This window comes from Gymnoscopelus microlampas, assembly GCF_963454915.1.
Source record: "Gymnoscopelus microlampas genome assembly, chromosome: 11".
Classification (NCBI taxonomy): Eukaryota; Metazoa; Chordata; class Actinopteri; order Myctophiformes; family Myctophidae; genus Gymnoscopelus; species Gymnoscopelus microlampas.
In genome coordinates, this window is record NC_139948.1 from 42,348,980 (window position 1) to 42,421,068 (window position 72,089).

Consider the following 72,089-nt stretch of genomic DNA (forward strand, 5'->3'; position numbering starts at 1 on the left):
AGGGTCTTCTGGTGTCTGGGAGGTTGTTATATTGTCGGTGAGAACCTCAGGCTTCTGGGCATTTATGGCACAAGAACAATCTCGACACAGTCAGTGTCCACTCTGAGAAAGAAAGAAAGAAAGAAAGATTAATTCAAGTGACCGAGAGCCAGATGTATACGTAGATTGTATCCTGTCACAACATACACAGCCTAGTATATCGAATCAAACTTTATTTATAGAGCACATTTAAAAACAACAGAAGCTGAGCAAAGTGCCGTACAAGGTTGAGGCAAACAGCATTCTTTTCTCACTCAACAGTAAACAAACCAACATACAGTATAAGTGTATACTATACAGGGTATCTGCACATTTTATAAAGTTACAATTTAAGGACTTTAAGACCTTTTTAATACCTCTAAAATGAGAAATAAAAACAAACTAATAAGACCATTACTGCGTCAAAAGTAACCAACTATACTATTAAAAAAAAGTCAAACCTTGGCACGGCAAACATTTTGAAAATAGCCGATCTACAAGCTCGTAGATCGGCTATTTTCACAATATTTATCTGTGGAACCCAGTCAAACTAAACTTAATGCCTCAACTGCATCCTACAAAAGTGCTCGTCAGGGTGATGGTCACCAGTTCAAATAGGATTATTTTGGGGGGTTACGGCCTGAAAAGTTTGGGAACCCTTGATGTAGACCAGTGGTGGAAAAAGTACTCACTATTACTTAAGTAGAAGTATCAATACTGCAATATAGAAATACTCTGTTACAAGTAAAAGTCCGGGATTCTAAATTTACTAAAGTAAAAGTACAAAAGTATTGGCATCAAAATGTACTTAAAGTACCAAAAGTAAATGTACTCATGCAGAATGTCCCATTTTAAGTTTTAAAATACATACAAAATCTTTTGAAAATAGCAGATCTACAACCTCACAATGCGTTGTGAGCTTGTAGATCGGCCATTTTCAAATGGCTGAAATGTATACAGAGCTGATGTGGTTAATGTATGTTTTGTAATAATAATAATAATAATAATAATCAAAATCTACAAAGTAACTAGTAACTAAAGTTTTCAAATAAATGTAGTGGAGTAAAAGTATAATATTTTCCTCAGATGTAGTGGAGTAGAGGTAAAAGTACTGAAATTGGAAGTATTCCAGTAAAGTAAAAGTACCTCAAAATTGTACATAAGTACATTACTTGAGTAAATGTACTTAGTTGCTTTACACCACTGCACACTTTGTCCTTCAACGGTCAAGTGACAGGGGTTTGTACAATCATGTTTCCTCCAGCTCGGGAACGTTGCTAAAATCAAGTCAAATTTGCATTCATGCCTTCATTTCATCACACTTCAATACTGCAATGTACAAGTTACAAGTAAACGTCATTTCCAAACTTAGGACCAAGTTCTGTGAGACTGGTGAAGTCAAGAAGGAAGACAACAACCCAAGACCCCTTGCTTCACTGAGGAACCATAGATTTACAGGCAAGATTTGCACAACGGTACCAAAGACAGATGTCAAAGTTGCAGGCTCAGGCTCAGGTGCCAGTCACACACACACCTGCCTGCAAATAGTACCAGGGCTGACACTAAATAATGTGTAATCTGCATAACGGAACACCAGCTTCACTTGCCCTATTGCAGAGGTCTTCAACAGGGGGTCTGGGACCCCTAGGGGGTCCTCAGAGCTACTATAGGGGGTCCGCCAAACTTTTTTTTTTTTTGAATTAAGCACTTGAACCCTAGCATCCTTATTCTTAGGAGAACTTTAGCCAAAAATAGCAGATCTACAAGCTCACAACACCTCGCAGCGCGAGGCGTTGTGAGCTTGTAGTTCTGCTATTTTTTAGCAAAGAGGTTTGATGTAGAGGGAAAAATAGAAAAAAATTAAAAAGTTTAATCTGCAACACAATTTAATACAATATATGAGGGGGTCCCTTCTTCATCTCTCTCTCTCAGCTAGGGGGTCCTTGGCCTGAAAACGTTGAAGACCCCTGCCCTATTGCACAGGGCCTTATCCTGAAGGGACAAACGTGGCATCTTTCCATGAGGGGGCAGTGTTGCTGCTTGGAGCATACACACAAACTCAACAAGTTGCAAGACCCATGCTCAGGTGTCAGTCACACCTGTGAGGCAGTCACACACCTCTCAGCAGGTGTGTGCTGGCAGGTTGCTCAAAACAAGAGCGATTACCAACAGAAGCACATTGGGTGATTTTGACAATTTGTTTGGAGGCACTACCCACACGTTTAGCTGTGTTGCTCATTCCACAAATGGCCAATCCTTACAAGCTGTAACTCGTTGTAAAGGTGACTAATCAACGATAAAAGTGATATAAACACAATACCAGTTGGTATTATTAAAGGGGAGGTATAATTGACCGAAGTTAAGTTTAAGAACCTTTTTTGACACACACACACACACACACACACACACACACACACACACACACACACACACACACACACACACACACACACACACACACACACACACACACACACACACACACACACACACACACACACACTTTCTTTTCAAGATCTTTTTGAAAAAAGCAGATCTACAAGCTCACTGTGAGCTTGTAGAGAGCTTGTAGATCGGCTATTTTCACCATATATATGTATTAATTCAGATGGGGGTCTGTGAAGAAATACAATGATTTGACATGCACATGTTTGAGGACCGTTTAAACAATAATAAAATCAAAAAATTAACTACACTTTAAAAACAAGGCCAACAAAAACACAACACGCAACAACCAATATTTGCAAGCAACTTCTACAGGAAAAACAAGGCCAAAGTCGCTTATAATAAGCAGAAATGGCAACCCACAAATCAGACGCGAACACTACAGCGTTTTCAAGCCCTGGTGCGTCACCGTCTAAAGGCAAAATAAAAAGAGAGAACGCAACGACACTTTGACGTTTTCACTAGAGAGCGTTATCATGTAAACGTGGCCTCAATTAACCCATTGAGACCTGAAGCCGATTCTACATGTCTGCTAAATCTCAACAGTTTTCTGAAAAACGTATGTTTCTATATCAGTGGTGCTCAAACTTTTTCATGTCAAGGACCCCCAAAATGTATATGTGTTTGGCACGGACCCCCATCAAAATATTTTGTTCCAGGGACCCCCCAGAAGCAAAGATTTGAGTTAAAAATATAACTCGCTGTAAAAAAACATATTTTAACGATTTTTCAAAAATAGCAGAATAGCCCAAAGTGTAAAATAATTTTTAGCTCAAATCTCAAAATGACACAGTTACAGGTCTTAATGGGTTAACTCAACTATGGCTAAATAAGGCCTGTGACTAATCTACATAATTACTCTTAATCATAAAGGAATTTCCAAACTGATTCCACTATACTTCACACACACACACACACACACACACACACACACACACACACACACACACACACACACACACACACACACACACACACACACACACACACACACACACACACACACACACACACACACACACACACACACACACACACAGGGCCAATTCATTCATAAATTATAAAAAGACGAAACATGATACAAATATGAACATGAACTAGTTTGAAACAAGTAAATTTTGAATTCCAGACGTTTACTTCTAACAGAGTATTTCTACATTGCAGTATTGATTTGATGGTTTGTTTACTGGTTTAGGGTCCCCGAAACAATTTGGGGACCCCAACCCCTAGTTTGGTAACCACTTTTTAAAACACATATAGCCTACACATTTAACCACATCAGACATAGCCTACACATTTACCACAACAGACATAGCCTACACATTTACCACAACAGACATAGCCTACATATTTACCACAACAGACATAGCCTACACATTTAACCACATCAGACATAGCCTACACATTTACCACAACAGACATAGCCTATACATTTAACCACAACAGACATAGCCTACACATTTACCACAACAGACATAGCCTACACATTTAACGACATCAGACATCGCCTACACATTTAACCACAACAGACATAGCCTACACATTTACCACAACAGACATAGCCTACACATTTAACCATAACAGACATAGCCTACACATTTAACCACATCAGACATAGCCTACACATTTAACCACAACAGACATACTGTACTGTAGCCTACACATTTAACCACTTCAGACATAGCCTACACATTTACCACAACAGACATAGCCTACACATTTAACCACTTCAGACATAGCCTACACATTTACCACAACAGACATAGCCTACAACAGTGGTTCTCAAACTTTTTCATGTCAAGGACCCCCAAATTGACACTTATTCACCGCGGACCCCCATTTCAAAAGATATGCCAGGGACCCCCATAAGAGAATATTTTGTACGGCTCTAGCAGTGATTCTCAACCATTTTAATTTCAAAGACCCCCAGTTTGACATGCATTAGGGCTACAGACCCCTATTAAATAGGGGTCTGTTTAATGGCATTTCTATCACTTGGACCGCAATTTATATTGTAAAATCAAGTCAATTTAACTCTGAGAGTGTACAAATGGAACCAAATGGGCCAGTTAGTGTCCATTTGGTTCCATTTGTACACTCTCAGAGTTACAGACCCATAAGGGTCCATTTGGTGCCTAATCTATCATTTAGCTGGACACCCCCTGGAACTCCCTCAAGGACCCCACTTTGAGAACCAATGGCCTACACATTTAACCACTTCAGACATAGCCTACACATTTAACCACTTCAAACATAGCCTACATATTTAACCACTTCAGACATAGCCTACACATTTAACCACTTCAGACATAGCCTACACATTTAACCACAACAGACAGAGCCTACACATTTAACCACAACAGACATAGCCTACACATTTAACCACATCAGACATAGCCTACACATTTAACCACATCAAACATACTGTAGCCTACACATTTAACCACAACAGACATAGCCTACACATTTAACCACAACAGACATAGCCTACACATTTAACCACAACAGACATAGCCTACACATGTAACCACAACAGATATAGCCTACACATTTAACCACAACAGACATAGCCTACACATTTAACCACAACAGACATAGCCTACACATGTAACCACAACAGACATAGCCTACACATTTAACCACAACAGATATAGCCTACACATTTAACCACAACAGACATAGCCTACACATTTAACCACAACAGACATACTGTAGCCTACACATTTAACCACAACAGACATAGCCTACACATTTAACCACATCAGACATAGCCTACACATTTAACCACAACAGACATAGCCTACACATTTAACCACAACAGACATAGCCTACACATTTAACCACAACAGACATAGCCTACACATTTAACCACAACAGACATAGCCTACACATTTAACCACAACAGACATAGCCTACACATTTAACCACATCAGACATAGCCTACACGTTTAACCACAACAGACATAGCCTACACATTTAACCACAACAGACATAGCCTACACATTTAACCACAACAGACATAGCCTACACATTTAACCACATCAGACATAGCCTACACATTTAACCATAACAGACATAGCCTACACATTTAACCACAACAGACATACTGTACTGTAGCCTACACATTTAACCACTTCAGACATAGCCTACAACAGTGGTTCTCAAACTTTTTCATGTCAAGGACCCCCAAATTGACACTTATTCACCGCGGACCCCCATTTCAAAAGATATGCCAGGGACCCCCATAAGAGAATATTTTGTACGGCTCTAGCAGTGATTCTCAACCATTTTAATTTCAAGGACCCCCAGTTTGACATGCATTAGGGCTACAGACCCCTATTAAATAGGGGTCTGTTTAATGGCATTTCTATCACTTGGACCGCAATTTATATTGTAAAATCAAGTCAATTTAACTCTGAGAGTGTACAAATGGAACCAAATGGGCCAGTTAGGGTCCATTTGGTTCCATTTGTACACTCTCAGAGTTACAGACCCATAAGGGTCCATTTGGTGCCTAATCTATCATTTAGCTGGAGACCCCCTGGAACTCCCTCAAGGACCCCACTTTGAGAACCAATGGCCTACACATTTAACCACAACAGACATAGCCTACACATTTAACCACTTCAGACACAGCCTACACATTTAACCACAACATACATAGCCTACACATTTAACCACAACAGACATAGCCTACACATTTAACCACATCAGACATAGCCTACACATTTAACCACTTCAGACATAGCCTACACATTTAACCACATCAGACATAGCCTACACATTTAACCACATCAGACATAGCCTACACATTTAACCACATCAGACATAGCCTAGACATTTAACCACAACAGACATAGCCTACACATTTAACCACAACAGACATAGCCTACACATTTAACCACATCAGATATACTGTAGCCTACATATTTAACCACATCAGACATAGCCTACACATTTAACCACATCAGACATAGCCTACACATTTAACCACTTCAGACATAGCCTACACATTTAACCACAACAGACATAGCCTACACATTTAACCACTTCAGACATAGCCTACACATTTAACCACTTCAGACATAGCCTACACATTTAACCACTTCAGACATAGCCTACACATTTAACCACAACAGACATAGCCTACACATTTAACCACAACAGACATAGCCTACACATTTAACCACAACAGACATAGACTACACATTTAACCACAACAGATATAGCCTACACATTTGACCACAACAGACATAGCCTACACATTTAACCACAACAGACATAGCCTACACATTTAACCACAACAGACATAGCCTACACATTTAACCACAACAGACATAGCCTACACATTTAACCACTTCAGACATAGCCTACACATTTAACCACTTCAGACATAGCCTACACATGTAACCACATCAGACATGGCCTACACATTTAACCACATCAGACATGGCCTACACATTTAACCACATCAGACATAGCCTACACATTTAACCACATCAGACATAGCCTACACATTTAACCACAACAGACATAGCCTACACATTTACCACAACAGACATAGCCTACACATTTAACCACAACAGACATAGCCTACACATTTAACCACAACAGACATAGCCTACACATTTAACCACTTCAGACATAGCCTACACATTTAACCACTTCAGACATAGCCTACACATTTAACCACTTCAGACATAGTCTACACATTTAACCACAACAGACATAGCCTACACATTTAACCACATCAGACATAGCCTACACATTTAACCACAACAGACATAGCCTACACATTTAACCACAACATACATAGCCTACACATTTTAACCACATCAGACATAGACTACACATTTAACCAAAACAGACATAGCCTATACACAACAGACATAGCCTACACATTTAACCACATCAGACATAGCCTACACATTTAACCTTCATGACTATCATGACTGAAAGTGTTCTATAGTGCGTGCCAAAAATCCTGAAGGGAAGTGTCATTTGGTAGCAGCGGACATCTTTGAGGGGTATAAACCAGTAACATTGCCCAAAACAAACATGTCTGCGCTACTATGCCACCCCCTTGCCATCTTTGATATCAATATTTATTTTAGATATCATTATTATCAATTATCATAGCCTATCTTGACATTCTTGAACACTCCCCAAAAACAGTATTTGGAGTTAGATCCATGTTAAAGTCTGCATAATGTATACATTCTAAATATGAAGTGTTAATCCCAAAGCCACAGATGTTATCCCACCATACGGACCTTTTATGTTCAGTAATATTCTGTATTATTCAATTGATAAATGCTTCAATCTGGTCTGTCTGAACTCTGAATATCACTGTATATCATTCAATGGGTGTAAGTGGCGCGGTTGCAGCAGGTTGACGCTGGTATTACACCCCATTGTCAACCAGGAAATACAATGACGTTCATTGACAAACGGAATTAAAACATTTATTTATTAAATAATACGTAATATTAACTGAACACCAACGACCCGTGTGGATGGGTAACATCTGTGGCTTTAAGATAATCACTCATTATATTTAGAATGTATACATAAATGGAGAAGCACGAGCCTTAAACATAGGCATACAAAACAATGTCTGCTGCTGCAGCAGACGAACGCAGGTACTACACTCCATGTAAACGAGAAAGTAGAACGGCGTTCGGGCGCAGACGGGATTAAAACACTTATTTATTAACTTTATACGTAATATTACGGAACACAAACGATCCGTATGGACTGATAACATCCGTGGCTTTGGGTTTAAACACTATGTTGTTATTGTTTTATTTATCGAGCAGTAAGAGCGTGAAAAAAAACTACAAACAAATCAGCATCGATCAACTTGTCTTGGCCGAGGCTAAAGCTTTGAGATTATAAACAGTGGTGTAAAGTAACTAAGTACATTTACTTAAGTACTGTACTTAAGTAAAGTTTCGTGGTATTTGTACTTTACTTGAGTATTTCCAATTTCCAATACTTTTACTTGTATCCACTACATCTCAGAGGCAAATATTGTACTTTTACTCCACTACATTTATTTGAAAACTTTAGTTACTACTTTTCAGATATAAATTATTACATTATAAAACATACATTGACTACTTTAGCCCTATTTCATACATAGTCTATTTGAAAATAGCCGATCTACAAGCTCACAACGCGTCGCAGCTTGTAGATCTGCTATTTTCAAATATTTAGTACTTTTACTTTTGATACTTTAAGTACATTTTGATGCCAATATTTTTGTACTTTTACTCAAGTAAATTTTGAATTCTGGACTATTACTTGTAACAGAGTATTTTTATATTGCAGTATTGGTACTTTTACTTATATGTAAAGAATTTGATTACTTTTTCCACCACTGATTATAAATGAATAAAAAAACTATGGCGGGGTTAGATCTACAAACCCTATACACGTCAGTGAGTGTGGTTTAAGGTTTAGCTTTTAGTTGTGATCATTTGGAACAATGTTTGTTTGGTTTGTTTCCTCCGATCGGTTGTAAAACAACAAATATTCCACATTTGAGTCCATTTGGTGTCATAATAATTCACAGCCCCTAAAACACCAAACGCTTGGATAATAATGAGTTAAATATCGGTGGGTGAAAACGTGTCGTGTTCATATAAATCAAACATTAATTACCTGATGTAGCGTGGACACTGGAAGCTGTGTTCCGTCAGCAACGATAAGGTGGCAACAATAAGACTTCCGGTGGACGATCTCTTCAGAATAAGAGTACCCTCTAGAGCAAAAAGGAGCCATTGAAAAACGGTTAATTTGCACATTAAAACTATAAATTAAGCATTTAAACGACATATTATGTTTCTATACAACACATATTATGTTTCTGTGTAACAAAAATGGATTTAAAACATTAATAATTTATATAAATGGATAAATGCTGTTCAAAGGAATGCATAGCCTATACAAATTGGACACTGGACAGGAGACGGCTCCGCGAGGCAACACTTTGGACATACGCACGCGTTCAGGGAGACCTCCTCTACAATACCACACTCTCCGCTAAGCGGGAGAGGTGTAAAAAAAAGTGTGGCGGGCCGTCCAGTGAGGTCAGAGGTCAGAAAAGTGCCACTTTTAGACAATAGTGGGCGCTGCACAGGAGACGGCTCAGCGAGGCAACACTTTGAACGTACGCATGCGTTCAGGGAGACCTCCTCTACAATACCACACTCTCGGATAAGCCCGAGAGGTGTAAAAAAAAGTGTGGCGGACCGTCCAGTGAGGTCAGAGGTCAGAAAAGTGGCAAAAAGTGCCGCTTTCAGACAATAGTGGGCGCTGCACAGGAGACGGCTCCGCGAGGCAACACTTTGGACATACGCACGCGTTCAGGGAGACCTCCTCTACAATACCACACTCTCCGCTAAGCGGGAGAGGTGTAAAAAAAAGTGTGGCGGGCCGTCCAGTGAGGTCAGAGGTCAGAAAAGTGCCACTTTTAGACAATAGTGGGCGCTGCACAGGAGACGGCTCCGCGAGGCAACACTTTGAACATACGCACGCGTTCAGGGAGACCTCCTCTACAATACCACACTCTCGGATAAGCATATAGCAGATCTACAAGCTCGCAGCGCGTCACTTCGTGCCGTGCTGCGAGCTTGTAGATTTGCTATTTTTTTTACATTTTTGAAAAATCTTGAAATTCTTTTGAACTTTTTCATTTGCAACACAAATCTTCTCTTCTGGGGGTCCCTGCACAAGATATTTTCAAATATAATACAAATAATAATACGATACAATAATATAATACAAATATATATCAATTTGGGGGTCCTTGACATGAAAAAGTTTGAGAACCACTGCTCTAGTGTAAGCCATTTAAAAGACATACATCATAAATATATTTTTTCAATAAATGTGTGTCTTTAAAAAAAAAAGGCAATTAGAAGTGTTCTAGTATGCGCCATTTAAAAGACATACATCATAAATGTATTTTTAAAATAGATTTGTGTCTTTTAAAAAACATTACAAATTCGCGATCTTATTTTGAAGGCAACCGGAAACCTTATTGTTGCTAGCTCAAAAACCGGATGTCCTATCGTTGCTGACGGAACGGAGCTGACACTGGACACGTTCCAAACGGACACACAAACCTGACCAGTTGCCCCTGCGTCCTGTTTAAACGCGTAATCACATCCGGTCTAAAGCCACGCCTACTGGATCCGGTATGTTGAACAGTAACATTACATACACATGAACGTAATTGTTCCTGTTTCCGTTTTTGACCGGATCTTCATCCCGCAGAGTGAATTGACCAGACTCACTTACTTTTCAATCGTCAACACACTGAATGATCATGCGCGCGCACGTGTGTGTGTGTGTGTGTGTGTGTGTGTGTGTGTGTGTGTGTGTGTGTGTGTGTGTGTGTGTGTGTGTGTGTGTGTGTGTGTGTGGGTGCGCGCGCGCACCGTACGTGCGTGCATGCGTGGAAGGTAATGGCAATATGTATTTATTTATTCATTTTCATAGATAAATATTGTATTGTGTAGCCCCGCCCAGTGTTTCCCAAACTTTTTAGCTCGAGACCCAAAATGATTGATGTCTCCCCTGGGCCCAAGCTACTGGCGAAAATAGCAGATCTAATAGCAGATCTACAAGCTCTTCATTTTCTTCATCATTTCTTCATTAATGTTGCATCATTGTGAGCTTGTAGGTTGGCTATTTTCACTACTTCTTTATAAACATTTGTGTTCTAATTTATGGAATATCTTTTCTTTTCTTTTTTCTTCATTCATGACATTATTTTTTGAAAAATCATTGCATTTTGTTCCTAATTCATGGAAAATGTTTTGAAATAACAATCAAAAACAAAATGTAGGAAACTAAAAATAAAGGGATATACTCATGACCCATAAACACGTGTCCACGACCGACAAATTTAAACTGTGGTGCAGCCTATGTAAAAACCTCCAACAGATTGATAACCATCAAACATTCTCCTTTCATCTGATCAAATCTACTATTTTATTTTTACTAGAATCCATTTCTGTTTCATACATTTTTGTATTGTGCATAATATTCAATTAGATCCTTTGCACAATGTCAATGAATTAGCTATTATAAAAGCAGTGCGACTGCGAATACATTAAACATTAAACACATTATATTAACACATTAAACACAGTGAGGAAATTAAACAAATACAATTGAGGCAGATAGGAGCATAAAAACAGGCAGAGTATAGCATAGATAGGCTTTACCTCGCCTATTATAGTCAGTCAGTCAGTCAGTCAGTCAGTCAGTCAGTCAGTTAGTTAGTCAGTCAGTCATACATACAGTATAACTGCATTTTACCACTGGTGCATTGAGCACAAACGGCCGCCAGAGGACAATAAACTCCTTTAGAATGTATCTTGAACAGGCAGCTCCACCAGCCCTGCTTCATCTTCGCAGATGAGTGAGTCTGGGACTGAGGTTATGTATGTATCTACAAATGTCTCCTTCAGTCTTCTCACAATTTCAGCTTTTATAATGTTCACAATCAGGGCTGGGGGGGGGGGGGGGGCGGAGGGACTGCAAATAGCTGATCTCAGAAAGCATTGTGATGTGTTGTGAGCTTGTAGATTGGCCATTTTCAACATACAAAAAATGGAAAATTCAAAATCGGTTTAAGAATATATATATATTTTGAAGATGATTTAAATATTATTATTATAGATTTCTCTTATAATGACCAAAATAGGGATGTCAGATTGGAAGCGGTTAATAAATCATACAAAATCTTCCCATTAGACAAATACAATAAACATGATTCAAGTCAAGACAGTTTAGGAACAATTGTTTTTTTTTCAAACAAAAGGTTGACATTTTGCAGGCTGAGAAAAAAAAAACAATAATATATACATATATTTTTAAACGATTCTGACTCATGACATGAAAGTGGAAAAACAGTCAGATCTCCTTGAGGTCAAACAACTCAGCAGTGGTTCCAGATAATAGAGGACAGGACACAGATTAAATGCAGCATGGTGGTTGTGTGTGAACATGGTGTGGACCAGTGGAGGAGAGTCATGGTGTCAGACACACTGTAGAACATACCGTATATGGGCAACTGGCGGCCCGGGGGCCACATGCGGCCCCCCACCTTCACTTAATGCAGTCCGCAGGTTAATATCAGAATAGTGATATATTATTGATTTCAGCTGTTATGATTCTAAACATGCAAACATGACCCGCTTCAATTACTTCAGTCTATATTAGTAGCTTAATGATTGGTATTACAATTCTATTGTTTTTTTTTTAAGTCCAATTATTTGTATTTAAGTTCATAAAGTTAACATAAGTATAACTAAATGCATTTGAAATTAAACACAACTTTTACTTTTCAGGATTCCAATTAAAAAATAGGAAAACATTATTCAGGATTCCAATAAAAAAAAATGCTGAAAATAGCAGATCTACAAGCTCATTAGATAGACTATTTTTCCTACCCTTGTGTGACATAGAATGATGAAGTACGGCATTAATTTACTAAAAAAGTTACAATAGGAAGATAAGAGGTTTATTTACAGTATATGCAATGTGTCCCTCTGGAGTGAGTGTGTAAATATAGTGGCCCTCTACATCATCAAAGTTGCATCACCTCTGCTGTCTCTGCACTTTGTTTTGCGGTGGAACTCTGCATCAATAAGTGGTGGATGAGGAAATAGGAGTCAGATACAATATTCCGGGTGGTGATGCAGTCCACTTCCTTCTCTTGGTCTAGAATAAATAAAGAAGGATGAATTACAGGGGCGTGTCCCAGCGTAGTACCGGGGTATTGCACATGCGCAGTTTTATCAGGAAGTGCACGACGGAGTGTTCCAGCAGAGGCGCTACATAAAAACCCCCAGGATCCCTTCTCAGTCGGTCGAGGTGTGTGTTTGTTTTTCTCTCCACTCAGCACCTAAACAGCTGCAGGTTTGTAATTCTAATACACAAGTGGACTAAATGACTTACATAGTTATAAAGAACAACAACAAAGTGACATAAACCCCCATATCCAAGTTTGGGCTAATATTCATTCAGTGACATGCCACACAATTGTGCCTATTATGGCACTAAATAGGCCTACTTGTTTTGGCCATATCAACATTTAATTTCAGCAAATAAAGATCTTCAGCAGGTCTCCGTGGCTACTGAAGTGACACAAAACAAACACTACCGTTTAAGGGTCACACGCTGCCATCTACTGAGCCTTTTTGTATGTTCAGGCAGGATTTTACTGCGCATGTGCAATACCCCGGTACTACGCTGGGACACGCCCCTGTAATCTATCCTTCTTTTTTATTCTAGCTCTTGGTACGGATGGATTCACACTACCGCTTTCCGTTCCCGAGTCCGCAGCAATCGGACCCAAGACTACCTCCCCAGGTGGTTTCGGGTACGGTACGGTGATGCGTTACGGGGAACGGTACGCTACGTTCAAACTACCACAACATCTGCCATGTGGTCCGGGGTGCGCACCCGGGACCTGGTCCCAATCAGCCCAGCTGCTCCACATCACCATCAACAGGAGCTGGCCAATATAAGCTGCTGAGAACCGACGTCCTATGCTTGAATATTAATTACTGTTGCCGGCTGTCACTTTACTAGTGTTCCTGAGTGTTCTCTAAAAAGCGACTTTGTATGTTTGATGCAAACTTTGTTCTCTTTTTGTTCCAGGCTCCCTCCTCCTCAAACCCAGTGTCTCCCAGCTCCATCCACGCTCCTCAGCCCTCTCCACCAGCGCTCCACTTCCTTACTCCCTGGATTCCAAAAAGCCTCTCACCTCCCCAGGACTTTCCCTCCCACCGTAACGTGTATTATGTTAAAAAAATACCTTTTACCCCTATTCCTGTCTCAGTGTCTTTGCCTTTGGGGTCCCCGGCACATTTGGCTACGCAGCACCGGGCCAGCGTAACACATGGGCCTCATTCACCAACCATTCTTAAGAAGAGATTTCTTCTTACCTGCCCAGCCAAAATAAACTTCAGCCTTAGTTTTTGCATGCTCCTTTGTTAGATGTTTGCCTACTTTTACCTTGTTTTGTGTTGCTCTGCTTGGCAGGCATTAAATACTTAGATGTTTTACTTATTCCTGCCTCTGTGTTTGAGTCTGCACTTGGGTTCAACCTTGACTATTCATCGTAACAACAAAGAAGGAAAGAAAGAGAGTTTGGGTTAATTTACTAAATTGTAACACGTACTGTAGTCACTGTACCTTAGCATTATTCTAGTCAAAGTGTGTCACTATGATATCAACCTTATTCACACTCTACAAATAAAGCATCATTGCTCAGCAGATACATTTAATCTTGACCATCAGGTAAAAAATCTTGTCAGATCCTGTGTCTAGGTGAGACATGACCTTTGACACTCAATCTAAATATCTCAATAGAGAGTATGCACATGTGTCACCTTTCCATCGGCCCGGGACACGCCCCGAAAGGTAACAGCTTAATTTGGACATATGAGGTTAGGCTACCACACGACAGAGACGAAGTGGGAAAGTGCCTGTGGGGGTTTTCCAGGAGGATGTGTAATGACATGAGGATGAGATCAGTGATAGATGTGCTGTGGTAAGTTGGTAACCATGTCATTATGGATACCTGAAATAAACAAGAACAAAACACTACCGTATGCAAGTTCAAACGGCAAGACATTACCCGTTCCAAACAGTGCTTTGTGATCCAGTGGTCTCGACTCTGTCTCAGTGTTTCATATACATACAGTATTATCATCACCTTTTGTCGCGGAGGAGTTGTTTTTATGAGTTTATAGGAAATATTAAAAATATATATATATATAAATATGGAATTTTCAGCTTGTAGATCTGCTATTTTCACTATTTTTGAAATAGGGCTTAAGTTTTTGATTCATAAAGTATTTTTGTAAGTTTCAGTCACCACGTGTAGACACCAAATTTCTCTTTTGGGTTTTGAGCTGAAAGAAATTGGGAACCACTGCTCTGTCCAATACATACTCAGTGTCTGCTGTTCATATTAACAGCAATCATTTTGTCAGAGTAGGTATCAGTATGTGTTTAAAATGGGAACATGATCTAATTTCGGAATGTAAGCAGGCAACATTTCCTCTCTCATAAATTACTTACAACCATTCTGAAATGAGCTAAACATGACTGACAGGTTTTTTTTCCTGCACACAGCAACCAGCTGTTTATTGCTGTGCAGTATACTGAGACCAAGCTATGCCTCTTTGTGAGGACATGCAGGTGTGTGGCATAAATGCATACATGCTAGGAAAACAGATTCACCTCTGAGATTTTAGTCAATATAGCTGATCCAGCGTAGCTTATACGCACAACCAGTGCTTCTGACCCTATATTACCAACCTCAAAGGCAGGTTTGATGGACTAATAAATGGTGGTGAATTAAAAAAAAATCGTCCACAAATCTCACAGCCCGGACTGGGCCGCATCTAGCAGGAGCAAACGGTAGACTGAGGACAAACTCTGAGATTTACGACAACCAGTGTGGAAAATATAGTGCTTATCATAAAACATGGACTTGATAAGTCAGAGGTCATAACTTATCAGGGGTGTCTCCTGCATCCTGATGATTTGCAACACAACGTCATCAGTACTGAATGCCAGTGGTGTATAGTAAGGTAAGTACATGTACTCAAGTACTGTACTTAAGTACAATTTAGAGGTACTTTTACTTTACTGGAGTATTTCCAATTTTCAATACTTTTACGTCTACTCCACTACATCTCAGAGGCAAATATTGTACTTTTTACTCCACTACAATTATTTGAAAACTTTAGTTACTACTGTAGTTACTTAGATTTGTATTATTATTACAAAACATACATCATAACCACTTCAGCCCTATTTAAACTTTGGCTATTTGAAAATAGCCGATCTACAAGCTCACAATGTGTCGACTCGAGATGCGACGCGTTGTGAGCTTGTAGATCTGCTATTTTGAAAATATTATAATACATTTTATACAAACGACACACTCTGCATAATGAGTTATTTTACTTTTGTTACTTGTATATTTTGATGCCAATTACTTTTGTACTTTTGTCATTTTGATTACCGGAACTTTTACTTGTAACAGAATGTTTCTACATTGCAGGATTGATACTTTACTTAAGTAAAGAAATGTAGTACTTTTTCCACCACTGCTGAACGCTGTCCAGAGAATGGAGGCCAATGTCAACATGGCCTCTATAGAGGAAGTGATCTCTGCAAGCTCCTAATCTCACTGCAGCATGGAGCTGCCTCAACCAGGGTCCTCAAACACTTTCACTTGAGACTCAAAAGGTACATTTTGGTGTCTCCCTATAGGACCTAAAATTACAAAAATGCATCATGAATTAATCTCCTAAACCCTATTTTAAAATAAAATAAAATGAAATGAAAATAGCCAATCTGCTGTTTTTATTTAACACCACCACACTACTCCAGTGACTGATAACTGTTGGCATAGAGAGAAATGATGGGTAAAACATGTATTTATTGTTTTATTATGTAAATACAGGGCAAAGTTGCATGCCTTAATTAACACATAAAACCCATGCACAAATAATGCTATTATTAACATCAGCTGTTTAACCATCAAAATGGCTACTGTCTGTGACGAAGCTAGAAGAAGAATTGTCTAAAAAAAAAAAAACTCAACTGCCATGCGTCTTGGCATCAATGAGCTGCTTCACTGAATGAAAGCAGAGCATCTGTGTGTTCCAGGTTTATAAAGCCAACATCTAATTGTTCTGCTTCACTACTGAGATGAGATAGATCATTTTGAATTAATCATCTCTTCGAGGAAGCCTACATATTCCCACCATTTTAATAAAAAATGTGATCATCCATTCATAAGTTATTTGTCTACTAAATGGACAATACTGATTACAATTTACACACAAATAAATAGCCATTATTTTCTTGATTAGGTTCTTCGATTCATTTAATGAAAACCATGTCCTCCAAAATGCATGACAATTTGAAGCTTGGTTACTGAAACACAGGAAACTGACAATGCAGAAATTAGGATTATATTTATGTTGGAAATAATTGAAAAAATACATTGCATATAACAATGAATGATCATTAGCCGTGACACAAAAATGTATTAATTAAAAATATTTACAAAGACTGTGGACTATTGCATTGGTCATAATATGACCTCTGCGGAGTAGTGTCTGAGAACACATCTGTTGTTTTCTGTCTGAACTGCGTGAAATGTTTCTGTAGTAACAAAAAAATATGTCACGTTCGAAGAGAAACCTTTCCAGAAAGACACTACTATTCTTCCCATTGCAGTGGATATTTGAGCTCGATAACATCTCCATTTTTCTCTGCAAGACGCCCAGGATGCTCCATATAAAACTCGACCAGGTCAGGCAGTGAGGCAAACTGATCCCCACCAACTTCATAGCACTCTCCTGTGTTCTGGATCTTAATGCGTTTGACAGCTCCATTATGCCTGTAAAAAAAAGAAGACACATTTAAAGATTGCCATATTAGTAGATTATTATGTGAGAGACTAGCAACTTGCACTGGCTTTGTTGATAATGTCTCTGTCCACTACCAGTAACCATTCACTCACCGTACAGTTAAATCAAAGACCCCAGGTTTACTCTTTCTGGGCCTGACCAAAAAGCTTCCATCCATTCCAGAAGTCATCAAGAGGTACTCTGCTTGCACAACTGTTATTTTGGAACGGTACCACCTAACAGAGGAACATCATGTTAAAGTTAGTGGTACTGTGGAGACATAGTAGGCCTATGTGTTATTAGTGGGAATGGGACAGCTGTTGTTAATGCTGACGGTGTTTCAATCGAGCCTCACTTGAAGGATCAGTAAGATGCTTTACATTTGGAAAAATGCCTTTGAAATTCGGTTTTTGTCTGTCTGTGGGTCAACAAAACAAAGCTGTATTTTAATAGAAAATGCTGTTGTTACACTGAACTAGTCCATACCCAGGAATGTGTGCAGTCAAAGTATTTTCCATACTAGAGCAACTTAATTATTTGTATGTCTAATAAGCAGAGACTTGCACGACCTCACACACAATTTGCATCTCAGTATGTATTGTAGGGGCCATTTCATGCCTGCAATTTAAGTTCAGCTAGCCTAGCATACACATTTTACATTTTTAAATCTTACACATTTATTTCATACATTTTCATGACTTAAAAATAGCTAAATAGAAAATATCCTTGCCACTAGTAGTTCCTGGATTATTGTTATTGCTTAATCACTTAATTGCTTAATCACATTTATTCATAATCAATATTTAGGTGTTATGACTCTGGTCGTTCTATTTTGCTCTGTGTTTTGCATTGTGCTGCTGTGGTCCATTCTGCAAGATTTTGCTAGGCACTGAGAATATAATTACTGATATGTGTTTCGAAGTTATCCTTTACAAGGGTTAAGCATTATATGGGGATGCTTAATTCTTGGGACTGGGGGTGCTGATGATTTAGCTTGGCATTGGCCAGACTGATAACGTGGATTCACTCAGATCAGATATTTTTTCATGCTTTTCACTGTTGTACGGACAGCAGTTGAAAAGCAGTCACTGATTGGCCCGATCATTTTCTGATTTCTCATACTCGCTCCCTATGGACCGAAGTCCAGACTGATAGAAAGTGAGGAACGTGAGAGTGAATCCATGTTATCAGTCTGGCCAATGCCAGGCTAGTTATGATTATGGTCATATTCTTATAACATTTTTGTTATGAATTGTTATATAGCTTGTTTGGAAGTGTGTGTCTGTGCTAGCAGCGTGTGCGTGCGTCCGTGCTCGTTTGTAGATCAGCCGTGTGCCGTACCCCAGCCTAGATTAGGAGCGAATCTCAGGCATGATTATCCTCTAGTCTAGAGTGAGCGGTTCAGATCCAATCTTAAAAAATATTGTCATTCAGTTTAAAACCAGTATTTAAAAAAATCACACCCAGTGTAAAGTGAGTGGTGCCTTTGTGTTGCACTCCTGTTTGTGTTTAATTAGTGTAACTGGTTGCATCTTTGTGTTGCAATCAGCTGTAGCTGTTGAGGCCATGCTCAAACGGACGGACGGACGGACAGACCCACACACACACGGTCAAGTGTAGGAGTGGCTGGCACCACTCAAAAATACAATAACATTGTTTTGTTGACTGAGAGAAAAAAATAATCTCAAAGATCAAGGATTTTTGCATCTATTTATTTTTTCAGCGTAAGGCAATATGTTTTTGTTTTTTATTTGATACCTTGAAAAGTCTTTACATCTTCGGCCCAGGGCGGCTGAACACATTAGTGGATATCTGAGCTTGATAACATCTCCTTTTTTCTCTTTAAGTTGCCCATGATGCTCCATATAATACTCGACCAGGGCAGGCAGTGTGGCGAACTGATCCCCACCATCAACATCATAGAACTCTCCTGTGTATTGGATCTTAATGTGTATGACTGCCCCATTATGCCTGTAAAAAAAACATTCAGAGAATTTACATATTAGTAGCATATTGTATGTGAAAGATGGGCCACCTGCACAGGCTTTGAAATAATGATGACTGGCTGTGGACAATCAACACTTACCGTGCAGATAAAGTAAAGACTGCAGGTTCACTCTTAGTGGGCCTGACCAAGAAGCTTCCATCCATTCCACGAGTCAACAAGAGGTACTCTGCTTGCACAGCTGTTATGTTGGAACGGTACCACCTAACAGAGGAACATCATGTTAAAGTTAGTGGTACTGTGGAGACATAGTAGGCCTATGTGTTATTAGTAGGAATGGGACAGCTGTTGTTAATGCTGACGGTGTTTCAATCGAGCCTCACTTCAGTAAGATGCTTTACATTTGGAAAAATGCCTTTGAAATAAGGTTTTTGTCTGTCTGTGAGTCAACAAAACAAAGCTGTATTTTAATATAAAATGCTGTTGTTACACTGAACTAGTCCATACCCGGGGATGTGTGCAGTCAAAGTATTTTCCATACTAGAGCAACTGAATTATTTGTATGTCTAATAAGCAGAGACTTGCACGACCTCACACACAATTTGCATCTCAGCATGTATTGTAGGGGCCATTTCATGCCTGCAAATACACATTTTAAATCTTTAAATCTTATACATTTATTTAATACAGTTTCATGACTTAAAAATAGCTAAATGGAAATATCCTTGCCACTAGTAGTTCCTGGAGTCATTATTGTTATTGCTTAATCACTTAATTGCTTAGTCACATTTAATCAATATTTAGGTGTTATGACTCTGGTCATTCTATTTTGCTCTGTGTTTTGCATTGTGCTGCTGTGGTCCATTCTGCAAGATTTTGCTAGGCACTGAGAATATAATTACTGATATATGTTTCAAAGTTATCCTTTACAAGGGTTAAGCATGATATGGGGATGCTTAATTCTTGGGACTGGGGGTGCTGATGATTTAGCCTGGCATTGGCCAGACTGATAACATGGATTCACTCTCACGTTCCACCCCGGTATCAGTCTGGACTTCGGCCCATAGGGAGCGAGTATGAGAAATGTGAAAATGATCGGGCCAATCAGTGACTGCTTTTCAACTGCTGTCCGTACAACAGTGAAAAGCATTAAAAAATCACACCCAGTGTGAAGTGGGCGGTGTGGTCATCACATGATTCACTTAAAAAAAAACATAAATGTGTTTTTTTTTAAGTGCCATCGTCCTATTCATAGGGCTGCACATGTGTCATGTGTTTCGCTAGCCAATCACAGTCCTGAATAGAGTCAACCAATAAAGTCAGCCAATCACATTACAGCTAGTGGTCATCACACTGATGGAAGCTCACTTAAAGAAAAGTATAGATTTGCATTGAATGTGTAGGGGTTAGGGGTGTAGACTGGTATTTGCATTGAATGTGTAGGGGTTAGGGATGTAGACTGGTGGCCAATCACGGTGCAGGATTAGTCAATGTCCAAACCTCACATATAGGGGGCGGTTACACCGCCCCAAAAATCACACCCAGTGTAAGTGGGCGGTGTGGTCATCACAGTGGACATCACAGTGATGGAAGCTCACTTAAAAAATAGTCCTATTTATAGGTTATTTATTTCATCATAATTTCCCCTGGCCACAATGGGTGGCCAGGGGCCACCCATTGTGGGTGGAAGGGGTGTACAATGGGTGGCCAATCACAGTGCAGGGTTGGGGGGTACACTGGGTGGCCAATCACAGTGCAGCATTTGTCAATGTCCCAACCTCACATATAGGGGCGGCTACACCGCCCAAAAATATCTGATTTCTCATACTCGCTCCCTATGGGCCGAAGTCCAGACTGATACCGGGGAGGAACGTGAGAGTGAATCCATGTTATCAGTCTGGCAAATGCCAGGCTAGTTATGATTATGGTCGTATTTTTATAACATTTTTGTTATGAATTGTTATATAGCTTGTTTGGAAGTGTGTCTCTGTGCTAGGTGTGTGCGTGCATCCGCACTCGTATGTAGATCAGCCGTGTGCCGTACCCCAGCCTAGATTGGGAGCGAATCTCAGGCATGATTATCCTCTAGTCTAGTGTGAGCGGTTCAGATCCAATCTTAAAATATTGTCATTTAGTTTAAAACCAGTATTTAAAAAGTACAATAACTTTGTTTTGTTGACTGAGAGAGAAAAAAATAATCTCAAAGATCAAGGATTTTTGCATCTAGTTATTTTTTCAGCATAAGGCAAAATGTTTTTGTTTTTTATTTGATACCTTGAAAAGTCTTTACATCCTCGGCCCAGGGCGGCTGAACACATTAGTGGATATCTGAGCTTGATAACATCTCCTTTTTTCTCTTTAAGTTGCCCATGATGCTCCATATAATACTCGACCAGGTCAGGCAGTGTGGCGAACTGATCCCCACCATCAACATTATAGAACTCTCCTGTGTATTGGATCTCAATGTGTATGACTGCTCCATTATGACTGTAAAAAAAAAACATTCAGAGAATTTACATATTAGTAGCATATTGTATGTGAAAGATGGGCCACCTGCACTGGCTTTGAAATAATGATGACTGGCTGTGGACAATCAACACTTACCGTGCAGATAAAGTAAAGACTCCAGGTTCACTCGTACTGGGCCTGACCAAGAAGCTTCCATCCATTCCATGAGTCAACAAGAGGTACTCTGCTTCCACGCCTGTGATGTTGGAACGGTACCACCTAACAGAGGAACTTCATATTCAAGTTAATGGGACAGACAGTAGGCCTATATATATGTTATTAGTGGGACATACTGTAGCTGTTAACGTAGCAATTTGTTTTTAAAGCACTAAATGGATTTGCACCACCCTACATCACTGAACTACTGCCCCCCCTGACAGCACCAGGCCACTGAGATCCTTTGACCAGAGGCTTCTCAAAGTCCCACACACCCGGTTAAAGCTAAAGGGTGACCGAGCCTTTTCCGTGGGTTGGTCCAACACTCTGGGACAGCCTTCCGTCCACTGTTAGGTTTGCCCCCTCCCTGGACACCTTCATATCCAGACACAAAACACACCTCTTCTCCCTAGCATTTGAATCACCCTGCACCCTTTATACACCCAACACCCACCCCCCCCTCCCCTGTGCTCTTATCTTGTGGTCGGTCTGACATCATTTAATTTTGCTGTTTTTAAATGTTTTAAATAATGTTTTATTACCTTGAAAAGTTTTCACATCTTTGTCCCAGGGAGTCAGCACAATGTAGTGGATGTCTGAGCTTGATAACACCTCTATTTTTCTCTTTAAGTTGCCCATGATGCTCCATATAATACTCGACCAGGTCAGGCAGTGAGGCGAACTGATCCCCACCATCAACATTATAGAACTCTCCTGTGTTCTGGATCTTAATGTGTGTGACTGCTCCATTATGACTGTAAAAAAAAGAAGAAGAAAAGAAGGGGGATAAAGTGGAATGAGGAAAAACAAATCACACCCTGTGTGAAGGAAGCGGTGCCTTTGATGAGTTTATTTAATTGGGCTATATATGAACTAGAGAAACAATGTTAAATCCCTGTAAATTTATTCCAAAAATGTGTTTTACTAAACTCTGCCTCCTGGTGGCTGCACACTGCGTTTGCCGTGCTCAAACATACGGACATAACATACGGACGGACGGACACACAGACACGGTCAAATGTAGAGCGGCTGGCACCGCTAAAAACATTCAGAGAAGTTACATATTAGTAGCGGATTCTATGTGAAAGATGGGCCACCTGCACTGGCTTTGAAATAATGATGACTGGCTGTAGACAGAGACATTATCAACACTCACCGTACAGATAAAGTAAAGACTCCAGGTTCACTCTTACTGGTCCTGACCAAGAAGCTTCCATCCATTCCATGCGTCAGCAAGAGGTACTCTGCTTCCACGCCTGTGATGTTGGAACGGTACCACCTAACAGAGGAACTTCACGTTAAAGTTAGTGGGACATGCATTTTCATAGATTTTTGCACCTTTTTCTTTCCAGTGTAAGGCCTGTTTTGTAACCAACAACTTTTGAGTTGTACCCGTGAGTGACACATAAAATAGGTGGTATTTAATATAAAATTAAAAGAATGCATAGGCTATCTAAAAGTTAAATAGTATTGCTGCTAATATTAATAGTGGATGTAGTCATTATTGTTATAGCTTAAGGAATCATATTTAATCAATGTGTGTTGTCTGTAGTGATATTTGTCATTCAGACTAACACAATATTGTTGTTCAGTTTAACACCAGTATTTTACATTAGAATACAATCCTTGGTTTTGTTCACTGAGATCAAAAAGGATTAAATTAAAGATATTTCCATATTTTCTTTAGATTTTTCAAATAGTTTTTTCAGTGTAGGCCAAAGGCAGTTTGTTGCAAAAAACGAGTATAACATATGAAAAACTAGAAAAAGTGCTCCTCGGAGCACAGGTCTCCGCCAGGTCAGGTAGGTTATTGTGGCCTCCTGGTGGCGCTATAATAGGCCAATGTGAAAAGGGTGGCATTTCATCTTAGGCCTTTCAATGGGACACTGCATTCATGATTTGAGGCATTTTGTTCCAAAAATGTGTTTTGCTAAATTAGACCTGCTGGTGGCGCTATAAAGGCCAATGTGAATGTGAAAAGGGGGGCATTTCTTCCTCGGCCTAGTGGGAATCTGCATGCAAACCTTCACGGAAATTGCACACTGCATTCATGTTTTGAGGTATTTTGTTTAAAACTGACCAATCCTGCAAACTTTGGAAGCCACTGTAAGCCAAATAGGATGGAATATGAAATATCGGACAGATCCATCAGAATCACATGACTATGGAGATGCAGTGTACCAATTTGCGTGTTTTTTGGACAGAATCTGAAGGAATAATCTCCAAAAATGTATTTTACATAAGTCGGCCTCCTGGTGGCGCTGTAAAAAGCAGATGTGAAAAATGCAGTCTAATGTTTTTCCTTGGCCTCTAGGGAGTGTGCGTGCAAAGTTTCACGCAGATCGGTGCGGTTATAGTTAAAAATGCAAATCGGCCAGTTATATCGCCACCATGAGGCTGATTTGAAAATGTTCAAGTGGCATTTCTTCCTCGGCCTAGTGGGAATGTGCCTGTGCAATTTTATGGAAATGGCAAGCTATGTTCATGATTGGAGGCAGTTTGTTCAAAACGGACCAATCCTGCAAACTTTGAAAGCCAACCTTAGCCAATGAGGATGGAATATGGGAAAACAGACAGATCCGGGTTGATTACATGACTATAGAGATACTGTGTACCGATTTGCATGACGTTTGGTTAAAAGCTGTAGGTGTAATGGGAAAAAATGGGTTTTGCACAAATCGGCCTCCTGGTGGCGCTATAACAGGCCCATGTGAAAAATGTGGGGCAGAGGTTCTGAATTGGCATCCAGGGAGTGTGTGTGCACAGTTTCGCAGCGACCAGGCCAACGGTGCCGGAGATTAGCTGGTAACACACAGACAGGACACACACACACACACGGACGGACGGACGGAGGGTAAAACATACTCTCTCGCCATGCCTTTCGGCCTGGCGGAGACAATTAACATTATAATATTTAAACACTGAATTACATTTTACTAGGGTACATTGATATGAAAGAAAACTAGAGAAAGTGCTCCTCGGAGCACAGGTCTCCGCCAGGTCAGGTACGATATTGTGGCCTCCTGGTGGCGCTATAATAGGCCAATGTGAAAAGGGTGCCATTTATTCTTCAATCGGACACTGCATTCATGATTTGAGGCATTTTGTTCCAAAAATGTGTTTTGCTAAATTAGACCTGCTGGTGGCGCTATAACAGGCCAATGTGAAAAAGGGTGGCATTTCTTCCTTGGCCTAGTGGGAATGTGCGTGTGAAATTTCACGGAAATCGCAAGCTGCGTTCATGATTTGAGGCATTTTGTTCAAAACGGACCAATCCTGCAAACTTTGGAAGCAAACCTTAGCCAATGAGGATGGAATATGGGAAATCGGACAGATCAGTGTTGATCACATGACTATAGAGATACTGTGTACCGATTTGCATGACGTTTGGATAAAATCTGTAGGAGTAATGTAAAAAAATAGGTTTTGCACAAATCGGCCTCCAGGTGGCGCTATAACAGGCCCATGTGAAAAAATTGAGGCAGAGGTTCTGAATTGGCATCCAGGGAGTGTGTGTGCACAGTTTCGCAGCGACCGGGCCAACGGTGCCAGAGATTAGCTGGTAACACACGGACACACGGACACACGGACGGAGGGTAAAACATACTCTCTCGCCATGCCTTTCGGCCTGGCGGAGACAATAAAATAAAATTATCAGATTTATTCTCAAATATAAATACTATATGGGCATTTTCACTCCAATGAACAGATATACCCTTTCAGGATTTATGATTGCCGTTTTATTGTTTTGATAACTTGAAAAGTTTGTATGTCTTAATAATAACTTCGTTTTTGCTGACTGAGAGAGAAAAAACTAATCTCAAAGATCAAGTTAAAGTTATTTTCATAGATCTTTGCATTTATTTATTTTTTCAGCTTAGGGCAATATTGTCCAAATATCTAATCAATCACACCCTATGTAATCGTAGATCTCCCTTTGGAAAGGTAGGTAGAGCCGTGGCCAGTGGATACAACTCAAACAAGTGTCTTTTATGGCGTTTTATTTCTGTTTCATTCACACACAAACTCTCACACACATATCTAACACTATACTGGTCGTTACAACGGTAGTTAGCAGGTTATAAACCTGCAGATAAAACATAGAACATAGCAATCATTACCGACATGAAATACATCTTCACAAGGTATAATATATATATGCAAGAAATAAGTTATGTCGTGTAAGGTCGGAGCTTAATTGTACATACCATCTGCCCACCGCGGCTCTTCTTTGTTACTGAGATACTAAACCAAAAGCCCCGGTGCTAGGAAAGCTGACGCATGCGCAGTACACTTGGTCACGATGGCAGGCATAACAAATAGCTTAAAAAACCCTCAGAAAGTTAGATAGTAAATACATAAATCACCCCACTACTAGGACAATACTTTCTATGCGCGGATTAAGCCGCTAATCTACCTAAATCTTAATGAAAGTATATAATTAAATCACGCTAAACCGGACGTGCGTCATCACTCCGTCATTTCTGAACAAACGGTCATTTACCACGGGATGGCGCTAGAGGGCCATATAAGTAGTTACATGTCAATAAACACTCCACCCTCATCATAATCATAGATTATTCCACACCTCCCACTTGGTCCTCTGGCTTTAAGACCCAAGAGGACCACCACCCATAACCCCCTTAGTCCATGCATTCGAAACATTTCTTCAAGGGAAAAATAATGGGCACTAGGCCGTCAATATTGTTCGTAAAAGGCGCAAACAGTGTCTGTAAAAAACGCAAAATACGCGAAATATTGTCTGTAAAAGGTGAAAAATACGTTACAAAAATGGTGAGATCCTTCTCGTGGTCCTTGATGCAGCATACAATCCTTTAAGCGCAGCCCTAGCAGATGCAACAAAGCACAACTGCCAACTAAACATACAGAAGTACAAGCCCGCACAGAGGTGGGCTTAGACCTCGGTCATGTCCAGTCACAGTTGTACCAAGTTGCACCGGCACGGAACTGGCCTTACCGAAACACACCGCCAACCTCCAGGGAGGATGGCAGTGGGGAATCTTTTCTTCTTTTACTGCTCTTCTACTGGTAGAAGAACCACCAGCCTCCTAACGTCCCTGTGGAGGATGGTGGACGGGCAACTTGCGACGGGCTGGTCACTCTTGGAAGGGCTGGTGCCGGCAGGAAGGCTGTGGCAGGTTCTCACCTTCACGTCTCGGACGACACCTTTCTCATCAGGAAACGCCTCCACGACTCGACCCAGTCTGAAACGGCCTCTGAGTGCGTTCTGGTCAGCGAGCCATACCAGATCTCCGACGGTGACGTCCCTGGCAGGGGTGTGCCACTTCTTACGGATGAAGAGTCCTGGACCCGCTAGCTGGCTCCACCGTTTCCAGAACTTGTCCACCTCGATCTGGATCGCTCTCAGACGGACGAATGGGTAGACAGTGGAATCGAACCCTCCGGGGTCGCCACTGGGCCCTGCGCGCCCCAGCAGGAGGGAGTTGGGGGAGATGACCTCAACGCTCCCGTCTTGCAGCTGGGTCAATGCGCCGATAGGCCTCTCATTAGACAGGTTAGCGGCCAGGTATAGAAGGGTCTGGAACTCCAGTGCCGTCATGTTTCCTTCTTCTCCCACGCTGCTCATCGCTCTTTTCATTACATGAACTGCTGCTTCTGCAGCGCCATTTCGGTGTGGCGAGTCGGCTGGGTGGAATACCCACGTCCAATCTGTGCCAGTCTCGGCAGCTCTCTTTTGGACTTTTTCCTTGTCGACACTTGCCAGGAACTTGTAAAGTTCTTCCAATACTGGCTTAGCTCCAACAAAGTTGGTTCCCTGGTCAGACCAGAGCTTCTTCGGATGGCCTCTCAGGGCAGTGAAGCGTTGAAATGCTTTCAGGAAACCTTCTGTTGATAGGTCTTCTACGATGTCAGCATGCACCGCTCTTGATGCCATGCAGCAGTAGACAATGCCCCAGGCTTTCTTGCTAGTCCTCTTCTTCACTGCATCTCTGATGGTGTAAGGGCCGAAGAGATCCAACGTTGTGTATTCAAAAGGTGCAGCTGGCGTTGTGCGCTCCGGCGGGAGGTCGCTCATAACTTGCTGGCACATTTTTGCCCTGTTCTTCCGGCAGTGAATGCAGGAGTCGATTACTTTTCGAGCAACTCTTGGTCCTTGCACAATCCACGCCTTTTCCCTTATTCGTAGAAGGGTACCAGCTACTCCCTCATGGTTGGCCCGGTGGGCTTCTTCAGCCAGAAGGATGCTAACCCACTCCCCGTAGGGAATCAAGGGCACTCCGGGCCGTCCTTCAGTCATAGTTTGGACTCGGCCGTGGCACAGTAACAGTTTAGAAGTTTTCTCCTCACGGACTACAAGCCTGTTTAGTGTAGTTTCAGGAAACTTCACTCCTTTCTGAGCTGCCAGGCTTAGTTCTTCGAAAGCAGCTTGACGTTCAGTCACTGTCAAGGCCTCCCACTTTACTGGTGTGCAGGTTCTCTTCTTCCGTGATAACCAGAACTTCACTGCTCTTCTGACGAAGCCGATTACATTACAGAGCTTGGTCAGCGTGCTGTATCTTCTTGGGTCGACTAGGTCCACAAGCGCAGCGCCCCAAAGCTTTTGGGGAACTTTGCTCTCTTCTGAGGGAAGGGCTGTCGCGTCTGAAGACTTTTGTGGCGCTCCGTCGTCCGTCTTTTTCTTCTCATGACTGTCAGGGGGAGTCATCAGCTTGGCCTGTGCTCTCGTAGTTACAGCTGAGAAGGACTTTCTTTGGAGCTTGCTCACGACGTCTCTAGCAGCAGCCACTACTTCGGAGGCAGATTTCATGGGCCATTCTTCTTCAGGATCGGCCAGGAAGTCAGGACCATTTTGCCATACAGAGCTCTCTTTGAGCAGTTCAGGGGTGCAGCTGCTCCTTGTCACTAAGTCAGCAACGTTTAGTGCTCCAGGTATCCACCACCAGTCTTCTACAGGGCCAGCCTTCTGGATCTCCCCAACTCGATTAGCAAAGAACGTCTGGAACCCGTAGCTCTCTCTTTGGATGGCACCTAGCACCGTCTGGCTGTCTACGAAATGGAACCATCTCTCCACTTCCAATCTTCCATGCTTCAGCACGTAGCCCTTTAGACGAGAGGCGAACACAGCTCCACAGATTTCGGCCTTGACCGCGTCACCCTTCTGGTCAAGAGGGGCTAGTTTTGCCTTTGACTCTATCAGTCGGGTGACTACACCATCGGATGTCCTCCACCTTAGGTACAGTACAGCTCCATAGGACTCACAGCTTCCATCCGAAAACGTGATACCCCAGGGCTTCCCCCTCCAGCCGGAGGGCGTGATGCTCCTGTGAAACGTGATGCTGCTCAGTCTTGTGTACTCCTTGAATAGCTCTACTGCTTTTTCACGGAGGTCATCAGACAGTGGTTCATCCCAGGTGTCTCTCGTCAGGTTTCCGGCCTCCTGGAAGGCTCTCCTCACGAGAATCACTCCCTTTTGCTTCATTGGTGTTGCGAGACCTAGAGGGTCGTACAGTCCAGCAACTTGGCTTAGTAGCACCCGACGTGACAATGGGTTTGGCGTCATCTCCACAACTTCCTCTTCGCTCAGGTCTTCTCCAGTTCTCATCTTCCCCTTTCTACTAGAGAAGTTGATGGATACCATGACAAAGAGCTTGTCGTCACGGACGAGGTAACCCACCCCTAATGCCTTGTTGTCCTCTTCTTTGAGCTGGTTAGGGAGAATCAGTGTTTCAGGTTTGGATTCTGTGGCATCAATCCTCCCACTTTGCCCAGACCGGACCCAGGGCTTGAGGTGGAAGCCTCCTGTCTTCAGTATAGCTTCAACCCCCTCCAGGATCTCTTCAAGTCTGCTGGGGTCATTATTTGATGCAAAGATGTCATCCACGTAGCTGTTCTCCTGAATGACACTTCTTTCATCCACAAGGTGGGAGAACTGAGGAAGATTGGCAGTCTCCCTCATAGCCACTTGCGCTATGCATCCGGCTGGCTTATCTCCCATGTTCACCCTTACAACGGCATAGTCTTCAATCGTGTCCTGTGGTGAGTCTCTCCACAGGAATCGGTGAAGATGGACTTCTTGCTCTTCCAGCCAAACTGAATTGTACATCTTTTTGATGTCGCCGATAGCAGCAAACTCTCCCTCCCGGAATCTGAGTAATACTGCCCGAATGGGGTTTAGCACGTCTGGACCCTTTAGCAGGATGTTGTTCAGGCTCACTCCCCTGTATTCTTGGCTGCTGTCCCAGACGATACGCACTGGCGTGGTAACTGAATGGGGATTGGGTGCTGTCAGATGACTCACCCACCACACTGCTCCCGGCCACTCTTCCATCATGGACTTTGTCAACTTCACCGCTGCTCCTCTTTCAATCATTTCGTGGATCTGCCTGGAGTAGGCTTCTTTCCACTTGGGATCTTTTTCAAGGCGCCTCTCTGTTCGTAGGAACGTTGCTTCCACTACTTTGCGGTTGTTGGGGAGTGATGCCGGATCCTCCTTCCAGGGGTACTTTGCATCCCAGTGGGGCTCTCCACTGTGCTCATCCCTTTCTTTGAAGGTCAAGCCTGCTTTTATACGCTCCATCTCCCTTTCTTCAACCAGCGTCATCTCCTTTCCTCCCGGAGAGCATTTCCCGCAACGACAGCCCCCGCAAGCAGGGTCACATGCTGCTCCAATGCTGTCCATCTTCAACCAACTTATGGCATCGGTAGCGCTTGCAGCGGTAGTTGCCCTTTTCACATTACCCACAGGCCTTGAGACGTTTAAAAGGTGTTCCTTTTCCACATTGCCCACAGGCTTTGGTACATTGGAAAGGTGTTCCTTTTCCACATTGCCCACAGGCTTTGGGACATTGAAAAGGTGTTCCTCCACCCTAATGGCTGCCGTCCTCATGGAACGAGCAAAGTGTGTTAATGAATGGCGTGTTGTCACCTCCACCTCTTCAAAGAGGTCCGGATGCACACCACTCACGGTCTTGCCCAGGGGGCCATCCCACAGCACTAGATCACCGATTCTATGCAGTCTTTGCGGTGCTAGTCGGCCTTCGCGAGTGCTGATGAGAAGTTCAATCTTCTCGGGACGGGCCAATTCTCCTGGCCTGACCCTTGGGAAGAACTGCTCCAGTTCTTCTGATTCCACCACTCGATCCACTTTGGCGATGTCATCCAAACCGTAGCAGATCATCTCGTGGGATCTTAGGGTTCCTCTTGGGGTCCATACTTTGATTGCCACAAGATATCTCCTTGTGTCGACCCTTACCTCCATCTTCCCGACTCCAGAAACCACCAGTGTGATTGGTTCACCAGTCAGTCCGAGTCTTTTAGCGGCTTGGTGCGTGATATAGTTGGTGTCGGAGGCGAGGTCAATCAGGGCTCCAATATAGTCTCCTCCTCTTGTTGTGACATCCACAAGCATCATGAGGACCGGTAGCTCCTTCTCCACCAGACTGTACTTAGAGCATACTTTTGAGGTTGCCTTGTTAGTGAAGGCTTTCTTAAGATCCTCCATCTCTCTCGGACTCAACTTAGTTGCAAGTCTGGCTGTGACGGCTTCCTGTTCCTCTGTCAGGCCACGAGGCCCTCTCTTCTTTTCGACCCTGGTCTCCCTTCTGGTTGACGCCCCCCTTCCTTCTGAGCTGGGGCAGAGGAGGTAATGATGGTCTGCAGGAGCGTCCTCCCCAGCACACCCTTCCTTTCGGCAGGGAAAACCCTGTTTACATGCTCTGTCAGCCCCGTGAACGCTCAGGCATCTGGGACACGCCTTTGTCTTCTTTACCTGGACATTCTTAACTGACAGGTTAGCCTTCTTGAAGGCTGGGCAGGCGTAGAGTCGTCCTCCATGTTTTTCATCTCCACACATAGTGCACGGTTCTCGCTGGGACTCCCTTTTGATCTCACTCACTGCTGTCTTGGTGAATGACTGCTTTTCCTGCCTCCTCTCTCTCGGTTTCTCCCGCTGGGCCGTCTTCTCATTAACATAGGTGGTTCCAAGATCCATCTCTGCTAGCCTTTCGAGGATCCCCTCCTCCACTTTCAGAAACGTTAAGAGCTTGTCGAAATGATTCCCTTGGTTGACATCATTCATGGCGTCCTGCTCATGGGAAATCCATTTCCTCTTGACCTCCGCGGGAAGTTTCCCTACTATCCTATTGATCATCAAAGGATTTTTGATGGCCCCCACCATTTCCAGGTCTTCTAGATCGCACAGTGCCCTTTCCACTGTCTGGATTAAGGTTATTGCCTTCCTAGGCTGGTTGCCCTTCACCGCAGGCATTTCCTCCAGTTCCTCCAGGATCACCTGAGCAGTAGTGCCCTTGTTTCCAAACCGGTTATCCAGGAGTCTAAAGACATCCATTGACGTTCTGCATGTATCTAATCGAAGCTCTGTCTTCAGTGCCCCTTCCAGGCTGTCAAGTAGGTGGGCCCTCTTGCACACTTCTAACCCTGAGGGTTCTGCATGTCCCTGGAGTTTCTCCCAATTGTTCCGCCAGTTCCAGTAGGTCCTTCTGTCCCCGGAGAACATAGGCAGACTAATCGGCTTCACCTTGACTTTGGGCCTGTAGTACTGGGCGCTGCCATCTCCTCCAGATGCCATGCCTGACCAACCGTGGGATTCAAACGCTGCCTGCGGAGCTTCAGTGACGCCGTGCTGTCCTGTACGGCCACTCTGCAGATGTGGTGGTATGCCTGAGGCTGGGAATGACAAGCGCGGAGTCCCACCGTCTCTTACTGGTGTTGAGGACTGGTGCTGCATTGTCCAGGCCGGAGCGGGTGGCCCCACATATGCACGCTTAGGATAGACACTGCCACTGGATACAGCAGGCCGGTCTCTAAGGCTATGCACTTGCGGGCTGGCTGGGGTTGTAGTATGCTTTGACGGGTCGTTATGTCCCTCATCTACCACCACCACTGACGATTCGTCTTTCTCGTCAGCTCCCTTAACCTCCCTGAGCGCGGCCCAGTCTTCCAGTAGCACTTCTTTTTGGTCCTTTAGGATCCTGTAAGTAGTCTGCATCTCCTCTGCTTTATCCACAGGGACAACGGATAACCACTCATTCATCACTTGTACAAAGTCATAGAGTCTCCTCTCTAGACCTCTCCTCTCTCTCTCTCGTTGCTCTGCGGATGCCGCCTGCAAGCTACGCACCTGGACCTTCCCCAAAGCATCATCAAACTCCCCCCTCAGGATTCTCACATTCGGTTCTGCACAGCGGGTCCATAGTTCCGCCCGGACCCTCTGATCTGTGTCTTTGAGCCTTTGTCTACCGGCAGCCCTCTTCGTCTGGACTTCTGCAATCGCTCCTGCGTTTGCGGTCTCATCCTCCTCTTTTAAGGCTATCTCATATGCATTCCAGAACCCCAAGAGTCTCTTCCACTCATCCTGGAGTGCTTTTCTCTCTCTGTCCAGTTCCAAGGCTGGCGCACGATCAATAGCATCGTCGATCTGATCTGCTATACTCCCGTATGTGGTCACTGCATTGATTAGCTTCTTCTTTATGTCACCACTTGACCCCATATTGCTTTCCGTCTTATTGCTCCCCTCTACTGGCTTTCAGTGCACATATAGGGACCCCGGAACAGTTTGATTACGGCTCACTAGGTAGCAGATCGCAGCAGAGAGAACAATAGCAGCAAAGTCAATAGCAGCAAAGTCAATGGCAGCAAAGTCAATAGCAGCAAAACCAATAGAGCGCTGCTGCAGCCTCCTTAGCACGTAGCAGTGTGTTGTATCTTCAACAAGAGACAATAGGGCTTCCTTAGCATGTAGCAATATAGCATAGCGTCCTCAGCGTAGCTTTCTAGCAAAACATCCAGCAACAATAACTCAGCATGTAGCAGCGTAAAACAGCAGCCGTTGTATCTTCAACAAGAGACAATAGGGCTTCCTAGCATGTAGCAGTATAGCATAGCATCCTCAGCGTAGCTTTCTAGCAAAACATCCAAGAGACAGCGTAGCAAGAGACAATAGAACTCAGCATGTAGCAGCGTAGCATAGCATCCGTAGCGTAGCCTTCTCTAGCAAAACATCCAAGAACAATAGAACCCAGCATGTAGCAGCGTAGCATAGCATCCGTAGCGTAGCCTTCTCTAGCAAAACATCCAAGACACAATAGAACTCAGCATGTAGCAGCGTAGCATAGCAGCCGTAGCGTAGCCTTCTAGCAAAACATCCAAGGAACTAGCACTTAGCATGTAAGCAGCAGCATCCACAGAAACAGTCACTTTACGTCTTTTAGCTTACAGCCTTTCTCCTTTTGGTCCTCAAGCCTTTTTTACCACTAGTAGTCAATATGAGCGCTATTTTACTTCCCTTTAACGGCTTCTCCGCCGTGCAGCGTCGAGTGAAAGTGGTCCGGTCGTCACGTCCGCTTTCTCCCCGCCGTCTGTTCCACACGTTCTCCTCCTCCGGAGGCGACGATGGTTTATAACTGTCCAAATATCTAATCAATCACACCCTATGTAATCGTAGATCTCCCTTTGGAAAGGTAGGTAGAGCCGTGGCCAGTGGATACAACTCAAACAAGTGTCTTTTATGGCGTTTTATTTCTGTTTCATTCACACACAAACTCTCACACACATATCTAACACTATACTGGTCGTTACAACGGTAGTTAGCAGGTTATAAACCATCTGCCCACCGCGGCTCTTCTTTGTTACCGAGATACTAAACCAAAAGCCCCGGTGCTAGGAAAGCTGACGCATGCGCAGTACACTTGGTCACGATGGCAGGCATAACAAATAGCTTAAAAAACCCTCAGAAAGTTAGATAGTAAATACATAAATCACCCCACTACTAGGACAATACTTTCTATGCGCGGATTAAGCCGCTAATCTACCTAAATCTTAATGAAAGTATATAATTAAATCACGCTAAACCGGACGTGCGTCATCACTCCGTCATTTCTGAACAAACGGTCATTTACCACGGGATGGCGCTAGAGGGCCATATAAGTAGTTACATGTCAATAAACACTCCACCCTCATCATAATCATAGATTATTCCACAAATATGTTTTTGTTTTTTATCTGATACCTTGAAAAGTTTTTACGTCTTTGTCCCACGAAGTCAGCACAATTTAGTGGATATTTGAGCTCGATAACATCTCCATTTTTCTCTTTAAGTTGCCCATGATGCTCCATATAATACTCGACCAGGTCAGGCAGTGTGGCGAACTGATCCCCACCATTAACATTATAGAACTCTCCTGTGTATTGGATCTCAATGTGTATGACTGCCCCATTATGCCTGTAAAAAAACATTCAGATAATTTACATATTAGTACCATATTGTATGTGAAAGATGGGCCACCTGCACAGGCTTTGAAATAATGATAACTGGCTGTGGACAATCAACACTTACCGTGCAGATAAAGTAAAGACTCCAGGTTCACGCTTAGTGGGCCTGACCAAGAAGCTTCCATCCATTCCACGAGTCAACAAGTGGTACTCTGCTTCCACGCCTGTGATGTTGGAACGGTACCACCTAACAGAGGAACTTTATATTAAAGTTAATGGGACAGACAGTAGGCCTATATATATGTTATTAGTGGGACATAGCTGTTAACGTAGCTATTTGTTTTTAAAGCACTAAATGGATTAGCACCACCCTACATCGCTGAACTACTGGGCCCCCTGAGAGCACCAGGCCACTGAGATCCTCTGACCAGAGTCTTCTCAAAGTCCCACACACCCGGTTAAAGCAAAAGGGTGACCGAGCCTTTTCCGTGGGTTGGTCCAACACTCTGGAACAGCCTTCCGTCGACTGTTAGGTTTGCCCCCTACTTGGACACCTTCAAATCCAGACTCAAAACACACCTCTTCTCCCTAGCATTTGAATCACCCTATAGTCTATCCATAGCTGCACCCCTTATACACCCAACCCCCCCCCCCCCCCCCCATCTGTGCTCTTATCTTGTGGTCGGTCTGCCATCATTTAATTTTGCTGCTTTAAAATGTTTTAAATGCTGTTTTATTACCTTGAAAACTTTCCACATCTTTGTCCCAGGGAGTCAACACAATGTAGTGGATGTCTGAGCTCGATAACACCTCTATTTTTCTTTTTAAAATGCCCATGATGCTCCATATAATACTCGACCAGGTCAGACAGTGAGGAGAACTGATCCCCACCATCAACATTATAGAACTCTCCTGTGTTCTGGATCTTAATGTGTGTGACTGCTCCATAATGACTGTAAAAAAAAGAAGATAAAGAAGGGTGAAAAAGTGGAAGGAGGACAAAAAAAAATAATCAGAGAAATAACATATTAGAAGCGGATTCTATGTGAAAGATGGGCCCCTTGCACTGGCTTTGAAAAAATGATGACTGGCTGTGGACAGAGACATTATTAACACTCACCGTACAGATAAAGTAAAGACTCCAGGTTCAACCTTACTGGTCCTGACCAAGAAGCTTCCATCCATTCCATGAGTCAACAAGAGGTACTCTGCTTCCACGCCTGTGATGTTGGAACGGTACCACCTAACAGAGGAACTTCATGTTAAAGTTAGTGGGACATATATTTTCATAGATTTTTGCACCTTTTTCTTTCCAGTGTAAGGCCTGTTTTGTAACCAACAACTTTTGAGTTGTACCCGTGTGTGACACATAAAAGATCTATGTGGTATTTAATTTAAAATTAAAATAATGTATTTTTTCTGGATAGTAATATTTCTTGTAGTCTAAGCATATATATGCATGTATCACTTTTTGCATATGAAAAAATTGCATCATTTGTATTTAAACACTTACACAGAATTACATTTTACTAAATATAATAGGACCACAACAGAAACAAGTCCCCAAACTTTTTTGTGTTATCCTTTTAGCCCAAATGTCTAACTGTACCTCATGGTGTCTAATAAAGTGTTCAATCAATCAACTTTAACTTGACATACTACACCATAGTTAATGTTTTAGTGTGTTGTAGTTACTTTATGATTTATGTAGATTAGTTAAACAGAATTATGGATTATAATGCTTTATTAGTTATATTATAGTTAATTAATTGCTGCTTCATATGTGGGGATCTTTATGAAAAGCTGAGACCCACCGTGTGTATTGTAAAGGTCATTTCTCTCTCTTAAATGCAGCTATTTTATACAGTTTTATTGCTTAAAAATATCTAAAGTTAAATAGTATTGCTGCTAATACTAATAGTGGATGTAGTCATTATTGTTATAGCTTAAGGAATCATATTTAATCAATGTGTGTTGTCTGTAGTGATATTTGTCATTCAGACTAACACAATATTGTGGTTCAGTTTAACAAAAGTATTTTACATTAGAATACAATCCTTGGTTTCGTTCACTGAGATCTAAAAGGATTAAATTAAAGATATTTCCATAGTTTCTTTTGATTTTTTTAATAGTTTTTTCAGTGTAGGGTAAAGGAAGTTTGTTGCAACAAAACGAGAATAAAATATGAAAAATTAATATTATAATATTTAAACACTGAATTATATTTTACTAGGGTACATTGATATGATATCAATCAGATTTATTCTCAAATATAAATACTATATGGGCATTTTCACTCCAATGAACATAAATACCCTTTCAGGATTTATGATTGCCGTTTTATTTTTTTGATACCTTGAAAAGTTTGTATGTCTTAATAATAACTTAGTTTTTGTTGACTGAGAGAGAAAAAACTAATCTCAAAGATCAAGTTAAAGATATTTTCATAGATCTTTGCATTTATTTATTTTTTCAGCTTAGGGCATTATGTTTTTGTTTTTTTATCTGATACCTTGAAAAGTCTTTACGTCTTCTGCCCAGGTCAACACAATGTAGTGGATATTTGAGCTCGATAAGCTCTCCATTTTTCTCTTTAAGTTGCCCATGATGCTCCATATAATACTCGACCAGGTCAGACAGTGTGGCGAACTGATCCCCACCATCAACATCATAGAACTCTCCTGTGTTCTGGATCTTAATGTGTGTGACTGCTCCATTATGACTGTAAAAAAGCAAAAACAAAAATACCAAGAAGAAGAAAAAAAAATCATTCAGAGAAATGACATACTGTATTAGTAGCAAATATGCAACCTTCTTTGGCTTTGCAATAATGATTACTGGCTGTGGACAGAGACATTATCAACACTCACCGTACGGATAAAATAAAGTCCCCTGGTTTACTCTTACTGGGCCTCACCAAGAAGCTTCCATCCACTCCACGAGTCAACAAGAGGTACTCCACATCCGCTGGGTTGTTAGAACGGTACCACCTAACAGAGGATCATTATGTTAAAGTTAGTAGGACAGACATTAGGCCTATGTGTTATTAGTGGGACATCGCTGTTGTTTACGCTGATGGTGTTTCAATTGAGCATCACAGCAGCGTTGCGCTGAATGCCATTTTACTACGGTACATTGATAATGATATGAATGACAATCAAATAGAATTATCAGCTTTATTCTCAGATATAACTATATGGCCATTTACCGTACACTCCAATGAACATAAATACCCTTTCAGGATTTGTAATTGCTGGTTTTTTTTTTTTTATATACCTTGAAACGTTTTTACGTCTTTGTCCCACGGAGTCTGCACAATTTAGTGGATATTTGAGCTCGATTACATCTCCATTTTTCTCTCCAAGGTGCCCATTATGCTCCATACAATACTCAACCAGGACAGGCAGTGTGGCGAACTGCTCCCCACCAACATCATAGGACTTTCTTGTATATTGGATCTTAATGTTTGTGACTGCTCCATTATGCCTGTGAAAAAAGAAAGAAAGAAAAAGAAGGAGAACTAGAAAATGTGCTCCTCGGAGCACAAGTCTCCGCCAGCAGACCCGTGCTATTTTAACCAAAGGAAATCACTTACCCTATCTTTAACCATAGTTTTCTAGAAATGTTCTGATTCTTAGATTAGAACATCTAAGGATTAGAACATGTTAGCTTGGCTAACATGTTCAATCAGCTAAGCTAACATGTCCAATGTTAGCTTGGCTGATGGCACTGATGTCACTTCAAAACATGTAAACAATGTTTTGAAGTGACACACCTATTTATAGTAGGCTACTCTATTTCGTCATGCGTCTCGCTAGCCAATCAAAGCACACCCTTTCAACATAGCGTCACGTGAAGCTTGACCAATGTTAGCTTGGTGGACACACGGAAGGACGAGAACGAAAACAATAGTCTCTTGGCGGAGACAAAAAAGATACAGAGAAATGGCATAATTATTAGTAGTAGATTATATGTGAAAGACAGACAACATGCACTGTAAGGATTACTGGCTATGTGGACAGAGACATTATTATCAACACTCACCGTACAGTTAAAGTAAAGACTCCAGGTTTACTCTTACTGGGCCTGACCAAGAAGCTTCCATCCATTTCCTGAGTCGACAAGAGGTACTCTGCTTCCACACCTGTGATGTTGGAACGGTACCACCTAACAGAGGAACTTCATGTTAGAGTTAGTGGGACATATATTTTCATAGATTTTTGCACCTTTTTTCTTTCCAGTGTAAGGCCTGTTTTGTAACATACCAACAACTTTTGAGTTGTACCCGTGAGTGACACATAAAATATGTGGTATCTAATATACTGTAAAACTAGAAAAAGGTCTCCACCAGGTCAGGTAGGTTATTGTGGCTCCTGGTTGCGCTATAATAGGCCAATGTGAAAAGGGTGCAATTTCTTCTTAGGCCTTTCACGGCAATCGGACACTGCATTCATGATTTGAGGCATTTTGTTCCAAAAATGTGTTTTGCTAAATTAGACCTGCTGGTGGCGCTATAACAGGCCAATGTGAAAAGGGTGGCATTTCTTGCTCGGCCTAGTGGGAATGTGCGCACAAAATTTCACGGAAATCGCACGCTGCGTTGATGATTTGAGGCATTTTGTTCAAAACGAACCAATCCTGCACACTTTGGAAGCCAATCTTAGCCAATCAGGATAGAATATGGAAAATCGGGTAGATCCGTGTTGATCACATGACTATAGAGATACTGTGTACCGATTTGCGTGAGGTTTGGACAAAATCTGTAGAAGTGATATCCAAAAATGTGTTTTGCACAAATCGGCCTCCTGGTGGCGCTATAATAGGCCAATCTGAAAGATTCGGGGCAGCGGTTCGGCTTTGGCATCCAGGGAGTGTGTGTGCATATTTTCGCAGCGGGCTAACGGTACCGGAGATTAGCTGATCACAGACAGACACACGGAGGGACTGACGGACGGACGGACAGGGTGCAAAACATACTCAGAAGATTAGCAGACAATTAACATAATGGTAGTAATATTTCTGGTAGTCTAAGCATGCACGTATCACATTTTGCATATGAAAAATTAGCATTATTTGTATTTAAACACTTACACAGAATTACATTTTACTAAACATGTAGGACCACAATAGAAACAAGTCCCCAAGACTTTTTTTGTGTTATCATTTTAGCCCAAATGTCTAACTGTACCTCATGATGTCTAATATGGTATTCAATCAGTCAATCAAAAAACATTTATATGAATGAAGTTTTATTCTAAAATCTAAATATTATTTGGGCATTTACATTCCGATAAACATAAACCCCCTTTTAGGAAAAAGTATTTGCTGTTTTATTTTATGGTACCTTGAAAAGTTTTCACATTTTTGTCCCAGGGCATCAGAACAATGCAGTGGATATTTGAGCTCGATGACACCTCCATTTTTCTCTTTAAGTTGCCCATGATGCTCCATATAATACTCGACCAGGTCAGACAGTGTGGCGAACTGATCCCCACCATCAACATCATAGAACTCTCCAGTGTTCTGGATCTTAATGTGTATGACTGTTCCATTATGGCTGTAAAAAGAAAAGAAGCAGATTATAAGTGAAAGATGGACAACAAGCACTGGCTTTGGAATAATGATGACTGGCTGTGGACAGAGACATTATCAACACTCACCGTACAGATAAAGTAAAGACTCCAGGTTCACTCTTAGTGGTCCTGACCAAGAAGCTTCCATCCATTCCATGAGTCAACAAGAGGTACTCTGCTTCCACGCCTGTGATGTTGGAACGGTACCATCTAACAAAGGAACTTATGTTAAAGTTAATGGGCCTATGTGTTATTAGCGGGACATACAGTAGGCTTATGTGTTAGTAGTAGTGGGACATAGCTATGGTGTTGATTGTTAAATGGATCCTTACTGGTCTTTAAGTTCTGGAGTGTAAATTGGAGATAGTGTAAATCTTAGAGATAAAATAAAAATGATATAAATTAAATCTAGTATCACAGTGGGGTTCTTTGAAATGAAACAAAAACCTTGAGAATCACTGTAACAATCTACATAAATTACGTTGAGCCACACATGAAGCATTAGTACACACACTAAGTCATCTCTGTTTATTTTGTATAGAATCATACAATCACAGTAGTAGTGAAAATCTAAAGTTGTGACAATAACTTAATTATATTACTATCATGTACAGTAGGTGTGCCTATTAAAGGTAGTGATATTTACTATAGCAAAAGTAGGTACCTATTGGACTTTGGACTCTTCCTGGAGACACAGCTGGTTAAAGCAGGCAATGGTCTCTCCCTGAAGGAAATAGGGGATGATCACATTTTAAAATAATGTTTACTTGCTCCTGGTTTATAAATCTCCCTTATATTCATTTTCTCCAATACTTGGGTTTGTTTATCTGTAGACGTTTACAATAATGTTGGTCATTTATTTATTCTGCTCTATCCAGAGCTAATCTCACAAATCGCTAGACCAATCATAATAGATTATAGGTAGTATAGTAGTACTTTTTTTAAGTGTCTGTGCTGAACACAAACACACTTTAACAATTTAACAATCTAATTCTAACCCCAAACAATTTGTATATTTTATCAGAACAAGTTAATGGAGAATGTTGATGCAGCTAAATAACTTAATAAAAAGCTTATTCTAACACTGTGATGGACATGAGATGATCCTCTTCTGTGTTCTGATTCCTGGCTTCAACACGAGAAGCACCAAGGTAATAATAATATTCTATCTCAATGGTCTCCACATCTGCATTCTTCTTCTGCCATCTGGTATTCTGGAATAAACACAAGAGCATCCAACTTTAACTTACTTGAACAGATCAGACTCTCTAATAAAACAATCTAAGTCCCTCATTTACGTTCCACTCTTACATTGCATAGAGACATACTGTATACTGTATGCATTACCTTACAGAGACGATAGAGACGGATGAATAACGGCATAAACAGCAGCGTTAGCAGCACTGTGAGAATTAGAACTCTGACGACGTTATCTGGTGGAATTTCTGTAAAAAAAATATGAACCAAACATTATGTAAGGAACAGTTCTCAATTTGATCAAAATAGCTTTTTTCTGAATTCTGAGCTCACAATTGTCATGTTTGTCTCATCTGTGTGATACAGTCGTGAGTTTCATATTTTTTAATAATAATATTTGTTTTCATTTCATTCAGGTTACCTCTGACAGTGAGATAGATCAGCTTGCTCTCAGAGGAAAAGTTGTGAGAAAAAACATTGATGTGATAAAGACAACTATAGTTCCCTTGGTGTGTGTGGTCTGCTGCAGGAAATAGGAAGTCGGCAGAGTGATTGACAGCTGGCTGGGTGTGGCTGTGTGTATAGGATCCAGTGAAGGTGAGGTAGAAGGAGCCTCCTGGGTACTGTGGCTGGATAGAGCAGGCGATGGTGAATTCATAATCCTTTAACACCTTGAACCCCTGCTGCTTGTTCTCAGACACGATGGATGAATCTTGTATGGATGCGTAGACAGCAATGTTTGGCTTAAACAACAGATCTGTAACAAGACAAAGGTGATTGGCCAGCTGAAACACCAAATATAAACAGAGACCTTGGAGTCTCAGCCAAATTCCCTGAATCCCCCCGCAAGACTGTCACTGTTTAAGTCATTGTTTGTTTTACCTGAACATATCACCTCCAGTGTGTCAGTGGAGCTAAGAGACTCATGTGTTACACACTCCCTCAGTGAAGACTCAGACCCAACACAGGAAGATGTAATCCTCCATACAGTTTGATCTGTAGAACCAGAAGTCCTTTCTGTTGAAACAGCAGAGCCACAGTCCAGCTGTGTACACACTAGAGCTGATGAATTCAGGTTCCAGTCAGACCCAACAACCACTGGTCTCCACTCTCTCTGGTGTTTTATCTCCAGTATACCAGTACAGTTACTGGCTCCTCCCACTAACTTGACAACATAAGGCTCTGCACAGAGACAAGAGAGTAAGATAAATGTAAGTATATAACATTAATTATGAAATAATAATCTGAATCAAAAGTGTCATTAGTCTTTTACCTGAGCACTTGAGTCCAACAATCTTATCAGGTGAGCAGGTGTTTCGAGTTGAGTCTGCAGAGACATACAGTGCTAGAGCGAGGGAAAGACAGATAGAGGGAAAGAAAGACAGGGAGAGAGGGCAATAGAGGGAGTGAGACGTTGACACATAAGTAGATGCAGATACTATATGAAGTAGATGCAGTAGATTAAACAAGATTGTAAGGATAACTGTCACCTTTTAAGTAATTGTTTAGTTTACCTGAACAGTTCACCTCCAGTCTGCCAGTGGAATTAAGAGACTCCTTTGTTCCACACTCCCTCAGTGAAGAATGAGACCCAACACAGGAAGATGTAATCCTCCACACAGTTTGATTTGTAAAACCAGATCTCCTTTCTGTTAAAACAGCAGAGCCACAGTCCAGCTGTGTACACACTATGGTTGATGACTTCAGGTTCCAGTCAGACCCAACAACCACTGGTCTCCACTCTGTCTGGTGTTTCATCTCCAGTATACCAGTACAGTTACTGGTTCCTCCCACCAATCTGACATCACCAGGCTCTGTACAGAGACAACAGAGTGAACAGTACAGTTTTTAACTAACTGTCTTTATAAAATAATATTCCAAACCAAAGGTTTTTGTCTCTAACCTGAGCAGATGATTCCAACAACCTTGTCAGGTGAGCAGGAGTTTCTAGTTGAGTTTGAGGTTTGACAGTCCAGGAGAACCGACTCATTGCCTTCACACTGGAACTCTTTGGTCAACATTGACACATTCATATCTCCATACAGTGCCCCCTCGAAGACTGAGGGAGCCCCGCAGCCAAGCTCTCTACAGACCACCTCTGCATCCTGCTGGTCAAAGTCACTTTCACACACTGAGACCCATGACTGATTGGACTTCACCTCAATTGTGCCTGAACATAAACTAGTCCCATTCACCAACCTCACAGACTCTGAAAAGGGAGAGGGGGGGGATATAAGTAGATATATACATAAACAGTAGATTGAAAATGACACCATGAAGATTACTGTCATTTTTTGAGCCGTGTAGCCGCTCCTATAAGTGGGGTTGGGAATTCGACCCAACACAGGAAGATGTACTGTGATTGGCTGACTCTATTCACACCCTTTTCGCTGTACCGTGATTGGCTGACTCTATTCAGACCCTTTGCTGTGATTGGCTAGCAAGACGCATGATGAAATAATAACCTATAAATAGCACCACGCACTTAAAAAAATATATAAAAAAATAAAGTGAGCTTCCATCACTGTGATGACCACTGTTCTAAATAACACCGCTCACTTCACACTGGGTGTGATTTTTTGGGCGGTGCAGCCGCCCCTATATGTGAGGTTTGGACATCGACACCCATTGCACCCCCCCAACCCTGCGCTGTGATTGGCCACCATTGTACCCCCCTAACCCTGCACCGTGATTGGCCACCATGACTCTATTCAGGACTGTGATTGGCTAGAAACACATGACACATGTGCATAGCCCTATAAATAGGAATATGCACTTAAAAAAACACTTTTATTGTTTTTTTTTTAAGTGAATCACTTCCATCACTTTTTTAATCACTTGAATCACTTGACCACTGTGACCACACCACCCACTTCACACTGGGTGTGATTTTTTTTTATTCATTGTGTTACCTGAACAGTTCACCTCCAGTCTGTTAGTGGAATTAAGAGACTCCTTTGTTGCACACTCCCTCAGTGAAGACTCAGACCCAACACAGGAAGATGTAGTCCTCCATACAGGTTGATCTGTAGAGCCAGTAGTCATTTCTGATGAAACAGCAGAGCCACAGTCCAGCTGTCTACACACTACAGCTGATGACTTCAGGTTCCAGTCAGACCCATCCACTGGTCTCCACTCTCTCTGGTGTTTCATCTCCAGTACACCAGTACAGTTACTGGCTCCTCCCACCAACCTGATATCATCAGGCTCTGTACAGAGACAACATAGTGAACAGTACAGTTTTTAACTAACTGTCTTTATGAAATAATATTCCAAAACAAAGGTTTTTGTCTCTTACCTGAGCAGATGATTCCAACAACCTTGTCAGGTGAGCAGGAGTTTCTAGTTGAGTTTGAGGTTTGACAGTCCAGGAGAACCGACTCATTGCCCTCACACTGGAACTCTTTGGTCCACATTGACACATTCATATCTCCATACAGTGCCCTCTTGAGGACTGAGGGCGCCCCGCAGCCAAGCTCTCTACAGACCACCTCTGCATCCTGCTGGTCAAAGTCACTTTCACACACTGAGACCCATGACTGATTCAACTTCACCTCAATTGTGCCTGAACATAAACTAGTCCCATTCACCAACCTCACAGACTCTGAAAAGGGAGAGAGGGGGATATAAGTAGATATATACATATACAGTAGATTAAAAATGACACCATGAAGATTACTGTCATTTTTTAATTCATTGTGTTACCTGAACAGTTCACCTTCAGTCTGTCAGTGGAATTAAGAGACTCCTTTGTTACACACTCCCGCAGTGAAGACTCAGACCCAACACAGGAAGATGTAGTCCTCCATACAGGTTGATCTGTAGAGCCAGTAGTCATTTCTGATGAAACAGCAGAGCCACAGTCCAGCTGTCTACACACTACAGCTGATGACTTCAGGTTCCAGTCAGACCCATCCACTGGTCTCCACTCTCTCTGGTGTTTCATCTCCAGTACACCAGTACAGTTACTGGCTCCTCCCACCAACCTGATATCATCAGGCTCTGTACAGAGACAACATAGTGAACAGTACAGTTTTTAACTAACTGTCTTTATGAAATAATATTCCAAAACAAAGGTTTTTGTCTCTTACCTGAGCAGATGATTCCAACAACCTTGTCAGGTGAGCAGGAGTTTCTAGTTGAGTTTGAGGTTTGACAGTCCAGGAGAACCGACTCATTGCCCTCACACTGGAACTCTTTGGTCCACATTGACACATTCATATCTCCATACAGTGCCCTCTTGAGGACTGAGGGCGCCCCGCAGCCAAGCTCTCTACAGACCACCTCTGCATCCTGCTGGTCAAAGTCACTTTCACACACTGAGACCCATGACTGATTCAACTTCACCTCAATTGTGCCTGAACATAAACTAGTCCCATTCACCAACCTCACAGACTCTGAAAAGGGAGAGAGGGGGATATAAGTAGATATATACATATACAGTAGATTAAAAATGACACCATGAAGATTACTGTCATTTTTTAATTCATTGTGTTACCTGAACAGTTCACCTTCAGTCTGTCAGTGGAATTAAGAGACTCCTTTGTTACACACTCCCGCAGTGAAGACTCAGACCCAACACAGGAAGATGTAGTCCTCCATACAGGTTGATCTGTAGAGCCAGTTGTCATTTCTGTTGAAACAGCAGAGCCACAGTCCAGCTGTCTACACACTACAGCTGATGATTTCAGGTTCCAGTCAGACCCATCCACTGGTCTCCACTCTCTCTGGTGTTTCATCTCCAGTATACCAATACAGGTACTGGCTCCTCCCACCAACCTGATATCATCAGGCTCTGTAGAGAGACAAAACATCTATATAACTTTCACTATAAAATAATAAACCAAACCAAAAGTGTACTTTGTCTTTTACCTGAACAGATGAGCCCATTAGCCTTGTCAGGTGAGCAGGTATTTATATTTGAGGCTGAGGCACCACACTCCAGGAGAGCGGACTCATTGCCTTTGCACTGGAACTCTTCAGTCCGCATTGTCACATTCACATCTTCATACAGCGCCCCCTGGAGGACTGAAGGAACCCCGCAGCCAAGCTCCCTACAGACCACCTCTGCATCACGCTGGTCAAAGTCATCTTCACACACAGAGACCCATGACTGCTTTAAATTCACCTCCACTCTGCCTGAACACAAACTAGTCCCCTTTACCAACCTCACAGACTCTGAAAAGTGAGTGAATGTGTGAGCAAGCAAGAGAGAGAGAGATAGTGAGCAAGCGAGTTAGAGAGAGAGAGAGAGAGAGAGAGAGAGAGAGAGAGAGAGAGAGAGAGAGAGAGTAGATGTCATACAATATACTGTAAGTAGATCGATACAAATATACAGGAGATTACCAAACTTAAGTTTGGCAACCAAACCTAAGTTTGGTTGGCAGTAAAAAATACTTTTTTCTTGTGACATCGGATGGACTATTTTGTAGTTCGTAGGGACTTTAACTCATTGACTGCCAGAGTTAAACGTCATCTATGGGTTTGTTGTGATGACATTATTTCCGGGTCTACTGTTCTCCAGAAGTCATAGGATCACTCATAGGTTGGTGAACAGTGGCCATTGAAAACACCACACACTTGTCAATTTGTCAATGGCAGTGTGAGCCTCGGGCCAATTGACGAGTGCACTCGTCAATGGAAGTAAATAAGTTAACTGTCATTTTTAAAGTCCTCAGTTACCTGAACAGATCACCTCTGCTCTCTCAGTTGAATTATCGGTTGTTATGCAGTCCCTCAGTGAAGACTCATTTCCAACACAGGAAGATGTCACCATCCATACCGGTTGATCTGTAGAACCAAAACTCTTTGCTGTTGAAACAACAGAGCCGCAGTCCAGCTGTCCACACACTACAGCTGCTGACTTGAGGTTCCAGTCAGACCAAACAACCATTGGTCTCCACTCACTGTTGTATTTAATCTCCAGTTGACCAGTACAGTTTCTGGTTCCTCCGACCAACCTGACTTCACCAGGCTCTATAGAGATAAGAGAAAGTAGTCAAAATATAACTGTCATTATAAAATAACAATCTAAACCTAAAGTGTAGTTTGTCTTTTACCTGAACAGGTGAGTCCAACAGCCTTATCAGGTGAGCTGGTGTTTCTAGTTGAGTTGAAGGTTCCACAGTCCAGGAGCGCAGACTCATTACCTTGACAGTGGAACTCTTTGGTCCATATTGGAGCCTTCAATTCTTCATAGAGCGCACCCTGGAGGACAGAAGGAGCCCCACAGCCAAGCTCCCTACAGACCACCTCTGCATCCTGTTGGTCAAAGTCACCTTCACACACTGAGGCCCACGTCTGATTAGACTTCACCTCCACTCTGCCTGAACACAAACTAGTCCCATTCACCAATCTCACAGACTCTGAAGAGAGAGAGAGGGTGGGCATATAAATAGAGATAGATATAGTAAATTAAATAAAATACTGTAAGGATTACTTTCCTTGTTGAAGTCATTGTTTGTGTTACCTGAACATATGACCTCCAGTCTATCAGTGGAAGTAGAGGTTGTTACACACTCCCTCAGTAAAGGCTCAGACCAAACACAGGAAGATGTAAGCCTCCACACAGCTTCATCTGTAGAAGCAGATCTTATTTCTGTTGAAACAACAGAACCACAGTCTAATTGTCTACACACTACAGCTGACGACTTCAGGTTCCAGTCAGGCCCAACAACTGGCATCCACTCTGCCCTGTGTTTCATCTCCAGTCGGCCAGTACAGTTACTTGTTCCTGCTCCCACCAACCTGATATCATCAGGCTCTGTAGAGAGACAAAAGTAAACAGTAAAAAACTGAATAAATAATAATTCAAAAGTTTAGATTATCTTTTACCTGAGCAGGTGAGTCCAACAGTCTTTTCAGGTGAATAGGTGTTAGTTGAGGCTGAGGTTCTACAGTCCAGGAGAACAGACTCATTACCTTCACACTGGAACTCTTTGGTCCACATTAAAGATTTTACTTCTCCATAGAGCGACCCCTGGAGGACTGAAGGAGCCCCACAGCCAAGCTCCTTACAGACCACCTGTGCATCCTGCTGGTCAAAGTCACCTTCACACACTGAGACCCACGTCTGATTAGACTTCACTTCCACTCTTCCTGAACACAAACTAGTCCCATTCACCAATCTCACAAACTCTAGAGAGAGAGAGAGAGAGAGAGAGAGAGAGAGAGAGAGAGAGAGAGAGGGGGGGGGGGGGGGGGGGGGGGGCATAATAAGTAGATATAGGTCTATAGATATTACAGATTCAATAAGAGAGAGAGGTGGACATATAAAGAGAGAGCAATCATTATTTTTGTTACCTGAACAGTTCACATCCAATTTGTAAGTGGAAGTACCAGTTATTGCACACTCTCTCAGTGAAGACTCAGACAAAACACAGGAAGATGGAATGATCCATACAGGTTGATCTGTAGAACCAGAATGCCTTTCTACTGAAACAGCAGAGCCACAGTCCAGCTGTGTACACACTAGAGCAAATGACTTCAGGTTCCAGTCAGACCCATCCACTGGTCTCCACTCTCGCTGGTGTCTCATCTCAAGTCTACCAGTACAGTTGCTGGCTCCTCCCACCAACCTGACTTCACCAGGATCTGTAGAGAAACAACAGAGTAAACAGTACACTTTTAAACTAACTTTCTTTATAAAATGACACTTGACAACCTTGTCAAGTGAGCAGGGGTTTCTAGTTGAGGTTGAGGTTTGACAGTCAAGGAGAACCGACTCATTGCCTTCACACTGGAACTCTTTGGTCAACATTGTAAGGTTCATGTCTCCATAGAGCACCTTCTGGACGACCAAAGGAGCCCCACAGCCAAGCTCCCTACAGACCACCTCTGCGTTCTGCTGGTCAAAGTCACCTTCACACACTGAGACCCATGACTGATTAGACTTCACTTCCATTCTGCCTGAACACATACTAGTCACATTCACCAACCTCACAGATTCTGGAGAGAGAAGGGGGTGGAGGCTGGACATAATAAGTATATAGATCTATAAATGCAACATACTGTACAGATTTCTGTCATTTCTTAAGTGAATGTTAGTGTTACCTGAGCAGATCACCTCCAGTCTGTCTGTGGAATTGAGAGACTCCATTGTTCCACACTCCCTCAGTGAAGACTCAGTCCCACCACACAAAGATGTGATCCTCCATACAGGTTGATCTGTAGAACCAGAATTCCTTTCTGCTGAAACAGCAGAGCCACAGTCCAGCTGTCTACAAACTGTAGCTGATGAGTTCTGGTTCCACTCAGATGTTCCACCCACCACTGCTCTCCACTCTCTCTGGTGTTTCATCTCCAGTCTACCAGTACAGTTACTGGCTCCTCCCGCCAACCTGACATCACCAGGGTCTGTACAGAGAAAAGAGAGTGAGCACTGCACATGTAATATAACTTTCATTATAAAATGAAGAAACAAAAGTATAATGTGTATTTTACTTGAGCAGGTAAGCCCAACAGCTTTATCAGGTGAGCAGGTGTTTCTACTTGAGCCTGGTGCTCCACAGTCCAGGAGAACAGACTCGTTGCCTTCACACTGGAACGCTTTGGTCCACATTGGCACGTTCGCATCTCCGTAGAGCGCCCCCTGGTGGACTGTAGGTGGACCACAACCAAGCTCCCTACAGGCCACATCTGCATCCTGCTGGTCAAAGTCACCTTCACATACTGAGACCCACGTCTGATTAGATTTCACCTCCACTCTGCCTGAACACACACTAGTCCCATTCACCAACCTCACAGACTCTGGAGGGAGATATGGAGATGGAGTTGGAAATTTAGAGAGAGAGAGAGAGAGAGAGAGAGAGAGAGAGAGAGAGAGAGAGAGAGAGAGAGAGAGAGAGAGAGAGAGAGAGAGGGGGGGGGATATGTATAGATACATAGATACTACAGATTCAATACGAGACTACAGATTTCTGTCATCTCTTAAGTGATTGTTAGTGTTACCTGAACAGATCAACTCCAGTCTGTCAGTGGATTTAAGAGACTCCTTTGTTCCACACTCCTTCAGTGAAGACTCAGACCCAACGCAGGAAGATGTAATCCTCCATACAGGTTCATTTGTAGAATCATTATGCCTTGCTGCTGAAACAGCAGAGCCACAGTCCAGCTGTGCACACACTATAGCTGATGAGTTCTGGTTCCATTCAGATGTACCACCCACTGGTCTCCACTCTCTCTGGTGTTTCATCTCCATTATACCAATACAGTTATTGGCTCCTCCCACCAACCTGACTTCAACATGATCTGTACAGAAACAACAGAGTGAACAGATAGAGAGAGAGAGAGAGAGAGAGAGAGAGAGAGAGAGAGAGAGAGAGAGAGAGAGAGAGAGAGGGGGGGGGGGGAGGGAGGGAGAGAGAGGGAAAGAAAGACAGACAGAGTCAGAGGGGCTGCCAGAGAAAGATGTTGGAATAGGAACATCACCAAATATGCAAGGAACAGCTCTCAATTTTAAATGAAGTTAATGTTAAAGAATTCCCTTAATGTCACTTTCATGTTTGTGTTTGATTGAGATTAATATGGTGGCTTTCCCTTGGTGGGTGTGGTTTAATGAAGGAAATTGAAAGTTTTCAGACTGATAGTTTGTCTGGGTGTGTACGTTGTGTCATAGTCAGAACTAATGACCTTTCTGTTTGCCGCTGCCTTTGATTGAGTTACTTTTTTAACATCTGTAACATCTGTTATCTTTTACTTATTTTGTTTTATTTGTCCTAACCTCATTGTATGATTGTGTTTCCTTTGCTTGATGTTCTGTGTAAAGCGCATTGAATTGTGTTGTTGCTGAAATGTGCTATACAAATAAAACTGCCTTGCCTTGCCTATCTCTGAAACCTCTCCCTCCCTCTCTCTTTCTTTCTTTCTGTCTCTCTCAAAATAAGAGACTAAATATTACTGTATTTTATTAAGTGCATAACATTTGCAGGAGTAACGTTGTGAAACAGCCTTGATAAAGATGTGAAATTGAAAAAGTGTCTTGTCTTTGTACATTGCTTCTTTTTTTTGTTCGTTTTTTGCTCGTTCTTTTTTTCTCTCCATTTTCCCTTTTTTTCATATTTTCTTTGTTTTGTAAAAGGGTAGGCAAAATAAGCTTTGGCTTCAGCCTATACCTTTTTGGTCAGAAATATGGTTATTTTCTGAATTCGTTTTTTTGTATTGCATATGAAATTTAAACTATGTTACCACAAAATGTACTGAAAAAAACTAAACTAAATTACAGTCATTGTTTGTGTTACCTGAACAGATCACCTCCAGACTGTCAGTGGAATTGAGAGACTCCTTTGTTCCGCACTCCCTCAGTGAAGACTCAGACCCAATACAGGAAGATGTAATCCTCCATACAGGTTGATCTGTAGAACCAGAACTCCTTTCTGGTTCTACGGAAACAGCAGAGCCACAGTCCAGCTGTCTACACACAACAGCAGATGACTTCAGGTTCCAGTAAGACCTGTCCACTGGTCTCCACTCTCTCTGATTTTTCATCTCCAGGACACCAGTACAGTTACTGGTTCCTCCCACCAACCTGATATCATCAGGCTCTGTAGAGAGACAAAAGAGTGAACAGTAAAACATAAAAAAAAAAACCAACAACTATACATTCATAATCGAATATTAATCCAAACCAAAAGTTTAGATTATCTTTTACCTGAACAGGTGAGTCCAACAGTCTTGTCAGGTGAACAGGTGTTTCTAGTTGAGGCTGAGGTTCTACAGTCCAGGAGAACAGACTCATTACCTTGACACTGGAACTCTTTGGTCCACATTGAAGATTTGACTTCTCCATAGAGCGCCCCCTGGAGGACTGAAGGAGCCCCACAGCCAAGCTCCCTACAGACCACCTGTGCATCCTGCTGGTCAAAGTCACCTTCACACACTGAGACCCACGTCTGATTAGACTTCACTTCCACTCTGCCTGAACACAAACTAGTCCCATTCACCAACCGCAGAGACTCTGGAGACAGACAGACAGACAGAGAGACAGGAGACAATTGAACAGGCTTCACTCCAGGCTGTGTGTTAGCGTGCGTGCGTGCGTGCGTGCGTGCGTGCGTGCGTGCGTGCGTGCGTGCGTGCGTGCGTGCGTGCGTGCGTGCGTGCGAGCGAGCGAGCGTGCGAGCGTGCGTGCGTGCGTGCGTGCGTGCGTGCAGAATCACAGATGCAAAATATTCTACCCAACTAAATTGAAAAAGTTGTGGTTTAACTGTATCACAATATACATGCAGAAAGAAAGACAGAAAGCATGACAAATAGCCATCGTTAGTCAGACAGACAGACAGACAGACAGACAGACAGACAGACAGACAGACAGACAGAAAGACAATACCTGAACAGTTCACCCCTAGTCTGCCTGTGGCCTTTGTTCCGCAGTCCCTCAGTGAAGACTCAGACCCAACACAGGAAGATGTAATCCTCCATACCGGTTGATCAGTAGAACCAGAACTCCTTTCTGCTGAAACAGCAGAGCCGCAGTTCAGCTGTCTACACACTACAGCTGATGACTTCAGGTTCCAGTCAGACCCATCCACTGGTCTCCACTCTGTCTGGTGTTTCATCTCCAGTATACCAGTACAGTTACTTGTTCCTCCCACCAACCTGACATCACCAGGCTCTGTACAGAGACAAGAGAGTACACAACACAAAAGTAATATTACTTTAATTCAAAGATTTTGGTCTTGAATCTATAATAATGAGTTCTTCTTTCATCTTTGTTTACCTGTTGTGTTGTGTGTTTGTTTTGCCTGGAGATCTGAGGAGAAAAATCACAAACCAAATGAGCTTCACTCTAACAGAGTACAAGGATCCTAGGGAATCACTAGTAGTCTTTTCACCATACTGTAGATGTAGATGTATGGCCACTATCCCAGTTCATAGCAGAGTTCCACCTGTGCTTCCTGCTGACTGTAAGCGGTTGTCACGGCTACAGCCATGCACACACAAATAACAGTTACATGTTTTTTGTGAGTATGGAAATCATTTTGTTACCTCCTTCTTGGATACATTGTGAGTGTGTGTGTGTGTGTGTGTGTGTGTGTGTGTGTGTGTGTGTGTGTGTGTGTGCGTGTGCGTATGCGTGTGCGTGTGCGTGTGCAAGTGCGAGTGTGCACGCGCGTGTGTGTGTGTGTGTGTGTGTGTGTGTGTGTGTATGTGTGTATTTAGCCATGTCTTGTGCATATTGTCAATGTCAGCTGGAAACCGTGTATGTCCAATTCAGGAAATGGAAAAAATAACTAGTGTTCTAATGGATCCGAGTTGTTATTTAGCCAAAAGCTCTTGTTAATACTTTTCATTGGTTCAACATGTACAACCCACACCGACTTAACCATTTTCACTATCAATTTAAAAGATCAGCTATTTTTGCTACTTTTGTGTGACACTGTAGTATGACAATATGAAAAAAACATTAAAAATAGATATGTGACTCACACACATGAAAGATCAGCAGCTCATCAAATACAAAGTATACAAGGGTAAACGCACAAAACCAGACTATACAAGAATCCACGGAGCGCTGCCCTGCGCGCAGCCATAGCTGCAGTGTCAACGCTCCGCGGACACAACACCGCAGCTACAGGCAGCGCGTCTGTGGATTCGTCTATAAAAAAGCTTGTCCCAGCCAGGGCGTTGCTATTCATAATGAACATGTACAATTGCTGTACGTCACCTTGCTAAAATAATGTCCTATGCCATTTTTTCAAGATTTTCAGAAAGGCCATTATTTTTTAAAGGTGACGACAAGTTCAGGTATTGTGGGTATTGTGCCCTTGCAGATTAAAGTGATTTAGAATTGATAGTTTACGAGTTACAGGTGTAAGCTGAATTTGACAGTATGTTACGAGTTCCTCAAACCAAAATATAAACAGCTTCCATTATAAGCAGTGGTGGACAAAGTGTATACTCAAATAAATACTCAAGTATTAAAAAGTAGAAATTACGAAGTAAATTGCCCGAAATTTTCAGAATCAGAAATAGTGAAAATAGCAGATCTACAAGCTCACAATGTTACACGTTGGGATTGGCCCTTATAATCACAATATAATGCATTGTACCAGTGATTATAATGCATTATACAATTATTTAAATGCATTACAAATATGAGAATTATTATACACTACGACTCTTGCAAAGAGATGGCTTCCTATGAAGTCATCTCTATAAAGCATTAAAAAAACAATACAAATCTGACTATAAGTAGTGATTGAGTTCTTTATGTAAGGTGAAAAAAAGAGTATTAATGTATGCAAGAACAACACAGATGTCTGCCAACACCTTCATCTTTAATTAAAGAACCCAATAACCACTTATAGTGAGCACACTATGATACATTATAATACATCATGAGATTATTATAATGTATTACAACTATAAGAAGTATATGTCAGTCAAATGGGTTAACACCTCGTATGAAGCCCATGTCTGTCTAAAATATATTATAAACATACTTAATGCTTTATTATCGGCTTACAACAGAACACTGTATATTTAGTTATAAAAACTCATGAATGCTAATATTTATATAACAATAATCATAACATAACGCTTTTTTATTATGATGTATTAAGTCAACTGTAATACTTTTGCAGAGAGATCGAGGCAACCAGGTAATCACCGGAGACGCGTAATAGTTAAAAAAGTTTAAATAGTAAAAGGTGCTACTGGATCAGACAGGATAAAACATCAGATAAAAAGAATGGTTAAAATGATGAAGAAGACCGCTTAGGTCAAAACATGTTGTCTTTTGCCTTGTATTAATAAAGGCTGTTCCTCTTAACATTGAGTGGATCTCCTATTTTTTTAGCATTCATAATACTTTATTTTATATATATATATATATATATATATATATATATATATATATATATATATATATATATATATATATATATATATATATATGCTATCAAACGATTTAAAATGTTTTATCGCAATTAATCACATGCTTTGTCATAGTTAATCGTGCAATAAATCGCAAATATAATATAATCAGTTTTGTATCTGTTCTAAAGTACCTTAGAGGTATTAACATGGGAGTGAAAAAGATATACGCTTGCAAAATTGTGTTTATTTATTATTGGAAATTAATTAAAAAGCCAAAAGAAACCATCAAATGGCACAGCATTAGCATAAGAATAGGCTGTAGCAGTTGGGTATAATGATCTGCTAAATTTACTTAGTAATATGAGTAGTACTGTAGTGTCCACCTTTATGCTTATAAAGGTTCTCTAAAATCTCTTTTTTTAACATTAACACTAAATGATGGACCTCATACAGGATTCTACAAAATAAAACAACCTTACGGGTCCATTTGAACACTCAGAGTTACAGACCTGTTATGGTCATTCAGGGCTAGAGGAATATGTGTTTCTGGTAATATTATTGCCCACTCATTTTGTGTCCATGGCAAAAACGAAATTTTGACAAAAATGTCCTCCACAAGCCAGCAAGGCGATGACCCCTGTGACCATGGAAATCGGCAACACATATAACAGCAAAACATAAGGAACATGCTCACTGATTGAATATCCTAAACTACGAATAGGCCAAATAAATATGCGATTAATTGCGATAATAATCACGATTAACATAATGGTGAGTTAATTGCGATTAATCAATTTAACTTTCATAGCCCTAATATATACACACACACATGCACCATAATATTCAACATTGTGCATAAAAAGAAAACATACTGTAAGTGTGAGACCTAAATACAATTCATAGTGTTAGATACTCAGGAAGGTTGTTTGAGCTATGTGTAGCTTCATGACTAAACCATGCCTGATCATGTTTTGTTTTATCTCTGGGAATAGTTAATAGACCAGTCCGGCTGACCTGAAAGTCCTCTAGGGGTCATAATGAATAAAACATTGAGTGATTTAAAGATGATCAGCATTATTTTAAATTCAAGTGACTTCAACCCACAAGTATCATAAAGAAAGAGTCCTACCTGAGCTCCAGAACAGAATCAACAGCGTCACTATTACAGTCATATCTGTTTCTAGATTATTCACTCTCGTCTGAACTGGACCTTCACTGAACAAGATGTCCCGTCTTCAATCTCTCTATGTTGACACATCAGCTCTTCTCTTTAATTTAACCTCTTCATCAGGATGTGGTTTTTCTATAATGCCAACGTGACATGTTGACAGGAAACTGTCATCAACACATCTTCCAGTAAATCTTAAATGGAAAATCCAACACCATGTAGAGTAAACTTCAAATGAAGTTGACTCTCCATGGTGTATTTCAATACACACACTACAGTATACGATACTCACTCACACACACACACACACACACACACACACACACACACACACACACACACACACACACACACACACACACACACACACACACACACACACACACACACACACACACACACACACACACACACACACACACATATTAACAAACAAGCCTAAAGTAGAATACAAACTAAAATAGACTTTAAACAGAAAAGTGTGCTCCTCAGAGCACATGTCTCTGCCTGGCTGGATTGCCTACCCGGGACCCGCAAACTATGACTACCTTTCAAGGTAGTCTTAGCCAACAGGAATGCAATCAGTAAAATCAGACGCCCGCGTTATTGTTGCCAGTATTGCCATGGCAACACTACTGTTCAAGCAAGTATTGCCTCGCAATACTACTGTTTTCCAGACCATTTTTATTTAATTTTGAACACTTGAGAAACGTCTAATGAATTGACGGGAAAACATTAAACCTTATGACCTTGATATGGCTTCATATTCGCTTAATTTTAACTCTATGCTTCAGCGCCTCAAACGCCTTCCAGGTGATGGGAAGCAATCAACGTCCTCCCAGGCAATGGGAGAAAGGCAAATTCCTGGCTCCTGCAGCCACTCTACGACTACTGCGCCCAAGTGCACTGTGTTGAAACAGATCAACTCCTGGCGACTGCAGAGCACTCTCACTAAATAAATACATCCAGATTGTCATTACTCTGCGTTATTATTATCACCAAGGACAGGTCAATCACGGCATATGTCCTCGTTATATCCTCTGAAAATAAATCACTTTTTGTGCTCCGGACTCCGCGAGTCCGGAATGATCTGTTTTGTTTTTATATTATGCTGCTGCTTACCCTATTAAAATGGACCAACAATGAGCAGCTAGTTCATTTTGAATTGATTTGTAGCTAATTTTGTATGACTTCTTGATTGATTTGTATAAATGAGCTATTCGGCATTGAATTGGAATGTGCTCAAATGAAACTTCTTTGTGTTCTTCCACTGTTAAAGCCTGATTTGTGCACTCTTGTGTCATTGAAAGTAGCAGATCATGACATGTTGTGAGCTTGTAGATCTGCTACGTTTGGTGCCCAACACCCGGCAACATGATGCACAGCCAGACTTGAGCTGCTGCATAAAAAGATCAGATCTACAAAACTAACAATGTGTGGTGATGTGAAGCATTGTAACCTTACAGATCTGTTCCCTCCTGCATAAATTAATCTCTAATGTAAACTACTGTAGGTAAAATGTCAAGAAATAGTAATGCTTTGGTAGGACACAGAAAGCTAGCTTGCCATCTGATTGCAGTCATTCAATTTTATAGCAGTATCATGTTACAGTATGTACAGTTGGTGTTCATTAAAGCTATTTGGTTATGCTTATAAAACCTTGAAAGATCATGAGCATTACTACACACCTGTTGTGCATTGAGCTAATCAACTGTTTGTGGTAGAGATGAAGCAGGCACAGGAGATAGGGGGGTAGCATTAATGACATGGGCCAAGTTATTATAACATCTTGCCTAAGACATAACTCTAACATAACTGTGAAGGGCCCCCCAAAACATCCCCCCAAAAAATTGCTGCACGCTTCATCCCTGACAATGCTACTTTGCAAGTCGCGACGGCACCTATGAGACTGATATATCTTGATCACATGACCCCAAAGAGAAAAACAATGTAAATGTATTCAGTGTGAGACATTACTACCCTTTAGAGCAGGGCTCTTCAACAGGGTCCGGGCCCTAGGGGGTCCTGCAGAGTTACTACAGGGGGGACACCAAATCTTTGTGTGATAGGATTTTTCTTTTTTTCTTTTTTTACATTAACCCCTTCAACCCTATGGCATCCCTATTCTAAGAGGAACATTAGCCGAAAATAGCAGATCTACAAGCTCACAGAAAAGAAGTTTGGTGTAGAAGGAAAAAGGAGCTACAAGAGTGTCGCTCAAAAGAACTTAAAATAGCCGATCTACAAGCTCACAACACAGCGTCACAGAAAAGCGTCTCGCTGTGAGCTAAATGTGCTGTATTTGCTATTTTCGAAAACATTTTGAAAGTTAAAGTGAAAATGGTTAAGTGCGTCTGTGGTTTTTATTTAAAAAAAACGTAACCATCAAATCGTCTGGGGTGGAAACCTCATATGTCAAAAAGAGAAAATAATATTTAAACTCTTTTCTGCCGACTGACATATATATAATTTATCTCTGTTGGGTGGAAACCGCATACGTCCTATTAGTTTTCAGGATTCAATTTCAAAAATAGCAAAGTAGCACATCTATAAGCTCAAAATGTGTCGTTTCGCGCCACGTTTCAAGCTTGTATATCTTTTGATGATTTTGTGTGACGCTCTAGTATGATCACGTAGGGCATTCATTTATGATACATCTGATATGGATATAAGAGGTTTCTGCCCGACAGCGACGACATGTAGCATTATCTCTTCATCAGGATGTGGTTTCTCTGTAACTGTGGTTGTCTGAGAATTTTGACAGGAAGATGTTATTGTCGTCAACACGTCTTCTTGTGATGCGATTTCAGATTATTTTCCATTAATCAGCATTTCTGCACGCACAAATTAATTGTCCAGCATTATACATTTTTTCCTCTTATTCCTTAGAAATATTTTCTTTCACATCAGGATGTAATGATCATTATACTCAGAGCAATAACCCCCCGATCTCCCAGACTCTCTACCCAGTCAGAGTTAGGAGTTTGGATGAATGTAGAATTATGTGCAGGGTGTAATTTGCATACAGCTGTGAGGGGAATTAATGTAATTAATTGAACAGATTTTTTTTAATATTTAATTTTAAAAGAAAATGCCAGTGTGCCAATGATCACCCTCCCCTGTGCCAATGTTGACACCCGTACCTAAGGTGGAAGGTTTACTGGATCTCTTCCAGCTCAGTGTTATTGAACTGTGTTTCTAGTACAAAATGTTCTACCTACAGTACGTGCAGCATTTTCACACCTCCTGATGATGCTGCGAGATAAGTTTATTGATTCCTGTAAATAGACTTTGTGGTTAGGCAACTGCAGCCACATGCTGTCAAATGGAACATGATTAAGGCATCAATGCTTTCACACAGTGTAAGCCAAGTGTAAAGGTCCTTACATACCGGCGAATATAAGCAAAATTCGGACTCGTTCCGAATAATTAAAAGACGCTTTTTCGCTTCGCTTTTTCGCTCCATGTACGGAGCCATTGACTTTATAAGGTTTTTTTAAAAAAACGCATTATTCGCACGAAAAAGTCGCCCCGGTGTGTAAGGACCTTAAGCCCCCCATTTTTTTAATAGCTTATCTTAATGTATAAATGCATCTATATCTATATAAAAGGTTACTTCACTTTAAAATGACTAATTCAGAGAATCTTCTTTTAGATTATTTTTAATCAAAGCACAAAACTTTGCGTATATTGATTAAACAATCTAAAAGATGTCTGTGTGCTCTTTCTCCAGTTTAGTCCTTCTACAGTGAAGATTCAAGAATGTCCTTTATGCAAATGTGTTCCTCATGTGGAGCAGCATATGTGTTTTTTTAGTTTTTTTTTGTTTTTAAAACGCCCCCCTTTGGGCAATCAGAATACTTTGTAAACTTGACCTTGACCTCTTTGTATAACATTCCTTTACGGTGAATGAAGTATCCAAAATATAAGAAAATACTTGATGAATTGAAAGTAAAACGGAGAGCAAGATTAAAAACAACAAAACTATAGCAAATAAAATAAAATACATATAGGCTAATACATTTTTTTCTCCTTCCAAAAATGATCTCACAGGCCGGATTGGACAAACTCTGACAATTACGACAACCAGCGTGGAAAATAACTGTCCTTATCATAAAAATGGACCTGATAAGTCAGAGGTCGTAACTTATCACGGGTCTCTGCTGCATCCTGATGATTTCCAACACAACACCAACATTACTGAACACTGTCCAGAGGATGGTGGCCAACACCAACAGGCCTCCAGAGCTCTGGTGGGAGAGTAACTAAGTGCATTTTGTTTGCTGTCGGGCAGAAAGCTCTTATCTCCATATTCTAACTTTTTTTTCGTAAATGTATGTCCTACTTGATCATACTACAGCATCACACAAAAGCATTAGAAGTAGCAGATCCACAACGTTTGTAGATCTGCTACTTTCGATATTTTAGAATTTGAATCCTGAAAAGTAACAGTTATGGACATATACAGTAACACACACACACACACACACACACACACACACACACACACACACACACACACACACACACACACACACACACACACACACACACACACACACACACACACACACACACACACAGTACACTGAATCAGCATACTGTAGTTTGGGTCTGTGCTCCCCACGGCTTACAGAGCCTTTCAACTAAAACTAGCATAGCTTATTAGCATTCCACTCACACTGTGTGTTGAGACACACACTGTACTGACTAAGCATGGGTGCAGCGCTTGTGACTTCCTCTGCATGGGACAGCATTTCATCTAAGTCACTCTGTGTGTGTGTGTGTGTGTGTGTGTGTGTGTGTGTGTGTGTGTGTGTGTGTGTGTGTGTGTGTGTGTGTGTGTGTGTGTGTGTGTGTGTGTGTGTGTGTGTGTGTGTGTGTGTGTGTACAGTACGTACTGTACTACTGAGCACTGTTGGCTCCCAGTTTGAAGGGCTGTCAAAGTGAGAATGAAGGCATGCTGCCTCTCATACTGATGCTGAAACCCAGCAGGCGTTCACTTCACAACATCGGTTTGAAACAAACAGACACACAGCAACACTGCAGAATGTATTTCTAAATCCCAGCTACAGGGCTGCAACTATCAATTACGGTATTATTTTTGCGATTATTTTATTTTTTCAATTCATTGAATAATTGAGAAGTAGGCTTTTTTCAGGGATTTTTTTCTTTTTTAATGGATCGATAAATCAATAAATTCATTAAGGACTTAAGCGTTATTTTATACTTTGTCACACAACGGTGATAAAGCCTGCAGACCCCCATTTTGAAAATGTGGGGACCCCCCTGGTGGTCCTGAACCACTGAGCTAAATGACCAACATGCTAATTATATGAATTAATCACTGTATACTGTACTGCCTTGGACCAGGGCTAGCTTTCATTTGGAAATGTTTTCATTAGCCTACAACTACAGTAGGACTATTTCACATTTGACTGTTTCAAACTAATACTTTTTTCAATAAGTCTTACCATTTCTTATTCCTTTGCATCTGTAATAACTTTCTTTTTATTGACAATAAGATGCAGCATCCTCATGGATGTCTCCTATAAGAACACCGAAGGTCTTTCGAAAAACAAAAAGATGAAATACCGACTCAGAAAGTCATCAGAGAGCTGTTTTCCTTTAGAGAATCAATCTTCCTAAGTGAGATTATAAATCTCTACAACGAAAGGCCAGCTAGTGCATTAGGGTATGAGTTTCAGCCAGAGATCCCTGATGCAGGATTAGAAAAATGTCAGACCTATGAATCTAAAGTTATTCATAGCAAAAACACACACAGACCTATGAATCTAAAGTTATTGATAAAACAAACACACACAGACCTATGAATCTAAAGTTATTGATAAAACAACACACACACACACGTGGGGCACGTGCATACCACATAATGCTGGTAATCCAGCTTGACAGCCTGTCGCGGGTTCGACTCCCGATCCTAACGACCTTTACAGCATGTCACCCCCCCCCCCCCCCCCCCCGTCTCTCTCCCCATTTCCTGTCAGCCTACTCTCCTATCAATAAAGGCAGAAAAAGCCCCCCCCCCCCCCCCAAAAAAAAAAAACACACACACACACGAAAAAGAATGATGGTACTTCTTGAAGGATGGCAGCAGGGCACTTGAGTCATCGCTTGACAAAACGTGTCAAGCGATGAATTAATTACTTTGTTAATTAGTTACTTTGTCTGGAACAACCAGTGGTGGAAGAAGTACTCACTCATTTATTTACTTAAGTAAAAGTATCATTACATGCCGAAACACTTTGTTACAAGTAAAAGTCTTGTATTCAAATTTACTTGAGCAAAAGTACAAAGGTATTGGCATCAAAATATACTTAAAAATACCAAAAGTAAAATTACTCAAGTTATCATATATGTCTAAAATGTATAAAACAATATTTTGGAAATAGCCGATATACACGCTGACAACTGAGCTGAGCTTGTAGATCTGCTATTTTCAAATTGCCAAGGTTTAAATATGGCTGAAGTGGTTAATGTATGTTTTGTAATGATAATCAAAATCTTGATTACTAGTAACTAGTAACTAAAGTTCCCAAATAATTGTAGTGGAGTAAAAGTATAATATTTGCCTCTGAGATATGTTGTGGAGTAGAAGCATAAAGTATTCTACAGTACTTGAGTAAATGTACTTAGTTACTTTCCACCACTGTGAACAGCACTGCTCAACTTTGAACTTTTATATATGTAGAGAGAGAGAGAGAGAGAGAGAGAGAGAGAGAGAGAGAGAGAGAGAGAGAGAGAGAGAGAGAGAGAGAGAGAGAGAGAGAGAGAGAGAGAGAGAGAGAAAGAGAGAGAGAGAGAAGAGATTTGGGGAGGGGCGTCTCACAACAGAGCATGCAATGGCTTATTCTCCTTATCTATTGGGACTATATCCTTTACCCTTTTAAATGAAAAAGAAAATCTGACTCTGAACAGATGAAAACAAAATGTGATCTGATATTTCTCAGCATAGATAGATACTAGTGCCTGTCTCACACACTCCTCGCTAATTCTTTGGATGCAACTACAAGTCTGTCTGAAACTACCACGTTTCAAACAGTCACACGTGCACCTGTGTGCATGTGCGTGCGTGCGTGTCCATCTCTACCTGTGTAAAAACATGTGCTTAAACCCTATATACTTCATTATGAAGTACCACATTATGAACTTAGATCTGCTATTTTTTGCCAAATATTTGTCTATTTCTCTACAAATGTTTGTCATGCCCAGAATAGGGACACTAGGGTTCATGTGTAAAGTGGACATAGTGCTGCTGGTGGCTGTTTGATTAGTAAAACCAGACTGCAGCACACTAATGTAATAAAGGGAACCATGGGGGGTCTAGAGAGGAGCATCTCGTAGCCAAGCCTTGAGCATACGGACTCACCAAGACCTGGCAACAAGTTGGTGCCAACAAGAGTCAATAGGTCACGGTCACACAGGCTGTGTGTGTGTGCGTGTGCGTGTGCGTGTGTGTGTGTGTGTGTGTTATGTCCATAACTGTTACTTTTCAGGATTCAAATTCTAAAATATCTAAAGTAGCAGATCTACAAACTTTGTGGATCTGCTACTTCTAATGCTTGTGTGTGCGCGCGTGTGTACATGAGAGAGAGAGAGAGAGAGAGAGAGAGAGAGAGAGAGAGAGAGAGAGAGAGAGAGAGAGAGAGAGAGAGATTGCACACGTGTTTGTATGTTACAGTATGTGTATACTTTACAGTATATACAGTTAATGTGTGCACACATGTGTGTATAAATGTGCACTTGCATTAACAAAGAGGTGTGTGGTGCACACGGCACGTACATTTTCACTGTAAAATCCTGTGTTCATTTATCTGCACAAAATGGAACCAAATGGACCCTTATATTATGGGTCCAGCTGGTTCCATTTTTTACAGACCCATAACGGTCCATTTTTGGTTCCATTATTTGTTAAAATAACACGTAGGATCTTCCAGTGTATAGTGTGTGAGCACTGAGCAGGTGTGCACATTGACACAGTTCCATTAGGCCCCTTTTATGTGTTGATGTTGGCAGGCCGGTCCCTGGAGGCTGCATGGGGTAAACGATCCTGTCTTTCTTTGTCCCGGACAAAAGGACAGAGAGTGACAGAGAACGCCGCACAGAACCCTGGGAGGGACTGACGCCCATATACTGTCACTGCCTGTCTGACAAACTGGAGACTCATCTAGTCAGGTCTACAGACACTTCACTCCTTTCTCGTTTAGGCTTTTTCCACCCCCCTCGAAACACATCTCCCTAACCTTCAACAAGTAGAATACAGATACCCAAAACATTTACTTAAGTTCAGCACTCAAGTAAATGCACTTTGTTACAGTCCACCATTGGTCATGCTCTTGTTGCTCTCAAAGAAAATCTAATTCACCATTATTTCAATTTACAAATTACCATTCAGGCTTTTAGCAGACAACTCTAATCCAGAGTGTGAGATCAGATTAAGCAGAGTAAACATGAACCCTATTCAACAAACAACATGGTAAATAGTTACATAAGTAGAATGCAAAGAGAACAATGTAGTGCCTAAAAACAACTATTAGGTAAACATAGCATCTGTCTAAACAACATGCTATCTAAATAACATTCTTAACATTCTTAACATTTGTCAGGAAAAAAAACTAATATAAACTAGAAATAATGCTCCTCGGAGCACAGGTCTCCGCCAGGTCAGGTAGGTTATTGTGGGCCAGCAATGTTGATGGAATATGAAAAATCTGACAGATCCGCCTTGATCACATGACTATAGAGATAAACGGACGCTGCGTTCATGATTTGAGGCATTTTGTTCAAAACAAGCCCCACATGCAAACTTTAGATGCCAAGCTTAGCCAATCAGGATGGAATATGAAAAATGGGACAGATCCATCTTGATCACATGTCTATAGAGATAATGTATCGATTGTGCGTGATGTTTGGACACAATCTGTAGGAGTAATATTTTAAAAAATGTTTTGCGAGAATTGGCCTCCTGGTGGCGCTATAACAGGCCGATCTGAGAATTTGGGGCCAGAGGTTCCGCTCTGGCATCCAGGGAGTGTGTGTGCACAGTTTCACGTCGATCAGGCCAACAGCGCCGGAGATTAACTGTTCACAGACGGACGAACGGACAGGGTGCAAAACATAGTCTCAGCCATGCCTTCGGCCTGGCGGAGACAATAACACAAACATGTTAGTAATAGCAAGTAACCAACATATATATATCCAAAAAAAATGTGCATCTATGGAAAATAGTTGCACTGCTTTACGTTGCACAGCTCTGTTATGTAAGTTAATCATGGCACACAGGAACATCTGTTGTCAGACAGTAACCTCTATTCCTATACTGTGTGCAGTGCAGGGATTCTATGCTCAGTGACCAATGAATTACATTACATTTGCTCAGTGTACATTCTATGAGGGAGTTCATTCGAAAAGCTCAATATAATTTCCAGAACATGCTCATTGCTCAATGTGTGAAAGAACACAAACACGTTACTAATTTCTCTGTCAGTAAATGAGTTGAATGAAATCCAATACAATCTGTACAATTTTTTCCTATGTTGGATGTCTCATTTTGGCACAAGACTCGTCATCTCACAGTGTATTGTGTAAATAGCCTGACGAGTCAAATCATGTAAACTTTATTCAAGGCACCAGAACAGGTTTGACTTTATGAACTTATCTAACCTACAAAAACCACAGCAGTGACACGGTGTACCATTCAAAAGTATCATTGATGCAGAGGTGGATCGAATGTCATTTAATGTTGGTATTCATTGCTTACATAAAAATCCCTATTCATGATCCGTGACATTTACAGTGGGTAGCTGCTCCTGTTTTACAGTACCTTTGCTGGGGTGTAATATTGCACCACCAGCCCTTTTAAGTAAAGTGTGTGTTGGATTAGGTTAGACACAGGGCTCTGAGGCACTTTAGCTCTGTGATAAATCTGTCCACTCAGCGCTTTCCTCACCCTGCAGACTAGTTTAGACAGACTAATACACCTTCAAGAAGAGTAAGATAAAAATCTGATTTATTTATCCGATTTGGAATTACATTTTTTTTTATTATTCAAATATTCATTGTGGCTTAACCAACAGTCTGTGGAAATGCTTTTCATAACAGCATGATGGGACGGACTGGTTAAGGTCACTGTCATAGGGTAGACACAAAAACAAAATGGAAGGGAACATTTTTCATCAAGAAGAATTAAAATAAAAATAAATCTTCCACACATCCCATGTACATATTTTAAATGTATAAATACATTTAATTTAAATTAGTTAGTGAATTAAATTAATCAATGCATTTTTTTATGCTTAAATTGTAATGTGCAGTATTGCAAGAAAATCATTATATAATTCAACCTCATAATGTCAAAATGATCAAGTCAAAAGTAGTCAAAGCAACTAAACTTAAACAGATGACATAACTGAGTAAACTGAGATATGTCTGTAACGGGTACTGAGTAACAGATCGTTGCTGTCGGGCAAAAACCTCTTATCTGCATATCCTAACTTTTTGTGTTTTTTCGTAAATTAACGCCCCTACTTGATCACACTACAGCGTCACACAAAAGCATCAAAAGTAGCAGATCCACAAGCTTGAAACGCGTCGCTTCGCGCCACGTTTTGAGCTTGTAGATCTGCTACTTTTGCTATTTTAGAATTTGGACATATGAGGTTTCCACCCGACAGAGACGATATACAATTTTGAATGCAACCTTACAAGTAATCAGTTGATGAGACTGCCAGCCAGGCAGCCCTTCCAGCTTAGCAGGCAGCATAATAAGCCATAATACCGGCAGGCTACTGTATTCACATCATACAGTACGATGACAGACAGCGAGATAGTAACATATATCCATTCGCAAAGATACAGTACACATACAGTATTTCCATACATCCATCATAATGTGATTATATGTCTGTGTGCGTAGTAGAGACCTGCGGGTAGTTAACACGGAATAGTTCAAGGCGTTGTATATTTCAAATGTTTGAAAGCAGCAAACATACAGACCACTGTGACACAGACAGAGAGATCTTATAACTCTAACTGGGCGGCAAAGGCCCCCAGACTGGAGAAACACTTGCTTGTTAAATAAATGTCTCTATACAGACATCTCAGGCATACAGACAGATCTACAGGCTACAACATGGATACAAGGCTGTTGGCTGGTAGGCTATACTGAAGAATCCACAGCATTGGATCTTTAGAAAAAGGTAACACATGCTATAACACTGACCAAAGATTGCGATTTCAGGATATTGTTGCTGTCGGGCAGAAAACTCCATAATCAAACTTGTCATGTTTTTTTTCTTAAATTAATGCTCAACTTGATCATACTACAGCATCACACAAAAGCATGAAAAGTAGCAGATCTGCAAGCCCGAAACGCGGCGCGAAGCGACACGTTTTGAGCTTGCAGATCTGCTACTTTTGCCGTTTTTGAATTTGCATCCTGAAAAGTACAGTAACAGTTTTGGACATACAGTATGAGGTTCCTACCCGACAGAGACGACATACAATTTCAGGATATTTAATAGGCATAGAGCATTGGGGTGTTATCAAGCCTGATTTATACTGATAAACGAGGATATACAAGCTCACAGTGCATCGCATTCTGCGTTGTGCTGCAAGCTTGTAGATCGTCTATTTCCGGTGTGCGATACCGTGACACGACGAAGCATAAATTAGGCATTACGCTGAATAGACCAGAGCCTTGAATCTCAAAAGCAGCCTTTAAGAAACAGTTTTAAAAAAAGAAAATGTTGTTACATACTGTACTTCAGTTTTACTGAATTAAGGTCATTACACATCGGCGATTACGCGAATATACGCACAATTCGGACTCGTTCCGAATAATTAAAATACGCTTTTTCGCTTCGCTTTTTTGCTCCGCGGAAGCTTGCATTGACTTTATAAGGTTTTTTTAAAAAAACGAATTATTCGCATGAAAAAAACGCCCACGGTGTGTAAGGGCCTTTACCCTCATCTTTCTAGACCTATATTGTGTTGCACTTTATATTAATGTTGGATGGAAATAATCTTCTACTAAAGATTCTTCCAGGAAGCACTGGTGGTTTCAGTGGCACGGTTCTGCAACACTCTTAACATGCTGTAAAATTCAAACAAGCTAATGTTGTAGATATTCTCTTTATATAACCCGATGTCACCATTACAGTATGCTGACCAACATCAGAGTAACTAAAGATGTATTAAATTTACAACAGGCATGTTTTAAATGTCAAGTACATTACTTCTCTAAGTCTAAATCTCCTTTGGCATTATAATAAGCTACAGTTGGTTTGCTACAAGTTGCTACTTGCATTCCCTTTAATCAGGCATTATAATAACATTACAAGTTTCCTGCATTGTGTGGATTATGAAATTAGGCCCAGAAATGATGAAAATGCATGTCACAAGACAGTACATACTGTGCTACAGAGCAAAAGAAGCAGCAACCTGCCACATGTATGTAACAGTACAGTATGTTTGATACCAAAGTGGGTATAATCTTTGTTGATATGAAATCAAATCCCTTGGTCATGTCCAGTGAACAAAAAAAATTAAACACTCAAAAAACATATTGCTGTTTGCTTTCGTACAGCACAAATTAACATAATGTAAGAGCATGTCAAATGTTTCCAATGATGAACACAGATTAGACAGACTAAGGATTATCAGGAGAATAGATTTAGAAAGGACATGAATTCAGATCAAGAGAGCTTAATATCAGTGCTGGTTTTCATGGCGACAACTGTCAAACATCACAGCTGCCTGTCAGTCTGACCAAACAGCATTCCAGGATGACGAGATATACTTCCATTCATTCTTTGTGTTATTGTTTATGTTTATTAGCATGTTGCTTAGAGCAATGGTTCTCAAAGTGGGGAATCAAAATCAGTTTAACCCTATTTGACATTAGCCGATCTACAAGCTCACAACACATTGCCATGTGACACGTTGTGTCGTTGTGGGCTTGTAGATTCGCCATTTAGAAAAACGTTTAGGAAAATCTGGAATCATTTTGAAAATCTTTTAATATGGGCGAACGTGGTCAAATGCATCTTAATTTGGCGGTGGTTGACATATAAACATTGAGGGACCCCTGGCTTAAGAGAGGGAAACTTGAATCCCTCATACCAGCTTAGAAAATCGGGTTGGCAGTTACAATTAAAGTGCACATAAGGCACTTCACATTCAGTTGTCTGCTGCTTAGTGGCCCAACAACAGGTATAGGTCGGGGCAGCTCCCAGGGCTTATGGTGAATAACATTCTATGTATGAAAGGTGCTACACAAATAAAAATGTGTTATTAAACCTTACCCCTCTGGCACCTAAACTAGTACAAAACTAACCTTAGCGAGTACAAACCTTTTGTTTAGCTAGTTCTGATAAACAATAGGATGACAATAAAGACAATGGTTAGGTTTTTGTTCATGAGAGCTCATGAATTAATTAGCCTTCTGGGAAATACCTCATCTGTCTTTGTCAGAGAGTGTCCTAGTAAGCAGGTCACAAGCCGACAAAACGTATTCTATTAAAGTGTCCTTGAGTTGAACTCTATATATACCTGCTTAGTGCTTACTCACTGTAGAGTCTAGACCGCCCTGGATGAGTGTGAGATAAATTAATGAACCTCTATCTGCTGACTCATTTTCATTATAGCTCTGGATGAGAAAGTCAGGCTGTTATTGCATGCCGACAATGAAAGCACAACTCTTTGTCGTGCATGTTCCTTTGATTGCATTAATTTGGCACAAGGTTATAGTGGCACAGAAAGCACATGAAATCAGATTCTTAAAGGAGCATTTCACCCACTGTCACGCACTGTGTGCACTATTCGAGTTAATTAATTAAGATGTTGTAATTGCCTTGTACTTAGATTAGATTAGATGTGTGTTTGCTTTGCCTCGATTTTTTTAATGGGCTATAGGCCAGTGGTTCTCAAAGTGGGGTCCGGGGTCCTTGAGGGGGTTCCAAATGGACTCTTACAGGTCTGTGACTCTGAGAGTGTAACAAATGGAACCAAATGGACCCTTACAGGTCGGTAACTCTGAGAGTGTAACACATGGAACCAAATGGACCCTTACGGTTCTGTAACTCTGAGAGTGCAACAAATATACACTTTTGTACACTCTCAGAGTTATGGGGGTCCTTGAAAACAGAGAAACAGAGAACCAACAGGGCTAGGCTACTGTCAAGATCAATTCTATGTCACGCTGTGGCTGGAATTATAATATTACTTTGTCCGATTGTCCAAATATGCCTACACATCTCAATGCCTTTTATCCAGAGTCAGAACGAACGGGACCAGGGGTCCCCGGGCCTCCGTCGGCGCCGGGAGCGTCTCCTGCAGGAAACGCTCGTTGTCCTCCTCGATGACAAACTGTAAGGTCTGGGACTTGTTGACGCAGTAGATGCGGTCGCCGATGACGGCGCAGCGGAACGGCGAGGGGCTGTCCCCGATGGGGAAGGACGTCCCGTCATGCCACACCTTCACCACCGTGTTGTACTTGAACACCGTGACGCCGCCGGGCTGCTGCTGCTCCCGCTCGCCGCCGCGGCTCACGTCGAAGCGGTAGACGA

The 72,089-nt window shown here is 41.5% G+C and overlaps 3 protein-coding genes across 3 annotated transcripts in view; all 3 read right to left on the minus strand.

Annotated features, from left to right (window-relative positions):
* Nucleotides 1-17,548: 17,548 nt before the first annotated feature.
* On the minus strand, nucleotides 17,549-50,071 carry LOC311056300 (uncharacterized protein). The gene is made up of 37 exons (XM_084072821.1): nucleotides 49,818-50,071; nucleotides 49,350-49,652; nucleotides 48,985-49,278; nucleotides 48,575-48,880; nucleotides 48,198-48,491; nucleotides 47,388-47,693; nucleotides 47,014-47,310; nucleotides 46,607-46,912; nucleotides 46,221-46,517; nucleotides 45,814-46,119; nucleotides 45,428-45,724; nucleotides 44,419-44,724; nucleotides 44,030-44,329; nucleotides 43,789-43,860; nucleotides 43,398-43,697; nucleotides 42,937-43,272; nucleotides 42,666-42,763; nucleotides 42,402-42,532; nucleotides 41,983-42,042; nucleotides 41,406-41,528; nucleotides 41,090-41,302; nucleotides 39,790-39,912; nucleotides 39,022-39,231; nucleotides 38,616-38,735; nucleotides 38,258-38,467; nucleotides 36,866-36,988; nucleotides 36,486-36,698; nucleotides 35,870-35,992; nucleotides 35,543-35,755; nucleotides 23,690-23,812; nucleotides 23,076-23,288; nucleotides 22,474-22,596; nucleotides 22,144-22,356; nucleotides 20,011-20,133; nucleotides 19,683-19,895; nucleotides 18,038-18,160; nucleotides 17,549-17,914 (listed from the first exon to the last, which is right to left on the minus strand). Exons 1-37 carry the CDS (start codon nucleotides 50,050-50,052, stop codon nucleotides 17,734-17,736), a joined length of 7,827 nt encoding a protein of 2,608 aa, XP_083928947.1. The 5' UTR covers nucleotides 50,053-50,071; the 3' UTR covers nucleotides 17,549-17,733.
* Nucleotides 50,060-51,761, minus strand: LOC311054768 (scavenger receptor cysteine-rich type 1 protein M130-like; the record flags this gene model as incomplete). Its single annotated transcript, XM_084070773.1, has 5 exons — nucleotides 51,465-51,761; nucleotides 50,958-51,263; nucleotides 50,568-50,870; nucleotides 50,179-50,462; nucleotides 50,060-50,092 (listed from the first exon to the last, which is right to left on the minus strand). Exons 1-5 carry the CDS (start codon nucleotides 51,712-51,714, stop codon nucleotides 50,060-50,062), a joined length of 1,176 nt encoding a protein of 391 aa, XP_083926899.1. The 5' UTR covers nucleotides 51,715-51,761.
* A 17,508-nt stretch (nucleotides 51,762-69,269) lies between these two features.
* The window catches only part of LOC311056302 (kelch repeat and BTB domain-containing protein 11-like), a 4,884-nt gene continuing 2,064 nt past the window's right edge, over nucleotides 69,270-72,089 (minus strand). The window contains exon 2 of the mRNA XM_084072823.1: nucleotides 69,270-72,089. This exon is cut by the window's right edge and continues 224 nt beyond it. Coding sequence (XP_083928949.1) covers nucleotides 71,779-72,089 — 311 coding nt within the window. The 3' untranslated portion in view covers nucleotides 69,270-71,778.

What these genes read in the sequence shown, in the direction of transcription:
- LOC311056300 (XM_084072821.1), bottom strand. Translation starts at nt 50,052, where the DNA reads ATGAGACACCAGCGAGAGTGGAGACCAGTGGATGGGTCTGACTGGAAC. An exon ending in AGATGTGAAAACTTTTCAAG is followed by an intron (nt 22,597 to 23,075) that starts GTAATAAAACAT and finishes TTCCTCTGTTAG; the next exon opens with GTGGTACCGTTCCAACATCA. An exon ending in AGATGTAAAGACTTTTCAAG is followed by an intron (nt 18,161 to 19,682) that starts GTATCAAATAAA and finishes TTCCTCTGTTAG; the next exon opens with GTGGTACCGTTCCAAAATAA.